We start from the raw sequence: 72,089 nt of genomic DNA on the forward strand, positions 1-72,089 counted from the left end.
TCTGGAATTCCCCAGCGGGCTTCTATTAGACCTATCATGGTTCTTTTAAACTCTTGGTGATATAATTATTTTTTCTCTCTCGCTATTTTATCATTCTCCTTTCTTCGTTCTCTTACTATTCTATCAGCCTCTTCCTTTCGTTCTCTGGCTATTCTATCAGCCTCTTCCTTTCGTTCTCTTTCTTGTCTATCTCTCTCTCTTTGTTCCCTTTCTTTTCTATCTCTTTTGTCTTCTCGTACTCTGGCTATTCTCACTTCCTTCATGAAATTTAATATTTGAATTTAATAAAATTGAAATTAAATATTTTTATATATCTTTCTCCCTTTCTTTTCTATCTCTCTCTTTTTTCTATGGGCTTCACTCGCCCTTTTTGGTCTTGAGTTAATGTCATCTCTGTCCGACACAATTTCAAAATTCCGTTTGTCATTATTTCTTCTTAATTCGTTTTTTGAATTCATTTGTTCCATATCTGTACTATCTTTATCCCGCAACTCCCCTTCATTTGGCACAGCCTCTGAGGGATGAGTTCGTCTTGTTTTTTCACATATTATTTCTTCCTTGTTTATTTCGTACCCCCTCATTTTACCGCGTATACTTCTTTCCGATTATATTATTTCTTATTCAATTACTCAATCTTGGTAAGCTCAACAATTTTCACACGCAAAAATTATGATACGCAATTACTATTGTGAATTATCAGCTCCGTGTAATCAGATTCAACAATTTTTCAAATAACCGGAATGTCTAGATTTCATTAGGGAATAACGACTTCTTTCACAACAAGCAGTTTTACGCGAGTGAATTATATCTCCGAAAAACGAATTAACAGGGGTTGGACGAGAAAATAATCAGAAAAACCGCAAGAATATTCCACTAGGCTAGTGAATTAGCTGGACTAAACTCAAACAGGGGAACTACCTTGTAAACAAATCACGTATCCCACCTGGATACTCGTATTCCAAATATAATCTCCTCCTGGGCAGATTACTCAATAGGACAGGTGCCTCCCACCTTCCTTGTCCAATATGCGCTCAAACTCCTTGTCCAATATGCGCTCAAACTGACAAATTCTCCTAATTTGCCGTCCTCAATACTCTTATAACCTTCGTCACTGAAGATTATAGTTAAGTCCGCCAACTCACTCAAATAATAACCCAACTTTCAACGTTTTCTTATCTGTCCTTAAACCCTGTAATGCTTTTAAATACGGAGATTCCCCCACTATAAACTCAACTCATTAATTTCATGTTATTCTTTTTTATATTTGTCTAACAAGGCACACAGCCCATTATAGACTTTTATAATTCTATTAATTAAATGCGTAATTTTGTCTTTTTATATGTCACCACAATAGGCTACTTTCTAGGCCAAATTAATCGTCTCTTCGAAAACGTGGAATTCTTTTATTATCAACGCTGTTAATAATTCCTGTTCTTGCTGCCACCATTTATTGGATGTGTGGGTACCGCTGGCATCACTTATTGGAGTGTAAGTACCGCTGGCACCACTTATTGGAGTGTAAGTACCGCTGGCACCACTTATTGGAGGGGTGGGGGAGTACCATTGGCACCACTTATTGGAGGGGGTGTGGCGCTGGCACCACTTATTGGACGTTTAACGTGCGGGGGTCACCACTTTTAAAGGCAAAAATGGCGCAAAGAATTGCTATGCCACTTACTGGAGGGGGAGATCCCTCGTCGGCCCCAAATTAGTGGGATTTCCGCGGTTACTCCAATGGTTCCGCATACTAACGTTATCGGATGGTCTATGGCCACATTTAAAGCCAAAGTTTACCGATAAGGTTTTCTAACTATCTCTTTAGTTTCGACCTAAGCTGAAAAGGTAAAAGAGTACATAAAAAACCTTACTGTATCCACAACACGTTGTATAAAAGAACTGATTTCAAAAGAAGACTCTATCTCCCAGCCCACTCTGCTAGCCGCGTGCTGCGGCAGGGGTTACAAGGGTGGTAAATGAATCTTTCCAGCCAATCCTAGGACTTACTAATTTACTGGTCGACCTCCCTAACTGCGCAATTCTTTACCTCGTGGTCTATTAAGCACGTACGCAGTTAAGAGGACCCAAAATGGCGTCACAAAATAAAAGGAAAATTAATATTTATTACTTGAGGAAGGAAAATAATTAAGGGGCCATAAGAAAGTAATCTGGGAGGGACATTTATCTGAAAAAACTGGGACCAAGGGTTCCAACACTCGTGCTTTACGCTGAAATTCGAATTTTGTTCGGATCATAAACCCCTGAATCACAAAGGCCGGTTAATTAGAATAGATAGCTCTTTTGAAAGTACTAAAAAAACTTTAGCGTAAAGGGGGAGGTAGTGACTAGGCGGCGAACCCCTCATATGCGTAATCATTTCTGTTTGTTTTAAGTTTCAATGTTGCTCCTTACTTTCAGTTGAAAAAACTTTTTTTAATTTAATTTCTGATCGTTTTTTAAATAATGCTGGGAAATCCGGCGCCCCCTTCATAGAAATGTCCCTTCCCCCAAAGAAATATCTTCCATGGAAAGATCCTCCACCGAAACCCCCCCCCCCACACACACACAAACAAGAAAAAAATCTCTCCTGAAACGTCAGTATACTTCCCATTAATCAATACTATATGTAAACAATGGGCAAAGTTCATAACTTGCAGTCCTTCCCACAGGATTTGTGGGGAATTAAGTCATTCTCAAAGACATATTTGTTAGATTTTCGGCTATGCTGAACAAAATGGCCATCTCAAAATTTTGATTGGGTGACTTTGTGGAAAAAATGAGTGTGAGAGGGGGCCAAGCTGCCCTCCAATTTTGCCCTCCAATTGTCAATTAAAATGGCACTCGAACTTTTAATTTCCGTTCAGATGAGCGCTCTCAGGATATTCTAGGACTACTGGATCGATACGATCACCCCGGGGAAATAATAAAAAAAAACAACAAAAAACAAATAAACACGCATCCGTGATCTTTCTTCTGGCAAAAAATAAAAAATTCCACATTTTTGTAGATAGGAGCTTGAAACTTCTATAGTGGGGTTCTCTGATACGCTGAATCTGACGGTGTGATTTTCATTAAATTTCTATGACTTTTAGGGGGTGTTTCCCCCTTTTTTCAAAAATAAGGCAAATTTTCTCAGGCGCGTAACTTTTTATGGGTAAGACTAAACTTATGAAACATGTTTGAAATCAGCATAAAAATCTGATTCTACTGATGTATCTATTGGTATCAAAATGCCGGTTTTTAGAGTTTTAGTTACTATTGAGCCGGGTCGCTCCTTACTTACAGTTCGTACCACGAACTGTTTGATTAACCATCATGGTTGCAGCGGCAGCTTCAACCTAGTAAAGAGTGAATCACAGTCCATAGTAACCAAAGTTACAAATTACGTTTAAAAAAAAGCTACCTCGCGAAAAAAGTTGCCATCTGACATTGATTCAGGAAGGGTGACTATTATTTCGGTTCGTCTTAAAAGGAAAAGTTTATTGCGAAAAAAAATGTATGGTGATTTCGAAAAAAAGGCTGAAACCCTTCGAAAATGGCGTCAGATCAAAATGAAAAGTCCACTATTGGAATCAGCATGGTCGAAAACGTTATGAATTGAAATTACAGTCCCCCTCCTTGAACACCAGAGAAAATTGCTTTTTTTTGCATCGGTAGTACTGATCTGTCTCCCGTTTTTTTTCCTACCAGGGCTAGGGGGGGGCCAGAGCATCATAGAGATGTGTAATAGCTCATTCAAAAGGAAATTAAATTTGTAATTGCCCTTTTAAGTGACCAAAAAGATTGGAGGGCAACTAGCCCCTCCTCCCCCTAAAGTCATCTAATCTAAATTTCGATATAGCTATTTTGTTCAACATAGTTCAAAGGTCCACTATCTATTGTTTTAGTGATGATATGTCCCTCAATAGTCCATGGGGAAACGGTTGTACGCTGTATGGGTATGCGACGTATCGATATCACGCGTATCGGTATGAGCGTATTGTTATTGGACGCTTTGGTTTCAAGAAGATTCAAGATTCAACAACATTACTAAAAATTATTCATGCCGGCTTGACGACCGGTTAAAAATAAAGCACATGTATGATTGAAAAACGCAACATATTTACTAAATTATAAAACTAACCAAATCATCACTGAAATAAATACATTCTTAGACCATACATCCCGAAACTTGGCGATAAACTTGGAAAAATTTAAAAAAAACATAATCTCTCCGTTTCTTTTAAGACTGAACAAAAAGTTGAACATTTTTTCAACTCAGGAAAAGATAAAATTGACCCTATACTGGGTAGTGGTGTCTACAGAACTTGGTGGTTAGGGTTATTGGTGCTTACGATCCTTGACGGTTCATACTCATAATCACCTCACTACTTGATTTGCAAGGATTTCTAAGGATTGTTCTCTATTAGTATTAACATCTCTATTAGTATTAACTTTTTAGTATACTAAAATATTATAGCATATTTTATAATGACAACACTGTTCAAATCGTACTCGTGTATTATATAGAACACATCGGAGAAGTAAAGCTAGGTCAACTCACAAGGTCATTTTATCAGCGTTAACCATTTCCATAGATTGACGCTATTCCGAATTTATAATAAATTCCCTATGAGTTAACAACCCCTTCGGGCTTATCTTAACTGACAGTCAGTTTAACCCTGTTTTACTACCTTCATACAATCCAATCACCAATTAAGATTATTCTCATCCCTATTATTCAATCACCAATTAAGATTATTCATAGAGTTAAATTCGCAAAGGCCATACCTTTTTTCGCAAATTGGGTTAGCTTTTACCCAAAATGATGTAAAGAACGTGGTTATTTTTCCATGCGACTGAAACCTGTATTTTTATATGAAACCCATTAAGCTATTGAACACTTTGTACCAAGGTCTCTTGTATGCTTCAGATCTATTACGTATCTGTGCATAATCTTTGTATAGTTGATAGTAATTAATTCCCATATACCATCATTAAACCTACCATTGAATGCTAATAGCCGAAAGCTTGGCTGTTAACCATTTTTCAGAAAAGTCCAATAAACCTTTGAATACACTAAAAACCACCCCTTATATTTGAATCCAATTACTATTCAAGTTACCGTATATTCTAGTATAATTCCTTATCCATCCCTGCTTGAATCAGAAAATGGGTGTTGCCTCATAAACCCGTCTGGTAAGGCATGTACCGTCTGTAGTAATAGGTGACTGACCGTGGTAAACCAATGTACCGGTTAAACTGCACACATGTTCATGCCTCAGGCTTGTGTAATTTCGTGTGCAATTGATATCAATAGCATCAATACTACTAGTAAGGTTTTATTACAAACTTTTAGTCTCCTAGCAATATTCAGTTATTATAAGCTTTACTATTCGTTCCTTACTTTAATTAAATAAAAAAACAAGTTTTTTTAACTGATAGTAAGGAGCGACATTAAAACTTAAAACGAAAAGAAATTAATCCGTGTATGAAAGGGGCTGTCCCCTCCTCAGCGCCTCGCTCTTTACGCTAAACTTTGACCTTCTCACAACTCTATTTTATTTTTTAAGAATGAAAAACTTTAGTGTAAAGAGCGAGGTATTGAAGAGGGTGCAGCACCTTTAATATGCAGAATGATTAATGTTCGATCCGAGTTTTAGCGTCGCTCCTTACTTTCAGTAAAAAAAACTTGCTTTTTTTTAGTCAATTTCTGAACGTTTTTGAATTAATGCAGGTTTTGATTTTGGCACACCGTGCATTAATAATCAAAGAAAAGTTTGAATATCAATTTAACTTTTGTTTGGTTAAAAGGCTTTCTCTAAACTTGTTTTATGAAAGGGGCAGTCCCATTCTCAACGCCTCGCTCTTTACGCTAAAGTTCTTCATTGTTTAAAAGATTGGTGATTTTAGAAAGTCAAACTTTATCATAATGAGCGAGGCGCTAAGGAGGGTACAGCCCCTTTCATATAAGGAATAATTTTTGTTCGTTTTAAGTTTTAACGTCGTTCCTTACTTTCAGTTAAAAAAACTTGTTTTTTTTTATTTATTTATTTTTTGAACGTTTTTGAATTAATACAGGTTTTGATTTTGGCTCCCCGTACATGAATAATTAAAACAAAATTTGAATATTAATTTTACTTTTATTTGGTTAAATGACTTTCTCGAAACTTGTTTTATGAAAGGGGCTGTCCCCTCCTCAACGCCTCGCTCTTTACGCTAAAGTTTTTTATTGTTTAAAAAAATAGAGCTGTGAGAAAGTCAAACTTTAGCATAATGAGCGAGGCGCTAAGGAGGGGACAGCCCCTTTCATATAAGAAATAATTTTTGTTCGTTTTAAGTTTTAACGTCGTTCCTTACTTTCAGTTAAAAAAACTTGTTTTTTTTATTTTTATTTTTTTTGAACGGTTTTGAATTAATGCAGGTTTTGATTTTGGCTCCCCGTACATGAATAATTAAAACAAAATTTGAATATTAATTTTACTTTTATTTGGTTAAATGACTTTCTCGAAACTTGTTTTATGAAAGGGGCTGTCCCCTCCTCAACGCCTCGCTCTTTACGCTAAAGTTTTTCATTGTTTAAAAAAATAGAGCTGTGAGAAAGTTAAACTTTAGCATAATGAGCGAGGCGTTAAGGAGGGGACAGCCCCTTTCATATAAGGAATAATTTCTGTTCGTTTTAAGTTTCAACATCGTTCCTTACTTTCAGTTAAGAAAACTTGTTTTTTTACTTAATTTTTTAAAGTTTTTGAAGTAATGCAGGGTTTGATTTTGGCTCACCATCAATGAATAATTGAAATGAAATTGGAAGTTTAGTTCTACTTTTATTTGGTTAAATGGATTTTTCAAAGCTTGTTTAATTTTACTTACGAACGTTTATATTAGTAGTAAATATACTCAACTTACGAATTAACTTACGTAACGAACTTCTATATTCATATATTTTTAATACGTATGTTAGGGGATTCGCCCCCTAGTTAATACCTTGCTCTTTAAGCTCAAGTTCAAATTTTGTTCCAATTCTTTAAAAATAACCGCTTAATCACAAATGCCGTTAATTACAATAAATAACTCTTATGAAAGTACTAAAAAATTGACTAGGGGGTGAACCAAATCATATATGTAATATTTTCTGTTCGTTTTAAGTTTTGATGTTGCTGTTGTTGAAAAACTTGTTTTTTATATTTAATTTCTGATCTTTTTTTAAATAATGCTGGGATGTCCGGCATCCCCTTCATAGCAATGTTCCTTCCCCCATGAAGACTTCCTTCATGTAAAGACCCTCCCACATAACCCTCGACCAACCCTCCCCCCACTACCAGAAAAAATCTCCCCTGAAAACGTCTGCATACTTCCCAATAACTAATAGGCCTAGTATATGTTAACATTGGGTAAAGCTCATAACTTTCAGCCCTCCCCCCGGGAACTCCGGTGTATTAAGTCATCCTAAAAGACATACTTATGATATTTCCGAACATGCTGAACAAAATGGCTATCTCAAAATTTTGATCGGGTGACTTTGGGAAAAAAATGAGCGTGGGAGGGGGCCTACTTGCCCTCAATTTTTTTTTGGTCACTTAAAAAGGGCGCTAGAACTTTTAATTTCCATTCCAATGAGCCCTCCCACGATATTCTAAGACCATTGGGTTGATACGATCACCCCTGGGAAAAAAAAAAAAAAAAAAAAAAAACAAACACATAAACACGCACCCGTGATCTTTCTTCTGGCAAAAAATGCAAAATTCCACATTTTTGTATATAGAAGCTTGAAACTTCTAAATTAGGGTTCTCTGATACGCTGAATATGATGGTTTGATTTTCATTTAGGTTCTATAGCTTTTAGTGGGTTTTTCTCCCTTTTTTTGAAAGTCAGCCAAGTTTTCTCGGGCGCTTAACTTTTGAGGGGTAGGATTAAACTTGAAGAAAATTATATATTTTAAATCAGCATTAAAATCTAATTCTTTTGATGTATCTATTTGTATCAAAATACCGTTTTCTAGAGTTTCGGTTACCATTGAGCCGGGTCGCTCCTTACTTACAGTTCGTTACCACGAACTGTTTGATAGCTGCGGAAGAAAGAAAAACCAAAATACAATAATGAAGTGGTACTTGTTCATTATTCGGTGCACCCTTGAGAATTAAAGTTACACTTTTTGCTGTGGCTGCTGTAGACTGGTCAAGAGTCTCTGATGGTAGAACGGTGAGTGTTGGTTGTACATGGAAATGCAGTTTTTTTTGTAAAAAGTGATTCTAGTTGCCCTCCAATTTTTTTGGTCGCTTAAAAAAGGCAATATCACTTTTAATTTCAGTTCGAATGAGATCTCTCGCGACATTCTGGGACAACTGGGTCGATATGATCACCTCTGGGAAAAAGAAACAAAAACAAAAAAAAATAAATAAAGACGCATCCGTGATCTTTCTCCGTGAGCATCAGATTCAGTGTATCAGAGAACCGTACTGTTGAGGTTTCAAGTTCCTATCTGCAAAAATGTGGAATTTTGTATTTTTTGCCAGAAGAAAGATCACGAATGCGTATTTATTTGTTTTTTTTTCCCAGGGGCGATCGTATCGATCCAGTAGTCCTAGAATATCGTGAGAGGGCTTATTCGAGCAGAAATTAAAGTTCTAGCCCATCTTAGGTGACCAAATAAATGTAAGGGCAACTCGGCTCCATCCCACGCTCATTTTTTTCCCGAGGTAACACAATCGAAATTTTGAGATAACCATTTTGTTTGACATAGTCGACCACCTAATAAGTATATCCTTGAGAACGACTTGATAAGTTACACTTCCCGGGAGAAGGGCTGCAAGTTATACACTTTGCCCATTGTTTACATATAGTATTGGTTATTGGGAAGTATACAGGCGCTTTCAGCAGGAATTTTTTTCTAAAGGGGGTCGGGGTCAGAGTAAGGGTTACGGGGGAGGATCATTCCATGGCAGATATTTCCTTGGGGAAGGGACATTTCTATCAAGGGGGTGCAAGATTTCCCATCATTATTTAAAAAACGATCAGAAATTCAAAAAAAATACAAGTTTTTTTCAACTGAAAGTAAGGAGCCACATTAAAACTTAAAACGAACAGAAATTATTACGTATATGAGGGGGTTCGCCCCCTAGTAAATACCTCGTTCTTTACGCTGAAGTTTTTTTAGTACTTTTAAAAGAGCTATCTATTCTAATTAACCGGCCTTTGTGATTTGAACAAAATTCGAACTTTTTGCGTAAAGAGCGAGGTATTGACTAGGGAGCGAACTCTCTAATATACGTAATAAAAACATACGAATATAGAAATTCGTTACGTAAGTTAATTTGTAAGTTACGTCAGAACAAAGTTTCAAGAAAGCCAATTAGCCAAAAAAAGGAAAATCAATATGCGAATTTCGTTTTAATTATTCATGTACGGTGAGCCAAAATCAAAGCTGCATTAATTCAAAAACATTCAGAAATAAACTAAAAAAAAAGTTTTTTTTTAACTGAAAGTAAGGAGCGACATTAAAACTTAAAACGAACAGAAATTATTCCGTATATGAAAGGGGCTGTCCCCTCCTCAACACGTCGCTAAAGTTTACGAAAAGTTCTCTTTACGCTAAAGTTTGATTCTGTCTCACATCTTTATTTTTTAAAACAATAAAGAACTTTAGCGTAAAGAGCGAGGCGTTGAGGAGGGGACAGCCCCTTTCATATACGGAATAATTTCTGTTAGTTTTAAGTCTTAATGTCGCTCCTTACTTTCAGTTAAAAAAAATTGTTTTTTTTTTAGTTAATAGTAATAAAAAAGGTAAAGATGAACTAAAGAAAGCTCACCTGTTTCAGTGGATGCTTGAATTATGCAGGCTTATCTTAGTTTTGACAACATTTTTGGAGAAACTAAATTTCACCTGGGGGATACTGGGGTCTGGGGGAAAACTGTGGTCTGGAAGAGGTAGTTGCTGCCTCTGTCCCGTAGGAAATTCCGCTCCTAACCACAACCCCTTGCCACTTCGTGGCTGGAGAAGCGCAGGCATGTGGTACTGGATCCACTCAAAGTTTTCTTTTAAAAGAAGGATTACTTATTGTTATACTTACTTATTCAAATTATTTACTTGACAATTCCGCTGTAATATTCTCTCCATACGCAAGATTCTGCATCCAAAGAGGAAGAAAAACAAATGAAAACAGTTCTGTAGGATAATTCAGGTAATTCTTCCCAAAATTTTTTAAATGAAAACAAACTTAGTTTATAATACCATTTATCGTACCTACACAAGAAATGAGTTGTTCTTTTTTATTTTGATTCCTTTGTAAGTAATGAATGGCTTTCCTATTTAGGGACAGGTCAAATAACTTCCAAAGGCACATTTCTGTTGAGCTAGCAAAATTTCCCACAAGCATGTCGATATGTAAACCTGTCCGCTTAGTTAACCTTTTGTTTCGAAGCTACTCGCCTGGAGCTACTTTCTTAAGTGCTTCTAAATCAAACTTTTTAAATAAAGAATTAAAGGTCTTTTTCTTTCTTTTTTTTTATTAAAAAAAGAAACGAAACTATTTTCCCCTAAATTGGAGGTGATTAGAAACTACATAAAAAAATAAGTTTTGAACTGAAACTAAGGAGCAACATTAAAACTTAAAACGAACAAAGTTATTATGTAAAACAAAAAAGATCATGGCAGTGTTGTTTCTAAACTAAATTTTTACAAAACCGAGCAGAGATTAATTAAAAAAAAAAAAAAAAAAATCCGAGGGAAGTAAATAGCGAAGTTGAAACTTAAAACGAGTATGTGTTATACCAATAAAACTAGTGCAAATAAATCAAATGGTGATATTTCCCTATGTTTGTAGGATTACAGAAAACTAGCACTTTACTGAAAACACAAAACAATATAAGAGTTTTGGTACGGCAAAAATAAACATTTAAGGGCACTTTTAGTATAAAAGTAAAGCATTTTTAGATTGTTGCTTTATTTATTAGCTTAGTTCACTGAGCTATGATTTGGATCTTTTTGGATCCTTGAAACTGTCGTTTTGGATCTGAAAGACATTTCATGATTATTTTGTAGACAAGTTCAAAGTGAAGGAATCTTATTAGTATTAACACTACAGATTCGCTTTAAAATTTGTATCACAACTTGAAATTCTCCGTTTTATAGAGAGAAATAACTGGATCTCCAGAGTCCATATTATGGTCGATATGTTATTCATTTCGAGTAATACTAGGTGAGACAAAGATGTTACCGGATAAACCAATCCATTGTTTTTTTGTTGTTTAATGACTGAAAACTTATTATTTTTATGCCTAAATGTTTAAGATTTTAAGTGTATATTGAAAGTTACTGATATCACAGCTCCTGTAGGACTATGAAAAGCGTTATAGATTAGTCTGTTGTTGTAAGGCTATATATTTACTTTTGACTCCTAAATTAATATTCTTATCTTTATACTTGGCTTTTGTGTTTTCAGAGAAAGCTCTAGTTTTCCGTAATCCTACAAACATAGGGCACCAGTTGATTTATTTGCACCAGTTTTATTGATATGTTAGATAGGCTGTGAAGTAATAATTTTGTTCGTTTTAAGTTTCAAGTTCGCTCTTTACTTCCCTCGGAAAAACTTTGTCTTTTATAATTAATTTTTGTAATACCTAAAATAAGTTAAGAAAAATACACATATTTTTTTTAAGGCAAATGAAGACCTTTATCAAGGAAAGAAATCCTCACAATTCTGACAAGGAATTATGCCATTGAAACTTAAAGCTTGGATTGCAATTTTGCAGCACAGTAGGCCTATATAGCTCCACATAAACATAATGTAAGTAAAAGAGAAAAAATTCTGGACAAACACCATAGTTCTAAATCTCCTGATTAGACTTGATGAGCTTATAACTATTGTTACCCACCATGGGTCATCAGAGATACCCCAGCCTACAAGGGTTTTGGCACCTCCAAGCTTTAAATTATATAGCCAGGGATGGTGCTGAAGAGGAGAGGGAAGGGGGTGGGCAAAAAGGAATTTATTTACACAGAGGTGAAAAACTAAAATATTACCAATTAAAAAAAAAAGAACACGAAACAATAAACAGAAAGTATTTATAATACCATTCCAAGGAATTCTATATAAAAAGTGGGGTAAATATCAATTTCACGAAATTAGTCAAGGAATTAAAGTTTTCACTTAAAACTGCAATCTGAAATACGATTTTGAAAGAAAGTACTACTTGTGCTGAACAATCAACTCCCTCAGCTTCTCTGCATTAGCACCAGAAAATTCAGCAGCCTTGAAAAAAAAAAAACATCAGGATGGAGCATTGACAACAACCGTGAAGGCGACACTGCACAACTAAAGACACATGAAGTTAGATGTAAATGCAATACAGTAAACAAAGGTTAATTTTGCGGATCATCTAAGTTGTAGCATTAGCTGCATAATAGTAAACGAGCAAACAACAGTCAATAGTAGCCAAAAAAACGAGTTTTTCAAGAAATTGTCAGTAGAGATGCCCCTATTGACACTGTCCCTCACCCCTGCTGCCACCTATAACTTTTTTGCACCCCAAATATGGGCATAGCCTCCCTAGGGAGAACACGTGGTTAATGGGGTCAATGACCTCTTTCTTCATGGTCTCTTTTTCCAGATGTGTTTTTGGCACGCTCTCAGCGAATGTTATGATCCAGAAATAGTATTTGTTGTTGTTTCCGAGGCAAATGTCAAGGTCAATGTTGTTGTTGTTGTTGTAAGTGAACGCTCGATGCAGATGTTATGAGTTTCCGGGAAACAGTATTTGTTATTGTTGTTCAAGCCAAATGTTATGAGTTTCCAAGGTACCTAACCTAACCTGACATGACACATGACACATGACACATGACACATGACAAATGACACATGACACATGACACGAAACATGACACATGACACGTGACGAATGACACATGACATATGACACAAGAATGACGTAATCAACTAGGACAAATGGATTTTCTGAGAAATTGATTACATAATCGGTAGAACCATATCAGGAGGTCGTGACGGGGGTCCATATATGGGCATAGAATGACGTAATTGACTAGGAAAATGGATTTCTGAGAAATTGATTACATAATCAGTAGAACCCTATCAGAAGGTCATGACGGGAGTCCATACATGGGCATAGAATGACGTAATCGACTAGGACAGTTGGATATCTGATAAATTGATTAAATAATCGGTAGAACCATATCAGGAGATCGTGACGGGGGTCCATATATGGACATAGAATGACGTAATCGACTAGGAAAATGGATTTCGGAGAAATTGATTACATAATGAGTAGAACCCTTATCAGAAGGTCATGACGGGAGTCCATACATGGGCATTGAATGACGTAATCGACTAGGACAGTTGGAATATTTCAGTAGTGTTTTGTTGCGGCTTACCTTGTCACAGTTACATTCTCTTGATTTTTCAAAGATCATTTTCGATTTCTTTCGTTGAAATGCAAGAGTTAGATTATTTCAGTAGTGTTTTGTCATGGTTTACAATGTCACAGTTACATTATCTTGATTTTTCAATGTTTATTTTGTATCTCATTCGTTGAAATACAAGAGTTGGAACATTTCATTAGTGTTATGTGGTGGTTTACCTTGTCACAGTTACATTAGCTTTATTTTTCAAAGTTCATTTCGAATTTCTTTCGTTGAAATGCATGGGTTGTATTATTTCAGTAGTGTTTTGTTGTGGTTTACCTTGTCACAGTTACATTCTCTTGATTTTTCAAAGTTCAATTTGAATTTCTTTCGTTGAAATGCAAGGGTTGTATTATTTCAGTAGTGATATGTTGTGGTTTACCGTGTCACAGTTACATTCTCTCGATTTTTCAAAGTTCATTTTGAATTTCTTTCATTGAAATGCAAGAGTTGGAATATTTCAGTAGTGTTTTGTTGTGGTTTACCTTGTCACAGTTACATTCTCTTGATTTTTCAAAGTTCATTTTGAATTTCTTTCTTTGAAATGCAAGAGTTGGAATATTTCAGTAGTGTTTTGTCGTGGTTTACTTTGTCACAGTTACATTCTCTTGATTTTTCAAAGTTCATTTGAATTTCTTTCATTGAAATGCAAGGGTTGGATTATTTTAGTAGTGTTTGTCATAGTTTATCTTGACACAGTTACATTCTCTTGAGTTTTCAAAGTTCATTTTGAATTTCTTTCATTGAAATGCAAGAGTTGGAATATATCAATAGTGTTTTATTGTGGTTTACCTTGTCACAGTTACATTCTCTAGATTTTTCAAAGTTCATTTTGAATTTCTTTCGTTGAAATGCAAGAGTTGGATTATTTCAGTAGTGTTTTGTCATGGTTTACCTTGTCACAGTTACATTCACTTGATTTTTCAAAGTTCATTTTGAATTTCTTTCGTGAAATGCAAGAGTTTAATTATTTCAGTTTTCGCGGTTTACCATGTCACAGTTACATTCTATTGATTTTTCAAAGTTCATTTGAATTTCTTTCGTTGAAATGCAGGAGTTGGATTATTTCAGTAGTGTTTTGTCGTGATTTACTTTTTCACAGTTACATTCTCTTGATTTTTCAAAGTTCATATTGAATTTCTTTCGTTGAAATACAAGAGTTGGAATATTTCAGTAGTGTTTTGTCATGGTTTACCTTGTCACACTTACATTCTTTGATTTTTCAAAGTTCATTTTGAATTTCTTTCATTGAAATGCAAGAGTTGGAATATTTCAGTAGTGGTTTTTCGTGGTTTACCTTGTCACATTTACTTTCTCTTTATTTTTCAAAGTTCATTTTGAATTTCTTTCGTTGAAATGCAAAATTTGGATTATTTCATTACAGTTGTGACGTGGTTTTCTTTTTCAAATTTACATTCTATCGATTTTTCAATTTTCATTTTGAAGTTCTTTTATTGAAATGCACGAGTTGGAATATTTAAGTACTGTTTTGTCTTGGTTTACATTTTCACAGTTGTATTCTATTGTTTTTTCAAGGTTCATTTTGAATTTCTTTCATTGAAATGCAAGAGTTGGAATATTTCAGTAGTGTTTTGTCGTGGTTTACCTTATCACAGTTACATTCTCTTGATTTTTCAAAGTTCATTTTGAATTTCATTCATTGAAATGTAAGAGTTGGAATATTTCAATAGTGGTTTGTTGTGGTTTACCTTGTCACAGTTACATTCTCTTGATTTTTCAAAGTTCATTTGAATTTCTCTCCTTGAAATGCAAGGGTTGGAATATTTCAGTAGTGTTTTGTTGCGGCTTACCTAGTCACAGTTACATTCTCTTGATTTTTCAAAGTTCATTTTGAATTTCTTTCGTTGAAATGCAAGAGTTGGATTATTTCACTAGTGTTTTGTCGTGGTTTACCTTGTCACAGATACATTCTCTTGATTTTTCAAAGCTCATTTTGAATTTCTTTCGCTGAAATGCAAGAGTTGGATTATTTCAGTAGTGTTTTGTTGTGGTTTACCGTGTCACAGTTACATTTTCTTGATTTTTCAAAGTTCATTTTGAATTTCTTTCATTTAAATGCAAGAGTTAGAATATTTCAGTAGTGTTTTGTTGTGGTTTACTTTGTCACAGTTACATTCTCTTGATTTTTCAAATTTCATTTTGAATTTCTTTCGTTGAAATGCAAGAGTTGGAATATTTCAGTAGTGTTTTGTTGTGGTTTACCTTGTCACAGTTACATTCTCTTGATTTTTCAAACTTCTTTTAAATTTCTTTCATTGAAATGCAAGAGTTAGAATATTTCAGTAGTGTATTGTCATGGTTTACCTTGTCGCATTTATATTCTATTATTTTTTAAAGTTCATTTTGAATTTCTTACGGTGAAATGACAGAATTACATTTTTTCAGTAGTGTTTTGTCGTTGTTTATCTTATCACAGTTACAGTTTATTGATTTGTCATATTTCATTGATGTTATTTCATTTAAATTCAAGGGGTTGGAATAGTTAAGTAGTGTCTTGTTGCGGCTTACCTAGTTACAGTTACATTCTCTTGATTTTTCAAAGTTCATTTTGAATTTCTTTCGTTGAAATGCAAGAGTTGGATTATTTCACTAGTGTTTTGTCGTGGTTTACCTTGTCACAGATACATTCTATTGATTTTTCAAAGTTCATTTTGAATTTATGTCCCTGAAATGCAAGAGTTGGATTATTTCAGTAGTGTTTTGTTGTGGTTTACAGTGTCACAGTTACATTCTATTGATTTTTCAAAGTTCATATTGAATTTCTTTCATTTAAATGCAAGAGTTGGAATATTTCAGTAGTGTTTTGTTGTGGCTTACTTTGTCACAGTTACATTCTCTTAAGTTTTCAAAGTTCATTTTGAATTTCTTTCGTTGAAATGCAAGAGTTGGAATATTTCAGTAGTGTTTTGTCGTGGTTTACCATATCACAGTTACATTTTCTTGATTTTTCAAAGTTCATTTCGAATTTCATTCATTGAAATGCAAGAGTTGGAATATTTCAGTAGGGTTTTGTTGTGGTTTACCTTGTCACAGTTACATTCTCTCGATTTTTCAAAGATCATTTTGAATTTCTTTCATTGAAATGCAAGAGTTTGAATATTTCAATAGTGTTTTGTTGTGGTTTACCTTGTCACAGTTACATTCTCTCGATTTTTCAAAGTTCATTTTGAATTTCTTTCGTTGAAATGCAAGTTGGATTATTTCACTAGTGGTTTGTCGTGGTTTACCATTTCACAGTTACATTCTCTTGATTTTTCAAAGTTCATTTTGAATTTCTTTCATTGAAATGCAAGAGTTGGAATATTTCAATAGTGGTTTGTTGTGACTTACCTTGTCACAGTTACATTCTCTTGATTTTTCAAAGTTCATTTTGAATTTCTTTCGTTGAAATGCAAGAGTTGGAATATTTCAGTAGTGTTATGTAGTGGTTTACTTTGTCACAGTTACATTCTTTTGTTTTTTCAAAGTTCATTTTGAATTTCTTTCATTGAAATGCAAGAGTTGGAATATTTCACTAGTGGTTTGTTGCGGCTTACCTAATCACAGTTACATTCTCTTGATTTTTCAAAGTTCATTTTGAATTTCATTCGTTCAAATGCAAGAGTTGGAATATTTCAGTAGCGTTTCGTTGTGGTTTACCTGGTCACTGTTAAATTCACTTGATTTTTCAAAGTTCATTTTGGATTTCTTTCGTTGAAATGTAAGAGTTGGAATGTTTCAGAAGCGTTTTGTCGTGGTTTACCTTGTCACTGTTACATTCTCTTGATTTTTCAAATTCATTTTCGATTTCTTTCATTTAAATGCAAGAGTTGGAATATTTCAGTAGTGTTTTGTTGAGGTTTACCTTGTCACAGTTACATTCTCTCGATTTTTTAAAGTTCATTTTGAATTTCTTTCATTGAAATGCAAGAGTTGGAATATTTCAATAGTGTTTTGTTGTGGTTTACCTTATCAGAGTTACATTCTCTTGATTTTTCAAAGTTCATTTTGAATTTCTTTCATTGAAATCCAAGAGTTTGATTATTTCACTAGTGGGTTGTAGTGGTTTACCATTTCACAGTTATATTCTCTTGATTTTTCAAAGTTCATTTTGAATTTCTTTCATTGAAATGCAAGAGTTGGAATATTTCAATAGTGGTTTGTTGTGACTTACCTTGTCACAGTTACATTCTCTTGATTTTTCAAAGTTCATTTTGAATTTCATTCGTTGAAATGCAAGAGTTGGATTATTTCAGTAGTGTTATGTAGTGGTTTACTTTGTCACAGTTACATTCTTTTGTTTTTTCAAAGTTCATTTTTAATTTATTTCATTGAAATGCAAGAGTTGGAATATTTCACTAGTGGTTTGTTGCGGCTTACCTAATCACAGTTACATTCTCTTGATTTTTCAAAGTTCATTTTGAATTTCATTCGTTGAAATGCAAGAGTTGGAATATTTCAGTAGCGTTTCGTTGTGGTTTACCTGGTCACTGTTAAATTCACTTGATTTTTCAAAGTTCATTTTGGATTTCTTTCGTTGAAATGTAAGAGTTGGAATATTTCAGAAGCGTTTTGTCGTGGTTTACCTTGTAACTGTTACATTCTCTTGATTTTTCAAATTCATTTTCGATTTCTTTCATTTAAATGCAAGAGTTGGAATATTTCAGTAGTGTTTTGTTGAGGTCTACCTTGTCACAGTTAAATTCTCTTGATTTTTCAAAGTTCATTTTGAATTTCTTTCATTGAAATGTAAGAGTTGGAATATTTCAATAGTGTTTTTTCGTGGTTTACCTTGTCACAGTTACATTCTCTTAATTTTTCAAAGTTCGTATTGGATTTCTTTCATTGAAATGCAAGAGTTGGAATATTTCAGTAGTGTTTTGTCGTGGTATAACATGTCACAGTTACAATCTCTTGATTTTTCAAAGTTCAATTTCGATTTCTTTCATTGAAATGCAAGAGTTGGAATATTTCAGTAGTGTTTTGTAGTGCTATACATTGTCACAGTTACATTATCTTTATTTTTCAAAGTTAATTTTGAATTACTATAGTTGAAATGCAAGAGTTGGAATATTTCAGTAGTGTTTTGTCATGGTTTACCTTGTCACAGATATATTCTCTTGACTTTTCAAAGTTCATTTTGAATTTCATTCCTTGAAATGCAAGAGTTGGAATATTTCAGTAGTGTTTTGTCGTGGTTTACCTTGTCACAGTTACATTCGCTTGATTTTTCAAATTTCATTTTGAATTTCTTTCATTGAAATGATTGAGTTGGAATATTTCAGTAGTGTTTTGTTGTGGTTTACCTTGTCACAGTTACATTTTCTTGATTTTCCAAAGTTCATTTCTGTTTTCTTTCATTAAAATGCAAGAGTTGGAATATTTAAGTAGTGTTTTGTCGTGGTTTAGCTTGTCGCAGTTACATTCGCTTGATTTTTCAAAGTTCATTTTGAATTTCTTTAGTTGAAATGCAAGAGTTGGAATATTTCAGAAGCGTTTTGTCGTGGTTTACCTTGTCACAGTTACATTATCTTGATTTTTCAAAGTTCATTTTGAATTTCTGTCAGTGAAATGCAAGAGTTGAAATATTTCATTAGTGTTTTGTCGTGGTTTACAATTTCAAAGTTACATTCTCTTGATTTTTCAAAGTTCATTTTTAATTTCATTAGTTGAAATGCAGGAGTTGGAATATTTCAGTAGTGTTATGTCGTGGTTTACTTTGTCACAGTTACATTCTCATGATTTTTCATAGTTCATTTGAATTTCTTTCCTTGAAATACAAGGGTTGGAATATTTCAGTAGTGTTTTGTGGCTGCTTACCTTGTCACAGCTACATTCTCTTGATTTTTCAAAGTTCATTTTGAATTTCTTTCATTGAAATGCAAGAGTTTGAATATTTCAGTAGTGTTTTGTTATGGTTTACCTTGTCACAGTTACATTTTCTTGATTTTTCAGTTCATTTTGGATTTCTTTAATTGAAATGCAAGAGTTGTTATATTTCAGTAGTGTTTTGTCATGGTTTACCTTGTCACAGTTACATTCTCTTGATTTTTCAAAGTTCATTATGGATTTCTCTCGTTGAAATGCAAGAGTTGAAGTATTTCAGTAGTGTTTTGTCGTGGTTTAACTTGTCACAGTTACATTCTCTTGATTTTTCAAAGTTCATTTTGGATTTATTTCGTTGAAATGCAAGAGTTGGAATATTTCAGTAGAGTTTTGTCATGGTTTACCATGTCACAGTTACATTCTCTTAATTTTTCAAAGTTCCTTTTGAATTTCTTTCGTTGAAAAGCAAGAGTTGGAATATTTCAAGTGTTTTGTCGTGGTTTACCTTGTCAAAGTTACATTCTCTTGATTTTTTAAGTTCATTTTGAATTTCTTTCGTTGAAATGCAAGAGTTGAAATATTTCAGTAGTGTTTGGTTATGGTTTACCTTGTCACAGTTAAATTTTCTTGATTTTTCAAAGTTCATTTTGAATTTCTTTCATTGAAATGCAAGAGTTGGAATATTTGTGTAGTGTTTTGTCATGGTGTACCTTGTCACAGTTACATTCTATTGATTTTTCAAAGTTCATTTTGAATTTCTTTCATTGAAATGCAAGAGATGGATTATTTCAGTAGTGTTTTGTCGTGGTTTACCGTGGTTTAGGCTAGATCAAGTTAGGTTAGGTTAGGTTAAGTTAGGTTAGCCTACGTACGCGCGCGTACGTAGGCTAACCTAACCTAACTTAACCTAACCTAACCTAACCTAACCTAACTTGATCTAGCCTAACCTAACCTAACCTAGCAAAAATCAAGAAAATGTAACTGTGTCAAGGTAAAGCACAACAAAACATATTTCAACGAAAGAAATGAACTTTGAAAAATCAAGAGAATGTAACTGTGACATAGTAAACCATGACAAAACACTACTGAATTATTCCAACTCTTGCATTTCAACGAACAAAATCCAAAATGAACTTTGAAAAATTAAGAGAATGTAACTCTGACAAAGTAAACCAAGGCAAAACACTACTGAAATATTCCAACTCTTGCATTTCAACGAAAGAAATCCAAAATGATCTTTGAAAAATCAAGAGAATGTAAGTGTGGTAAGGTAAACCACGAGAAACCTATTGAAATATTTTAACTCTTGCATTTCAATGAAAGAAATCCAAAAGGAACTTTGAAAAATCAAGAGAATGTAACTATGACAAGGTATACCATAACCAAACACTACTGAAATAATCCAACTCTTGAATTTCAATGAAAGAAATTCAAATGAACTTTGAAAAATTAAGAAAATGTAACTTTGACAAGGTAAACCACGACAAAACACTACTGAAATAATCCATCTCTTGCATTTCAATGAAAGAAATTCAAAATGAACTTTGAAAAATCAATAGATTGTAACTGTGACAAGGTACGCCATGACAAAGCACTAGACAAATATTACAACTCTTTCATTTCAATTAAAGAAATTCAAAATGAACTTTGAAAAATCAAGAGAATGTAACTGCGACAAGGTAAGCCATAAAAATCACTACTGAAATATTCCAACTCTTGCATTTCAATGAAAGAAATCCAAAATGAACTTTGAAAAATCAAGAGACTGCAAGTGTGACACGGTAAACCACGAGAAAACACTATTGAATATTCCAACTCTTGCATCTCAAAGAAAGAAATTCAAAAGGAACTTTGAAAAATTAAAAGAATGTAACTGTGAGAAGGTAAACCATGACAAAACACTATTGAAATATTCCAACTCTTGCATTTCAACGAAAGAAATCCAAAATGAACTTTGAAAAATCAAGAGAATGTAACTGTGACACAGTAAACCACGACAAAACACTACCGAAATAATTCAACTCTTGCATTTCAACGAGAGAAATCCATAATGAACTTTGAAAAATCAAGAGAATGTAACTGTGACAATGTAAACCACGACAAAACACTACTGAAATATAACAACTCTTGCATTTCAATGAAAGAAATCTAAAATGAACTTTGAAAAATCAAGAGAATGTAAGTGCGAAAAGGTAAACCATGTCAAAACACTACTGAAATATTCAAACTCTTGCATTTCAATGAAAGAAATTCTAAAATGAACTTTGAAAAATCAAGAGAATGTAACTGTGACAAGGTAAGCATCAACAAAACACTACAGAAATATTCCAACACTTGTATTTCAAGGAAAGAAATTCAAATGAACTATGGAAAATCATGAGAATGTAACTGTGACAAAGTAAACCACGACAAAACACTACTGAAATATTCCAACTCTTGCTTTTCAACGAAAGAAATTTAAAATGAACTTTGAAAAATCAAGAGAAATTAAATGAATTCTTAAACCATAACAAAACACTACTGAAATATTTCAACTCTTGCATTTCAATGAAACAAATTTAAAATGAACTTTGAAAAATCAAGAGAATATAACTGTGACAAGGTAAACCACGACAAAACGCTTCTGCAATATTCCAACTCTTGCATTTCAACTATATAAAATCAAAATTAACTTTGAAAAATCAAGCGAATGTAACTGTGACAAGGTAAACCACGATAAAACACTACTGAAGTATTCCAACTCTTGAATTTTAAGAAAAAAAAACTAATATTAACGTTGGAAAATCAAGAAAGTGTAACTGTGACAAGGTAAACCATAAAAAACACTACTGAAATATTCAAACTCTATAACTTCAACGAAACAAATACAAAATGAAATTTGAACAATCAAGAAAATTTAACTGTGACAAGGTAGACTATGACAAAACAATTATGAAATAAGTCAACTCTTACATTTAAATGAATGAAATTAAAAATTGACGTTGAAAAATAAATAAAATGTAACTGTGACAAAGTAAACCATGACAAAACACTACTGAAATAATCCAACTCTTGCATTTCACCGATAGAAATTCAAAATGAACTTTGAAAAATTAAGAGAATGTAACTGTGACAAGGTACAGCACAACACAACACTACTGAAATATTCCAACTCTTGCATTTCAATGAAAGAAATCGAAATTGAACTTTGAAAAATCAAGAGATTGTAACTGTGACATGGTATACCACGACAAAACACTACTGAAATATTCCAACTCTTGCATTTCAATGAAGGAAATCCAAGACCAACTTTGAAAAATTAAGAGAATGTTACTGTGACAAGTTAAACCACGAAAAAACACTATTGAAATATTCCAACTCTTACATTTCAATTAAAGAAATTCAAAATTAACTTTGAAAAATCAAGAGAATTTAACTGTGACAAGGTAGACCTCAACAAAACACTACTGAAATATTCCAACTCTTGCATTTAAATGAAAGAAATCGAAAATGAATTTGAAAAATCAAGAGAATGTAACAGTGACAAGGTAAACCACGACAAAACGCTTCTGAAATATTCCAACTTACATTTCAAAGAAAGAAATCCAAAATGAACTTTGAAAAATCAAGCGAATTTAACTGTGACCAGGTAAACCACAACGAAACGCTACTGAAATATTCCAACTCTTGCATTTCAACGAATGAAATTCAAAATGAACTTTGAAAAATCAAGAGAATGTAACTGTGATTAGGTAAGCCGCAACAAACCACTAGTGAAATATTCCAACTCTTGCATTTCAATGAAAGAAATTCAAAATGAACTTTGAAAAAACAAAAGAATGTAACTGTGACAAAGTAAACCACTACATAACACTACTGAAATATTCCAACTCTTGCATTTCAACGAAAGAAATTCAAAATGAACTTTGAAAAATCAAGAGAATGTAACTGTGACAAGGTAAGTCACAACAAACCACTATTGAAATATTCCAACTCTTGCATTTCAATGAAAGAAATTCAAAATGAACTTTGAAAAATCAAGAGAATGTAACTGTGACATGGTAAACCATTACAAACCATTACTGAAATAAACCAACCCTTGGATTTCAACGAAAGAAATTCAAAATGAACTTGGAAAAATCAAGAGAGTGTAACTGGGATAAGGTAAACCACAACAAAACACTATTGAAATATTCCAACTCTTGCATTTCAATGAAAGAAATTCAAAATGAACTTTTAAAAATCGAGAGAATGTAACTGTGACAAGGTAAACCACAAGAAAACGCTACTGAAATATTCTAACTCTTGCATTTCAATGAAAGAAATTCAAAATGAACTTTGAAAAATCAAGACAATGTAACTGTGACACGGTAAACTACAACAAAACACTACTGAAATATTCCAAATCATGCATTTCAACGAAAGAAATTCAAAATGAACTTTGAAAAATCAAGACAATGTAACTGTGACAAAGTAAGCCACAACAAAACACTACTGAAATATTCCAACTCTTGCATTTAAATGAACGAAATTCAAAATGAACTTTGAAAAATCATGAAAATGTAACTGTGACACGGTAAACCACAACAAAACACTACTGAAATAGTCCAACTCATATAATCAAGAGAATGTAACTGTGACTAGGTAAGCCGCAACAAAACACTACTGAAATATTCCAACCCTTGCATTTCAAGGAAAGAAATTCAAATGAACTTTGAAAAATCAAGAGAATGTAACTGTGACAAAGTAAACCACGACATAACACTACTGAAATATTCCAACTCTTGCATTTCAATGAATGAAATTCAAAATGAACTTTGAAAAATCAAGAGAATGTAGCTGTGATAAGGTAAACCACGTCAAAACACTACTGAAATATTCCAACTCTTGAATTTCAATGAAAGAAATTCAAAATGAACTTTGAAAAATTAAGAGAAAGTAATTCTGACAAGGCAAACCATAATCAAACATGATTGAAATAATCCAAACCTTGCGTTTCCACGAAGGAAATGTAAAATGAACTTTGAAAAATGATGAGTGTGTAAGTGTAATAAAGTAAATCACAACAAAATACTACTGAAATATTCTAACTCTTGCATTTAAATGAACGAAATTCAAAATGAACTTTGAAAAATCAAGAGAATGTATCTGTGACAAGGTAAACCACGACAAAACACCAGTGAAATAATCCAACTCTTGCATTTCAACGAAAGAAATTCAAAATGAAGTTTGAAAAATCAACGAGAATGTAACTGTGACTAGGTAAGCCGCAACAAAACACTACTGAAATATTCCAACCCTTGCATTTCAACGAAAGAAATTCAAAATGAACTTTGAAAAATCAAGAAAATGTAACTGTGACAAAGTAAACCACGACATAACACTACTGAAATATTCCAACTCTTGCATTTAAATGAATGAAATTCAAAATGAACTTTGAAAAATCAAGAGAATGTATCTGTGACAAGGTAAACCACCACAAAACACTAGTGAAATAATCCAACTCTTGCATTTCAACGAAAAAAATTCAAAATGAAGTTTGAAAAATCAAGAGAATGTAACTGTGACTAGGTAATCCGCAACAAAACACTACTGAAATATTCCAGCCCTTGCATTTCAACGAAAGAAATTCAAAATGAACTTTGAAAAATCAAGAAAATGTAACTGTGACAAGGTAGACCACGACAAAACACTACTGAAATATTCCAACTCTGACATTTCAATGAATGAAATTCAAAATGAACTTTGAGAAATCGAAAAAATGTAACTATGACAAGGTAGACCACGACAAACCAGTACTGAAATAATCCAACTCTTGCATTTCAACAAAAGAAATTCAAAATGAACTTTGAAAAATTAAGAGAATGTAACTGTGACAAGGTAAACCACGATAAACCACTACTGAAATATTCCAACTCTTGCATTTCAATGAAAGAAATTCAAAATGAACTTTGAAAAATCAAAGAATGTAACTGTGACAAGGTAAACCATGACAAAATACTACTGAAATATTCCAACTCTTGCATTTCAACGAAAGAAATTCAATATTAACTTTGAAAAATCAAGAAAATGTAATTGTGATAAAGTAAATCACGACAAAACACTACTGAAATAATCCAACTCCTGCATTTCAACAAAAGAAATTCAAATGAACTTTGAAAAATCAATAGAATGTAACTGTGACATGGTAAACCGCGAAAACTGAAATAATACAACTCTTGCATTTCACGAAAGAAATTCAAAATGAACTTTGAAAAATAAAGAGAATGTAACTGTGACAAGGTAAACCATGACAAAACACTACTGAAATAATCCAACTCTTGCATTTCAACGAAAGAAATTCAAAATGAACTTTGAAAAATCAAGAGAATGTAACTGTGACAAGGTAAACCACAACAAAACACTATTGAAATATTCCAACTCTTGCATTTCAATGAAAGAAATTCAAAATGAACTTTGAAAAATCAAGAGAATGTAACTGTGTCAAGGTAAACTATGACAAAACACTACTAAAATAATCCAACCCTTGCATTTCAATGAAAGAAATTCAAATAAACTATGAAAAATCTTGAGAATGTAACTGTGACAAAGTATACCACTACAAAACACTAGTGAAAAATTCCAACTCTTTCATTTCAATGGAGGAAATCATAAATGAATTTTGAGAAAATAAGAGAATGGAATTGGGACATGGTAAGACACAACAAAACACTACTGAAATATTCCAACTCTTGCATTTCAACGAAAGAAATTCAAAATAAACTTTGAAAAATCGAGAGAATGTAACTGTGACAAGGTAAACCACAACATAACACTACTGAAATAATACAACCCTTGCATTTCAACGAAAGAAATTCAAATGAACTTACGAAAGAAATTCAAATGAACTTTGAAAAATCGAGAGAATGTAACTGTGACAAGGTAAACCACAACAAAACACTACTGAAATATTCCAACTCTTGCATTTCAATGAAAGAAATTCAAAATAAACTTTGAAAAATCAAGAGAATGTAACTGTGACAAGGTAAACCACGACAAAACAATACTGAAATAATCCAACTCTTGCATTTCAACGAAAGAAATAGAAAATGATCTTTGAAAAATCAAGAGAATGTAACTGTGACAAGGTAAGCCGCAAGAAAACACTACTGAAATATTCCAACTGTCCTAGTCGATTACGTCATTCAATGCCCATGTATGGACTCCCGTCATGACCTTCTGATAGGGTTCTACTGATTATGTAATCAATTTCTCCGAAATCCATTTTCCTAGTCGATTACGTCATTCTATGTCCATATATGGAGCCCCGTCACGACCTCCTGATATGGTTCTACCGATTATTTAATCAATTTATCAGAAATCCAACTGTCCTAGTCGATTACGTCATTCTATGCCCATGTATGGACTCCCGTCTTGACCTTCTGATAGGGTTCTACTGATTATGTAATCAATTTCTCAGAAATCCATTTTCCTAGTCGATTAAGTCATTCTATGTCCATATATGGACCCCCGTCATGACCTCCTAATAGGGTTCTACCAATTATGTAATCAATTTCTCAGAAAATCCATTTGTCCTATTTGATTACGTCATTCTTATGTCATATGTCATGTGTCATGTGTCATTCGTCATGTGTCATGTGTCGTGTCATGTGTGATGTGTCATGTGTCACGTGTCATGTGTCATGTGCCACGTGTCATGTGTCATGTCAGGTTAGGTACCTTGGAAACTCATAACATTTGGCTTGAACAACAATAACAAATACTGTTTCCTATTTCTGGACACCTTGACATTCACGATCGATTACGCAATCAAGTTCTCGGAAATTCACTTCCCCCTCGAGTCCTAGATCAATAACATTGTTCCCGTTAGAATTCAATGCACATGTGCAACCTTCGTCCCGGAGTTATTACATCTAGAAACAACAAACAAATCGACCTTGGAAAAAAGAGTTCATTGACACACTTTGATTACGCAATCATTCTCCCTGGGGATTCCATGCCCATATTTGGTGCCCCGTCACGACTGACATTACCACGTGTTCTCCCTAGGGAGGCTATGCCCAAATAAGGACCATAAACCACGTGGTTCGTTCTGGAGTAGAACCCCCCTTTCTACTATTGTCAAGTACCAAGTATTTCGCACGTAAAATTATTTTTTAAATAGTAATTTTTAACTCAGATTCAACTGAACAACAGTTTTGTAGTACAATAATAATTTTTATAGAATCGAAAAAGAGCAAGAAACCCCTCCATGATGATTTAGTCAAAACAGCCAAATCTTAACATAAGCACTTCTCCTTCTCTAACTAGTGTAATTGCAACTCAAATATGATTGTTGGATAATTTTTCTTAAACTATAACTCTTTTGCAAAAGTAATTGTTAAATTGTATTTTTCCTTTACTTCCAAACATTATTTTCACAGTGAATACAAAAACGTTCATAGTACAAAAAAACATTGTCACTAAGAATCGGAAACCCTGGTGCTAAGGCCGTATCCAGAGGGGTTAGGCGGTTTGACCCCCCCCCCCCCAAAATGTTTGTCCGACTCATTAAAACGTAACAAAATGAATATAAACAGTTTTTGATGCATTTAAAAAAAAAAATTTTTGTACCCCCCTCCCCCCGGAAAAAATCCGTTTGTAACCCCAACACCCCCCAAAAAACCCGGGATACGGCTCTGCCTGGCGCACAATCAGTGGCGTAGCCAGGATCATCGTTATTTGGGAGAGGGTAAATATGCAAAAGGTGTTTATAACTACTTGTAACCAAAGTACGTACACAATAAGAACAGATGTATATAATTTTCTGAATTTTCAGAAAGATCTCCCCATTTGCTTTACAATCCCCACTGAGTCCCATCATATTTCCCTGAAAGTTTCTACAAGGAAGAACTTTAATAAGTAAATTACTTGTACAAAAGGTAATTCCTGAAAATTTTTGGGAAAAAAACAAAGGAGCAGGAATTAAATTTGCAACTAATGTTTATTAGGTGTACTATTATTTCCCGACGTTTCCGATTATTGGAACTAGGGTTCCTTGTAGACTTTCCATCTAGAATGTACTACGTGCCGGCTTATTCATGAAGTTTCGAGAGGGAAAGTTAGAAGTTTCGTTTTTCTTCACTTGCTGCAAATTAGTGAAGGAAAATCACATGAATTGATAAGATATTGACTTTCACATTCCCTATTATTCATTGCCAGTTGCCAACAGAAACCAAAATACACAAAAGAAAGACCATAGAATATTCAAAAGACAATTTGGTAACCTTATTTAAATCCTAGACAATTTATCATACTTATGAGTAATTCAGGAGAAAAAAATGGAGAGGCTCTTGTCCAAAAAAATATAAGCAGACCAATATTATTGTTGATACTTTCTACTCTATCAAATTCTTCCCTTTTATCTTTTTCGCTTTTAACGGATGGAGAAGCCCGATTTTTATAAGAGTAATTCTCTCTTTTTGCGCCATAGATCGAGCCTGCTAGCAAAACTTCTCTCGGCATATAAGAAAGGAAAAACAGTTAAGGAAACAATTGGCTCGCCCTTATCCCACATTAGATTTTGAAAAATGTCTTTTTAGTATTTGCATTAAATAAAAAAGAACAACAAAAAAATAATGCCGCCACCACAGATTTTAAAAATAAATTTACCCCCCACCCCTCACTCCCTTTCGTTATCCTGATTATTACCCCTGTTTAATATCATTCAAAGTAACAAATATATAAACCATAGCTTTAACTCCAGAAACACCTGTTATTTCTGCCTAAAGTACTGAGAATTTCAAGCTACGATGGTAATCTTGAGGTTAGTCTATAATCCTAATACTACCCAGACACCTTCTGTTTACATTTGCCTAGTAAGTGATTACAAGTCATACCGAATTAATCGAAACCAAATTTTATAACAATTTACTGCCCTTGGGAGGGCAGGGGTGGAGGTTGATACTTTAGAAAATTTAGGATGGGTAGAAAAATTAGGGTACAAAAATATTGCCTAGAGCGCGTGTAGGAGGAATACTTATAGAAAAAAAGATAAAGCAAACTTGATTTTTCTTAGGGGTAGGATTCTATATATAGATTTTGAATGGTTTTCAATAGAAACGCTATCCCAGAATTTTTAATCACTGCCATTTTGATCTTGTTGGGCAAAATTGGAGCTATATGGCAAAAAAAAAATGAATCTTTTCCTAGAACAGTTACTATTCCTAAATCAAATTTAAATGATTCTTTGTTTTATTTGGGAGTGTTTTTTTTTTAGAACGTGTTTTTTAGTTTTCCTATACTAAGGGGCTAAGAGAGGGGGAATGCAAACGTCAAGTGTCGACAATGGATATTTAATAGCACACTTGTCACGCTTCATAGAATTCCCATTCCAGAAATGGCACCAGAGAGCCATTTTGGTGCCATATGGCACTTTATGATGGTGTTATCAAAATTATATAGAGCACGTAGATACAATTATTAACTTTCAAATAAGCTCTTAAATAGCTTCCTGTGATGTTCATGCATATGCTAAAATATCCTTTTTTTCAGGTTTTCAAAATTGGGGGCTGAAAACCAACAATAGCCGGTTTTCGACCAAGCTGACTTCAACTGTACCCTTTTTATCTTGATCCACCCCCCTTTTCGAGGAGTTTCGAATTCATTTTTTAATTCCCAAACATGTGTTTCGCAATTAACTTTTATTATCAAGATAAACTTTAAATGATAGCTATCATTCCTCAATCAGCTTTAAATGAAAAAAAAATATCACTAATAGTTTTTTGTCAAAACGTGTTTTAAATCTTCGGTTACTATGGGCCGTTGTTGTATGGGCCAATCGTAAGTGTCTGAAACTCTGAAGGAAACCTTTCGATTTGTTTACATTAAAGTCAAAAAGGTGTAAAACCAAAAAAGAGTCCAACTAGCTTAGACTCCCAATCTCGGGGTCATGGGTTCGAGCCTGACATTAGGCTTCTTTCATAGGTAAAAGTTAAGTATTCAAACTAAGTCTCACTTTGGCCCAAAGCTGTATTTTATGGAGTGATAATCGTTATTAGGCTATTTTATGCGTATTGATGGATACAGATTTCGATAAGAGGGGATGGGGGGCTTTTCTCTTCGCAAGTGAGTATTTCAAAGGTTTAGATGAGCCAACTCTGTTTTGTCTCACAGTTGAGAATCGAGCTGAAACTTTCTGGAACGGTTTTCTTTTTTAGGGAGAGCGGGAAGGACAAGGTGATTTCGAGTATCATGTTTGGGGGGATAAAGCAATTTTTCTCCTTTCCTCGCACAAGAGTATACGTTACTTGTACATTATATCCTACACACCGCTATATACTGTATCAAGGAAACTAGTCAAACGAGAGAGATAGATACCCGGTTATAATGCTTTATGAACAAAATAATAAGAATTACAAATTACAGTTATGCGCCCAGAACGCTGTAATGTCCTTCACAATCGCTGAAAAATAATCGGTGCCTTCAGCCTTCACTGCCGCACGCCACATGTGCTCGGCTAAGTAAGCTGATACAACTCCTCCAATTTTCCCACAGTTTTTCTGTTGCATAGAGAACACGCACACTTCACGGAGATAGTTATTCCAATCGACTACCGTATGTTTAGAAATTCCTAGATCTTGCTCACACATGTCAACAGACGACCATTCGTTAGCCCAGAAATAAATGAAACGAACTGCAGTAACAAGGGGTATTCTACTATTAGCAAACCACGTATTGACACGCAAACCGACTTTTTTCTTCTATTACTATACACAACACCTCCAATATTGTCCAATATGCTTCTCATGCTAGTATAAAGTAATGATGTGCCCCTTTTTGCACTCTATTGTCTTAGGCAATAACCCCTTATCCTGTAAGATTTCAACTGTCTCTTTTTCAGTCTTGGGCAAATTCTAAATTATAATTTTAACATTTATGTTAGATCAGTTCCGCTCCAACAAGTGTTTCAGTACCGGGTATATGTCTCTTCTATTTCACTGTAACATTTCCTATATAACATTCCACATACAGTATATAGTAGTGCCCGCATAATGCACCAGTACCGATAGCCTAAAAGCAAATTGGCTACAAAGAACAGTGTTAGCTAACAGACGATTGACCGGTAAATAACCCAATTTAGATATTCCTGTGCAAGAAAAAGGAACGAAAGATACCTTGTCCTGACTAAGCTAGTATCTTACGAGGTGGTGAAGCTTACACAGGAAAAATGGATGATCTTACCGAATCAGTCCTGAAAGAGTATGGTATTTTTGATAATTTTGAGGAAACCCCTCCAGAGAAAAAGGGGCGATATTCAGACCCCGATTTGGGAAATTTATATGCCCCTACATCTTACAACCCAGATACGGGCGCCCTTTCAAGCAATTCATTAGACACTTTATAATGCCCCCTCAAGCTCCAACTCGGATACGAGCAATTTATTCGCCCTATCCACTAGTGACCATTTACTAGACAATTTAAATTCTCTAACTGGCAATGCAGATAATGGCAATTTATTCGCCCCATCAAATATCAACCCTTTACTAGACAATTTCTATGTGTCTTCAACTGGCAATGTAGATTCGGGCAATCTATTCGCCCCATCAATTAATGACGCTTTGTTTGGAAATTTATTCGCCCCTTTAAGCTCCAACTCAGATACGGGTGCCCTTCAAGCAGTGACCCAACTATAGACAATAACGCAGAATTTGACTTTTTAATGAACAAAGAGTTGGAAAATTTTGGATCAGTTTCGAAGCCTTCTACTGGTGACCCTTTATTGGATACGCTATTTCAACCAGTGACGTTTTACTAAGCAATTGACTCACCCATTCAAGTGGCAACGCAGATATGGACAATTTATTCACCCTTCCAACCTCCAGCCCTTCTATTGACACGTCAATATTATTTAATGAGATCTAAGACTTTAATGTTAGAAAATATACCGGTGAACTTCCTCATACTGATTTTGAACTAGCCTCAAGTGAAGTGTTTATTTTACCACCTCAAGATAATTTTAAAGCGGCCCCAAGTGAAGACATTTTAGCATCATTGAGTTGGAAACCATATTTCTGGCGCAATTTTCAAATAGGCCGAAGAACGTGGATTGTTGTGGTACGAATGAAGAGGGCCAGTTCCTGTTCCAAAGCGCAGATAAGATAGATAGTGGTCCTGAAACGTATTCCGCTAGTTTTCGTGCACTAAGCACCGTTTTGACTTTCCACTTTCCCATTTTCGTTTTCCAGCGGTTTTCGAGACATGCGACCAAGTAGGATAGTTTTTCCAGGAATCTCGCGAAAACAGCCCTTAAGGAATATAGGGCTTCCCAAATTTGAGAATTTTATTTGAGTTTAATTTTTTTTTAATTTTCGAAGGGGGAAGGAGTTTTGGTACTTGTTTATTATGGGCTACTCATTCAAATTTATGCTGTATAAAACTCGCAAGACCGTTTTTCCAAGTATTAAGTACTATTATTAGGTTAACGTAGTGTTTCAATTAAGTGCTTTATGATGATCGCTCACCAAATTTTATGTTATTTGTGCCTTTCATTTATGTTATTTGATTGTGTTCATGGCCGTATATTTGGCTTTAAAATACAATTATCTATCTATCTAACATGCAGAATAATTGTACCAAACACATTGTGCATGCAGACCCGCTATACTTTACCCCCCCCCCCCCCCCTAATGTGCAAATCCATAGCCCACATATATTTCTAAAGTAACGAAGAAACTAACGAAAAAATTGGTGTGCTCTTGAATTGTACAAAGCGTAAACTTGAGTGAGTGGCGCATAATACACAAGTAGACTTGAGAACCAAAGTGAAGCTTAGCCTAACTGAAGTTACATAGTTTAACAAAACCAAACTTTTGGGCAGTTGGCACTGAGTCAAGGCGTTTACCCCCCCCCCCCCCCTCAGCGGCTGGTTGGTCTCCAATCATTTTTGACTTATAAAAAAGGACCAGAAACTCTCAATTTCTGATCGAATAAGCACCCCCCCCTCCGAAGTTTCTACGACAATGAGGTAGAGGTTGGGATGAAGAAGGGGCAGTCCCTTCCTATACAGAATAAATTCTGCTCATTTTGGGGTTCAATGCTACTCTTTTACTTTCATATAAACAGCATAGACCAGTTATATTCGCAGAAATCAAGAGGGATTAAATATCAGTTTTACATTTTTTTATATGTTTCTTAAGTTTTTTGTACACCCCCCCCCCCAAAAAAAAGATAACCCCTAGCCAAACAGAAGTCTTGGATAATACCCTGGGATTATATATCAATTTCTTCTCCCACCCTTCCCGTGTCTCTCCCTTAGAACTAATTCCGTATTTATTTGAAGGCACAATGAGAGTTGGGATGTTTCGGCATTAAAATGCACCCTTTGAGGTATATCCCTCCCTCCCTAACTAGCCGAAACATTTTTAAGGTCTAAATAAATTTGACTGTCTTGAATAAATTCCCTTTTGTTGTACAATTTCAAATCTTTGCATATAAGGGTTTAAACCTCTACAATGGGGTTTTCTGACTGCTTTGTAGTTGGGGAGGGAGGATAAGAAGTGATTAGATACCGCTCAGCCACGGGGGGGGGGGTATTTTCCGCGGGGGACTCCCGTTGGCAATAAACGCCGGCTCCCGTTGGCACAGTTGGGTAAAAAGGAATAGACTGCAGTGATTAGGTTTGACTAATCTTTCCCAGACTGTCTTCCCACGACAGGGGCCCTGATTAGCCACAATCAACTTCCGGACCTAGGCATTGAAATCAATTTGATGAAGTTCATTTAATTTGCGGATTACCTAAGACAAAAATGCGATCGTTCCATAGTCTAAATTATTGTTCAAAGAAAGAAAACTGAAACACTTCGTCAGCGTAATACTTAATATGGACAAGGTTGTAAGAGCGGGTTTCACTTTTATTTTTTAAATACTTTTACTGCTTTTGTACACAAGCACTCTATACATGTCATAGGACAATGGTCCGAGGTCATCGAATGATAGCAGCAAAATCACGTGCACCTATTTCTCTGTAAAATCGAAATTTTACGATTTTTACTCTATTTCTTATATTTTCAGTAAAATTTGACTATTTCTGTAGATTTTTTTTTTTTCAAAGTTGAATCCATTCCATAATCAATTATCAAAAGCTTTAAACGTTTTCTAATGAGGAACTTATTTTTCGTTAGTAAAATATTCATCAGAGAAAAAAAAACTTACCCTCTGGCCGTTCTTCATTAAGATAAACGTTGGCATACAATTGACATTGAATTCTAAGGCCAATTCTTCACTTTCATCGACATCTACTTTCAAGAAAACAACATCAGCATATGCTTCTGCCATTTCCTGAAAAGGAAAATCAAAACCATATATATATATATATATATATATATATATATATATATATATATATATATATATATATATATATATATATATATATATATATATATATATATATATATATATATATATATATATATATATATATATATATATATATATATATATATATATATATATATATATATATTTTATATATATATATATATATAATTATATGGGTGGAATTATCGCGGGGGGCACCGGCCAACGAGCTACAGTATTGGACTCGATAGTTAAGTTTATTAAATTATATCATACATTTTGGGGTATGTATTCTACCTTTTTTTTTTTTAGCAAATAAATGAATTTTAAGGTGCAAGAATAGGTCGAAAAATTAATGTTAAGAAGACTAAATAGCTAAGAATAGGAATAAGTGAAGGTAAAGAGGTCATGTCAGACAACGAGAAGATTGATCAACTGGATAGCTTCACTTGCCTAGGTAGTATTATTAGTAAAGATGATGGGTGCAGTGCAGGCCCATGGTGTTTCATAGGTGAAATAAGTTTGAAAGAATAGGAAGACAAACCTGCGAACCAAGATTAGAATATTGAAATTACAGTGATAACAGAGGTCAAGTATGGTTCTGATGGGAGCTCCATAGGAGGGTGCAATTAGGGAGGCTTTAAATAGATTGAGACGGAGGAGGAGCGTGCGAAGCTGTGTTGGCCTAAGGCGGCTTGGTGCTGCAGTGAGTTGTTAGCAGTAATAGCATTCATCTTTATGTATCTGAATTCCAAATCGCTGAACCTAAGTAATTTTATAGAAAATAGACAGAGTCAAAGAAGCTTGGGAGAAGATTCGTAAAAACTACACAGATGAGGCCAAAAAAAACCCTCGGGTTTAAAAATTGATTTAGCAACAGTGGACATCCAGAAAGACCTAGCATCTCATAGCAAATCGCAAAAAAAATGCAGCCAAACCCTCTTGGTGAAAATTGTCAATCAATGTTGACCAAAATGTTGGTATAAAAAGAAACTAAAAAAAATGTAAAGAAAAGTGCTAGGTCTGATAGACGGCAACATATGAACGAAAAGTATAGGCAGCTTGAAGGCAGAAAACTGTGGAAACACACGGACCACGTATCGCCTTGGGAGAATAAAAGAAACGACGAGCCAGTTATTTTGAAACTCTGTTAAATCACAACACAACTTTAGATACATCTGATATATCAGATAAACCTCTCTTCAATCTCTGCATCAATGACGACATGCTGAGAGCCGACGAGATACCCCCAGCAGTTAAATAACTGAAAAACGGGAAAACCCCTGGTACAGGACGCATTTTAGCGGAAATGATCACGTCCAGCTTGCAACAGATCATGGCCATCTGGCTACCCTTCTTCTCATTCCTGTGGCAGATCAAAAGGTTCCTCAAAGAATGGAGAACAAGGTAAATGTAGTCGAACTCTTCAAGAAAGCAGATGGTATAAGATTATGGCAACCAAAGAGGCATCAATCTTCTGTCAATCCCGGCGAAGCTCTTCTCAACTAAAATACTAAGAAGACTCCCAGCTACCCTTAACATACGCGTACGTGAAGAACATCGCACATTTCGGCCAAAATGATCCTTTGCTGATCTGTTCTTTGCGCATTATGCAAGAGGAATCTGATGAATGGAGACAATGCTTCTACATAATCTTCATGGACTTCATGGAATTGCAGGACATTGATTTTCACAGGCAGAAGCATCAGGAATTCCTGAACAAGCTCGCGAAGAAACCTGGACAGTTCCAATTATACATCAACGCTCAAAAGTAAAAAGCTATATCAATTAGCGGTTCACCCACTGGAATCAAACAGGGCGGCAAAGACTTCAAACAGGTGATATACTACAAGTACTTACGAAGTACAGTAACTTCCAGTGGAAACTCCGAAAAAGAACTATGCTCTCAGTTTGGAAATCCACAGTGTACTCCCAAAATCTGAAACTCAGGCTGATCCAGAGCTGTGTTTTGTCTTTTATGAGTTACCCAATGAAATGTCTAAAGTTTACTACAGAATATAGAAAACACCTTATCACCTTTATGGTATTAGCTGGATCTTAAGAATCAGCTAGAGAGATCTGCAACGACAGGCAAACGTCTGCAACGACAAGTCATACCTGCAGCCTGCAGAGACTAACCAGACATTGTCTCTACTATGAAAACACTAAGATATGTTACTGTGAATGCTCGAAATCTGGTTAATGTCAACATTTCGTGGTGAATGTCAAAAATTCCCTTTTCTTTGCTTGGATTCAATTAGCTTTGCAAACCAGCCTTTTCAGTTTTATGCAAGCCTTGATGGTAAACGATAAAGTTAGGTTAGGTTAAATTAGTTTATAAATTTCGGAAATGGGTTAAAAACCTAACCAAACATGTCACCATGAAACCTTGCATAAAATTGAAAAAGTTGATTTGCAATGCTGACTAAATCCAAGAATAAAAAAGGGTATTTCGGACATTCACGGTAATATATAAATATAAATATATATATTATATATATATATATATATATATATATATATATATATATATATATATATTATATATATATATATATATATATATATATATATATATATATATATATATATATATATATATATATATATATATATATATATATATATAGGGGTTATAGGGATTAAGGTTTACCCCTACCCCCTAATGTGCAAATTTATAACCAAAATTATATTATTATATAAACTAAAGTATTTTGTTATGATTGTTAACTTCACTTTTCTAGGATGTTCTGTTTAACAGACAAGCACCTATTTATGTGCTATTGTGTGTCTCCGTGTACCTGCCTTACCGTGGATTCTGTTTCAAGATTGTTATCCATGACAGGGTTCCACATTCAGGGGGGACTATGGATGATAATTTCAATATACTATAATTAATAAACATATAATAATCAGTAGCTTTTCAGGTTAATACAGAAAAGTTGAACTCATCCCCCAGCTAAGTTACTGGCATGTGTATTGACCCAAAACTCTGTGAAATTAGTCATTGATTTTGCCTAAGAGCTTCAAGACAGCGGCTGACCACTCCAACTAGAATATATATATATATATAAATATATATATATATATATATATATATATATATATATATATATATATATATATATATATATATATATATATATATATATATATATATATATATATATATATAGGCCAAAGACCCCACTTTACAGGCCTCATAGCAAGTAAAAGCTGGCTTTACAACCTTTTTGTCATGTCCCTTTGCTTGCAAGGGCATTAGGCCCTCAAAATGTAGCCTAATTTCCATTTCTTTTTACATTAATAAATCCATGTCGTAATATAATATTTTGTTGCATTGGTATCTCCTAGGTAAAGGTTGCCTTTATTAAATTTGAGCTTGATCAGAGACATGAAGTACCAAAACTTCTCCTTCAGGGTCCTCTCCCCCTCAACCTTTGCCCATCCTGCAGATTAAGTCCCTATGACCTGCAGAACATATCCACAAAGAATTCAAGTCAATTGGTTAACCCATTAATGAGATATAACATTTATTGCATATTTTTATTTTGATTGTGGATAGCCAAAAAATAATACATCTACATTACTCAATGTGTTCTGTTAAATATTACGAATACCCACTTGGCCAGCTCGTTAAGTTTATTTCTCTCTTTAGTTTACATATTTGCGGCCTGTTTTGGATCTGCACCTCTCATGCTTTTTTAATTCTTTTTGGTGCATTGATGTCTCTTAGGTAAAGATTACCTTCTATTAAAACTCTATCTTGATCCAAACCATTAAATCCCTCAGCCTTCCCGTACTATATAATATATATATATATATATATATATATATATATATATATATATATATATATATATATATATATATATATATATATATATATATATATATATATATATATATATAATGAGTTGGTGGTAATAGGCTTGAGAATGGATGTGCAGGATTTCGACTCTTGCTGGTAGAACAGCATCGCCAAGGGCTGAAAATCATGTTGTGACCAAAATGGGGCAAGGATTGCACAAAGTCTCAATTCATACTGGATGTCCCAGGGACTTCTTGCTGTCCGGTTCTAAGCCGGCTTAAGCACTTCAGTGTAGACTTGAGAAGATATGTGATCCCCGTTCTGCACTGGTATCCGGGATCATTGCTTCTCCTGGGGCCAAAAGAATTTCAATGATTTAAAAAACATGAAAATAAGAACTTGGAATGTTACGACGCTATAAAATGACTATCGTATCGAAATTTTGACAGACGATTCGAACTGAACCTATTAAGAGTTTCAAAAAAATTATATCCCAGGGGTAGGAAGCATGAAATTAGATATAGAGGAAGCATGAATGTGATATAGAATTTGTTTACTCAAGCAGGAAGGATGGGGTACATAGACAGGGAGTATGGCTCATGATGAATAAGGAAGCTGCTAAGTCTTGGTTAGGCTGTGAAGGTATTATTAATAGAATACTAATTGCTTATTGTATGACTAAAAAGTTTAGGGTATCAGTTTTAGTAGTATATGCCCCTGTAGAACCGACTGATGGAGATACTAGTGACTCGGATGAATTTTACTTACAGTTACATGAGCAGATAGACGGGTCCCAGGTAGAAATATGGTATTTTTACTAGGAGATTTTAACGCCCAGATCGGTAGAAATAGGGATAGATGGTATCCTAGCCTAGGTAAATTTTGTGTAGGAAAAGAAAGCAGTAATGGATACAGACTTTTGCAATTTTGTAGATATAACAATCTAGTTATAACCAATATGGTGTTTGGTCACAAAATGGCTCATAAGTTAACATGGTGTTCACGTGATGGTAAGACAGCAAATCTTATTGATTATTTTATAGCAAACCGAAGACTGGCAGGATCAATACAAGATACTAAGGTATATAGGAGTGTTGTTATTTATGTTAAAAGTAAAGATCACCATCTAATAGTGTCTAGTGTTAATTTAAAGCTGAAATTTCGGAAGGATTAATACCTCCCAGAAGTTATGATGTTGGTAGACTCCGTGATGAGAATCTAAGAAAAAATTTCCAGGAACAGTTGAATACTAAATTCGAGAGTTTAAAATTTGACAATGTGGAAGATGGTTGGAATAATTTTAGAAAAATAATTTGTGAAGTTGCTGAAGGTGTCTTAGGGAAGAAAGATAGGACTGCAGCTAAGAATATTAGTGAAAAGGCTTTATTTAAAGAATATAATATAAAGAATATCTTGGATCATGAAAATGCAGTTAGAAAACATAATAGTAAAATATTGTACTGGCATGTTAATAAATTCAGAGGGAGTAGTGATCCCAGTTAAAGATAGGAACAGGGCCACAATTAGCGATAAGGAAAGAGTTAAAGAGAGATGGGCAGAACATTTTGAGAATTTGCTAAACCGAGATAGAATTGCAGGAAAAGATATAGAGGAAAACAAAAGAGTTTGTGATACCTTGGACGTGAAGGAAGCTTTGTTTTGTGAGAAAGAATTAGCAACAGTACTAAAAGGATTAAAAAATAATAAGGCTCCAGGTGCTGATAGCGTGGCAAATGAGTTTCTTAAATATGGTGGCTCTGAGTTTAGAAATAAGTTACTGAAGATTATGAACATGATTTTTGAAAAAGGGGAAGTACCTAACGATTTTAGGAAAACCTTAGTGAAGCCACTTTACAAGAAAGGTGACAAGAGTGAGAGTGGTAATTATTGAGGCATTAGCCTGGTCTCTTTAGGCAGCAAATAACTTAGTAATATGATACTTTTTAGACTGAGAGATGCTGTAGACAAAGTTAATAGAGAAGAACAGTGCAGTTTTAGAAAAGGTAGGGGATCTGTCGACCAAAATTTTCACTCTTAGTTAAATTTTCAAATTTTCAAAATTTCACAAGTTAAAAATCGGATTTTCACTCATAATTGAGAAGTGCCTGAGTTGTTAAACACCTTTGGTCCTCAGTTTTATAGATTATGAGCAAGCGTTCGATTCTGTTGATAGAAGAGCTTTAGTAAAGGTTTTATCCTTGTATAGCATACCAGATAAACACATTAAAGTGATTAGTGCTACATACAAGAATAACACTGCTGCGGTTAAGGTAGAAAATGAGGTTAGCAGCTGGTTTTGTTTTAAATCAGGACTTAAGCAAGTTGTGTTCTATCTTCTTTATATGGATTACTTTGATGGACTTTGTCTTAAACTTTTGGAGGTTTTGCGAGTTCAGGGTGCTAGAATAGGTATGAAAATTAATGTTAAGAAGCCTAAGTCAATAAGGCTAGGAATAAGTGAAGATGAACAGGTGACGTTTGTTCATTAAAATATTGATCATGGGGGAAGCATCAAATACCTTGATTATATTATTAGTAAAGATGGTGTGATCAGTGAAGATGTTAAACGCAGAATATCCACTGCTCAGGGTGTTTTTTCACAGTTAAAAAAAGTTTGGAAGAATAGGAAGATAAGTCTGCAAACCAAGACTAGAATATTAGAAGCCTCAGCATGGGCGCTCTGGAAAGCAGATGAAGATTTTCTAGATGCTTTCCAGAGAAATTGCTTACGGATTGTTCTGGGTAACCAGCTGACTGACCATATTTCAAACAATAGGCTGTCCGAAAAATGTGGTTTAACGCCACTTTTTAGGGCTATAATAAAAGAAAGGTTGAGGTGGCTAGGGAATGTTGTACAGATGAAGAATGACAGATTTTCATTTTTGGCCAACCGTCTAGGGCTAAACGGAGAGCAGGTTGCCCTTGTCTAAGGTGGGAGGACGTCATAAAGAAAGATTTAAAGGAAATGAGAACTTCCTGGGAGGGTGTGAACAAGGAGGCTTTGAATAGATTGGGGTGGAGGAGGAGCGTGTGTAGCTGTGTTGGTCTCAGACGGCTTGGTGCTGTGGTGAGTTGTTAGTAGTAGTAGTAGTTATTTTGATCATCAACGTTAAAATAAAGTAATGCATCCATGTTACTTACTCTGTTCTGAAGGATATACATTAAATAGATACATAAGTATATATATATATATATATATATATATATATATATATATATATATATATATATATATATATATATATATATATATATATATATATATATATATATATATATATATATATATATATATATATATATATATATATATATATATATATATATATATATATATATATATATATATATATATATATATATATATATATATATATATATATATATATATATATATATATATATATATATATATATATATATATATATATATAATAAATAAAAGATGAAATGGGTTTTTATAAGTAAATGAAGATACTGAAAAACGAAATATTTCGAGAGAAATGCCTCTTTTTCAGCGCGAACGAAACGATGTATCAATAAAAGCCAAAATTAAAGAATTAAAACCAAATACCTAACAACCATAAAAGCGAGTTATTCGCCAATATCCGCGATTTGCACAAAATCCAAAAATATGATCTGCCATCGACGGATACTAGCGAACAACTCCGTCGATGGCAGATCATATTTTTTGGATTTTGTGCAAATCGCGGATATTGGCGAATAACTCGCTTTTATGGTTGTTAGGTATTTGGTTTTAATTCTTTTAATTTTTGGCTTTTATTGATACATCGTTTCGTTTCGCGCTGAAGAAGAGAGGCGTTTGTCCTCTCGAAATATTTCGTTTTTTCAGTATCTTCATTTGGCCTATAAAAACCCCATTTTTGCTCGTTTTTCTTTCTTTATGTGATGTCAGGCCAATGTGGTTTAAGAAATTATTTACATATATATATATATATATATATATATATATATATATATATATATATATATATATATATATATATATATATATATATATATATTACAAATAACTTAAATAATACATAGAAGAGATGTAGGAGTGAAGAGATATATATACTGTTTACCTGTACTTTAGGAGAAATCATCTTGCATGGTCCACACCAGGTTGCATAAAAATCAATAACAACAAGTTTGCTGCCACACTCAGCAAGTACTTGGTCATACTCTTCCTAAAATAAAAATATTTTCAATAATTCTGTCAATAAGATATATATATATATATATACATATATATATATATGTGTGTGTGTGTGTGTATACAGTCGTACATATACAAAAGGGATTGGCCTTCCACTTGTCTAGGCAATATTTTGGGATTTTTTTGCAATTTAATCAACATGATGAATACCTATAATGCCTGAGTGGCTTGGAACATATTGGAAGTATGTTATTGTGCCACTTGAACAAAATGCATTTGTGAGAGCAAGACAACAGAATGTGTCTACATCCATCTCATATTGCAATACCATATAAAAGGGCTCCAGGCTAATGGACTTGGCTGGCACTGGAAAAATCATTTGAATATTAGCAAACTCATGTGCAATGCCTCTATTCATAGATGGAGTAAGAAATCTAAGTAAACAACTGTTTCTTCTTCGTCTTCTGGAAAAAAGTACTTGGAGTCTAAAACAGCATCCTTTCTGCTTCAAATAAAAGTTTTTGCTGCACAGTTACAATTAACCAAACTAAAGCAGGTTTTAGGGCTAAGGCTGCAATGCTAAACTATAGTGAAAATCATCTTGATGCTTGAAATTCTCCAAGAATAATATTTTTTCTTCTTTTCCCAGCAGCTTTATATTAAGTAGCTCACTTGTGTGAATTTCTGTGTAATTTCAAGACAAGACTTGCAGACCAAATTAAGTTGAATCCCAATAAGTCTTGGAACTACATGTCCAGCAGAGATCACAACAAGAGCTTAATAAAATGCCTAATTACAACCAATGGGAATGAGGTCATAGCCACCATCCAATGTATAGCTGATCTTCTCAATGAGTCATTTGCCTCAGTTTTTATGAATGGACATGATAGCACACCACTCCAAATTCAAAACAAGGCATCTTAAAGCATATTACCTGTATTGCTGTTGTTACAAGTCCATGATAAAAATAAAATAATAATAAAACAACTGGTCCTAATAAAACAACCAACCATCCATCCCCATCTGCTAGAAGTGGTTAGGGAAATTTCCCCAGCTCTGACAATATTATTTCAACATTCTCTTGATTATAAAGAAGCCCTATCCAATAGGAAATAGTTCCCAAACCACACCACCACCACAAAGGCTTTGGTGCGATGCCAAACATTTCAAGCACCAAATTATTTTCTGAGATTGTTGAGAGGAAAATGTAAGGCCAAAAAATGTAGATTCCCCTCAAAATGTTTTGCATTTACTCATCTACTATGGACTTTAGATTATCTTTCACTTGTTCCAGTCCTCTTCACTACAATATAATAATTTCTAGTTAAAATGAATATTCATTGGGTACCTTCCTTACAAATGTTTTCTTCTTTTGGTTGAACAAATATATGTAAAATCACCATCAAACTTCTTAGGTCAATAGTGTTCAACCTGCTGGCCCATACTATAGCTAACATCAGCTACAGACTAAGCTGCACTTTATTACAATACTTTTATCTTAATATGCCCAAATGAGAGAATTCAATCGTGAAGCAATGAGAAATAATAATCACTGTAGCATAGGGAGTGAAACATTGGGAAGTATCAACTCCATTATTATGTCAATTAATTACTAATTATTTAGTTTCTAATTTTGTTCCCTACTTTCTCACTTTTTTTTCATTTGATTTCCATTCATTTTCATTAATCTACCCTAACTTTTATGCCAAAATTTAACTTTTGCTTTTACAATTCTTCATAACTGAAGAAAAAGCCCCTGAAAAAACTATCTTCTTAACACTTTTTAAAAGGGGGTCTTAAATGTCAACACATAATTTTTGTCCTGTTCTACAATCTTACTGTCCTAACATCATCTGATCAAGCAGCCTCCTTCTCCTAGATGTTTGACCATGAATCAGAGTTGCTGCTCTTTTGAAAATATTTAGGGAATTTTAGAGTTGCTAACCTATTGAAAATTAAATTAAAAAAAAAAATTTTTCAACTAAAAGTAAGGAGCTCAATTAAACCTTAAAATAAACATATATGAAGAAGGTTGAGGAGGCCGCCTCCTTGCTCTTTATGCTAGTTTTTAGTAATTTTAAAAAGCTTCTTATTGTTGAATTAAATTAAAAAAAACAAGTTTTTTAAACTGAAAGTAAGGAGCGACATTAAAACTTAAAACGACCAGAAATTATTCCGTATATGAAAGGGGCTGTCCCCTCCTCAACGCTTCGCTCTTTACGCTAAAGTTTTTTATCGTTTTAAAAGAAAAAGTTGTGTGACAGAGTAAAACTTTAGTGTAAAGAGCGAGGCATTGAGTAGGGGACCGCCCATTTCATATATGGAATAATTTCTGTTCGTTTTAAGTTTTAATGTCGCTCCTTATTTTCAGTTTAAAAAACTTGTTTTTTTTATTTAATTTCTGATCGTTTTTTAGTTAAAGTAAGTTTTATTTCGCCTCACTGTCATCGAATAAGTAAACAAACTTTGCATTAAATTTTACATTTCCTTTGCTAAATGGATGTCTCTAAATTTGGTTATGACGTAATTTACAACTTACATAACTAACTTCTATATTCATATATTTTTCTTCTGGCAAAAAATACAAAGTTGCAGATTTTTGCAGATACGAGCTTGAAACCTATGTTATAGGGTCTTTTATACGCTGAATCTGACGGTGTGATTTTCATTAAAATTCTTTCACTTGTAGGGGATGGTTCCCCCCTCCTTAAAAAACCCTGTAAGTTTTCTCAGGCTCGTAGCCTTTGATGAGTAATACTAAACTTAATAAAATTTATATATTTAGAATCAGCATTATAAACATATTCTTTTGATACATTTATTGACAACAAAATTCCGTTTTTAAAAGTTTCGATTACTATTGAGCCGTATCGCTTTTTTTATTGTTTTTTTTTTTAATTACGTATATGTTATTACGTATATGAGGGGGTTCTCCCCTTAGTCAATACCACGCTCTTTACGTTAAAAATAAAAATAAATTTTATTCACAAACCCCTGAATCACAAAGGCCGTTTAATTAGAATAGATAGCTCTTTTGAAAGCACTAAAAAAAAAACTGTAGTGTAAAGAGCGAGGTATTGACTTGGGGGAGAACCTCACATACGTTATAATTTCTGTTCGTTTTAAGTTCTAATGTTGCTTCTTACTTTCAGTTGAAAAAACTTGTTGTTTTTTTTATTTAATTTCTGATCGTTTTTTAAATAATGCTTGGAAATCTGGCGCCCCCTTCATCGAAATGTCCCTTACCCCAAAGAAACATCCTTCGCGGAAAGATTCTCCAGAGTAACCCCCTCCTCTAGCCCCCCTCCAGAAAAAATCCTTCTTGAAAATGTCTGTATACTTCCCAATAACCAATAAATAATGCTGGCAAGTTCGGCGCCCCCTTCATGGCAATTTTCCTTCCCCCATGAAAACTTCCTTCATGAACAGATCCTTCAACATAACCCCCGAGCCCCCCGTACCCCCCCACTACCAGAAAAAAACCCTCCTGAAAACTTCTGTATACTTTCCAAGTATACTTATATGTTAACATTGTATACTTAACCAATACTATATGTTAACATTGGGTAAAGTTCATAACTTTTAGCCCTCCCCCTGGGGACTTCGGGGGATTAAGTCATCCTAAATGACATATGTATCATATTTTCGACCATTCTGAACAAAATGGCCATCTCAAAATTTTGATCAGATGCCTTTGGGAAAAAAATAAGCGCGGGAGGGGGCCTAGTTGCCCTCCATTTTTTTGGTCACTTAATAAGGGCACTAGAACTTTTAATTTCCGTTCCAATGAGCCCTCCCACGATATTCTAGGACCACTGGGTCGATACGATCACCCCTGGGAAAAATAAAAACAAATAAACACGCGTCGGTGATCTTTCTTCTAGCAAAAAATACAAAATTCCATATTTTTGCAGAAAGTAGCTTGAAACCTCTACAGTAGGGTTCTCTGATACACTGAATCTGATGGTGTGATTTTCATTAAGGTTCTATAACTTTTAGGGGGTCTTTCTCCCTTTTTTTGAAAATCAGCCATATTTTCTCAGGCGCGTAACTTTTGATGGGTAGCACTAAACTTGATGAAAGTTATACATTTGAAATCAGCATTGAAATCTGATTCTATTGATGTATCTATTGGTATCAAAAACCCGTTTTCTAGAGTTTCAGTTACCATTGAGCTGGGTTGCTCCTTACTTACAGTTCGTGGTCAGTTCGTTACCACGAACTGTTTGACAACCATTTTTCAAGCAGTTTAAGGTCTCACTATTGATTCCTGGATTAACAGAATGCTTGGGAGAAGTTAAGGTCTTGTCCTTATTTTGTCTGAGGTTTGGTCATGGTAATAAAGCTGAATAGGAACTGTGGGCCCCAAGAGCTCTTGCTTAGAAGGAATTTTAAAAAGAAATGATGCCAATTTAGCTTCCAAAACAAAAAATGCCAGTCAACTGGCAGCACACAGCTGACCACTATTTGGTAGTGCACTGTCAAACATTTTTTTTAGCCTGCTGCTAGTGTTAACTGTACTGATGTTAGCTCAGTGGTTGTCCACCACCAAGCATAATTACATCCGCTGCTGCCAAATTTTATTTTGGCATTGCTTTGGGGACTAATTGGAAACTATCTCACATCACAGCCTCACAGGTATTATTAAGAATGAGAATAGGTCCAATATAGAAAATTACAGCCTCATCTGCTCTCACAAAAGTTTGAGAGGATACCTAATGATTCCCTTCTTCAACACCTTACTCACAATTGTATCATCCCTGACAACCAACATAGTTCCCTACCAGGAAAACTGGTAGAATCCAAACTCTTTGATACTTATGAGCAGATTAAACAGTTCTTGGACAAACGCCTTCCTATATGCCTAGATTTGATTCTTTTAGTCCTAGCAAAAGCATCTAATAAGTGCCCATGCAATCAGTTTCACTCAAAGTCAATAGCAGTATGAATAAACCTAAATTTATTAGATTGGCTAATGATCTTCCTGGTTGGTATGACACAAATTGTACAACTCTTTGCAACAGAGTGTATCTGCTTACTTCAGAAGCTCTAAGAAGTAAGTTAAGCCTTTGTCCTGATGATTCAAAGCTTATTTGCTCTGTAGAGTTGTCAGTTAACAAGAGCTTCCATACAAGAAGACCTGAATTTTATTTCACTATGGGCCTATAAGTGGTAACTTGAATTAAATATTCAGAAGTGCAAGTCAATGCACTTATAGGGAAAGAACATAAGGTGGCAGTACTATATGACAGGATAGGATGGTTGAAAGCAATTGATTAACTCTTTGGCAGAGGTGAGAGATTTGAGAAATGTTGTTGATGACAAACTCAAATGTAACAAGCATGCTCAAACAGCAGTTGCCAAAGCATCCCAGACCCCTCAGCATAATCAAGCATACTGTACATAGATCATCCAAAGTTATGACCAAACTGTACTAGGTTCTTGCGCAACCATTGCTAGAATATAGGATGTTTGTTGCAACACCCCTGAACAAGGGTGATCAGCAAAAAACAGAATATGTCCGAAGACAGGCAACAAAAGGTATTCATTGATGCAAGAATCTTGACTATCCATCTCAATTGAATAAGCTGAAGCTCCCAACACTTGTGTACATGCATCAAAGAAAGGATGTCGTAATGACTTATAAGCTTTTGACTGCTCCTCCTTTCAAAATCTACTTCAGTTTGATGAATCTTCCAGGACAAGGGGGCATAGTAAGAAGTTGTCATGACAGCAGATACTAGAGTCCACAGCCACTACTTCTCCAATAGAGTAATTACCCATTGGAACAATCTTCCTGATACTGCTGCAATTGCTCCCTCTGCTGACACCTTTAACATTGCTGTTGACAAGAGTTGGTCCATTAAGTCATGGAAGACAGAGTGGGATGCAATTGAGTCAATGACTCCCCATCATCATTAACCAGCAACTCTACAGGATTTTCTTTTCCTTATTTTGCTGGACAATGCAATTTAAGATGATGATCATTAGGGAGCTGTTCTTGGATCAACAGTGTTTCTTCTCTATATAAATGATATGGCATCTGAAGTCTGCAGCTACCAAATCCTCTACATCAATGACTAAAAAATTTGATGTCTATGATGGATTGTGTATACAATTTGAACTTGATTGTATACAGGCATAGGCAGACAGGTGGTTTTTCTCCTTTATTCAGGGTTCAGACAAGTCGGTTCGTTTCAAATTATAGGCTCTGTCCTATTTTTATAGGATTTCCCGGGCCCAAATATAGGCCAAATATAGGATTCACAAGTCGCAGGATCAGATCTGTAGTAGATGTTGTGGGATGCCTGGTCACATAAATTCATCATTTCCCGAGTTTCTACATTATTTTTTTTTTTTTTTATTTAAAATACAAACTGTAAAAATAGTAAAAAATAGTAAAAAAACAGATACACATACTATCCCAATGATTGACTGATACAGGTAAAATACTTGAAACCACTCTTGCTGCTTCTTGGGTATCAATTTCGATATGAGGTAAGTTATTTTCTTTGCAAGAGACTGCTACATTCTCGCAGATTCCACCATCTGCTCTCTTTCACTTGTTCTGGACTTCACAGCTCCTTCGAGCAAAGAAACAGCTAGGGCAATGTCTATGGAACTCTTGGACTCGGCAGCCTTCTTCATTCTGTCGGTCACTTCCTGAAGTAGAGTATCTGCTACTGTTCTCTTTTCTTGATCTGATGCTCCAAGTTTTTTCCATTTGCTTTCCAGTCTTCTATTTCTGTATTTTTGTCATGAACCTCCAGCAACTTCCTCTTGTTGTCCTCTTCAAAAGCTGCTTTCTCCTTCTCGGATGGCTCTTCTTTTTTCTTTTCATCCAGATATTGTTGATACCAAGATCATGCAGAGCATGCAAGATTCAACACCTCTTTTGTAATAACAAACAGTTCTGGTTTTCCAGAAGCTTGGTAAGTTCCGGGTACTTGCTGTCCCATGCTCGTTCACCAGACCAAAATAATGGCTCCAGAAATGATCGATCCGAGTAATATCCTCACGGGGTCCAGTTTCCGTTTGCACAAGCAGCCACTCAGCCTGGGCGACGTCTGAGTTTTTTCCAATCGCAATCTCGTGTACCACAACTGCTGTGTCTGCAATGCTTCTTGAATCCTTCATGTTGATTGGACTCAAATAGCGCAAAGCCTCTAAAGACCATCCTTATCCAGAGGACATTTGTTCAAAATATTGCAAAAACCCGCAATAAAATATTTTCGCACATTGAAATAGAAAATGGACTTGTCTTTCACTGTTGCTTCTCACCAAATGCTCATTCCACATTTTCTGAAACTATGGGCTTTTCTGCAAAATTTTTAGCCAGGTTCAACATTTCTGGTGAGAAATTTTCAGTCTCGGTCATGAAATCTGGAGTAAAGACCCGTCTGCAAAGTGTCACAACTAGTCTTTTGATCTTTGAGTGCAGAACATGAATGAGAGGTTCTTCTTTCTGGAACAGTTGGGTGAAACCCATGACCAGTTCTGCTGAGGCTAGAACAAACTCGAGTTGGGCCTTCATCGTCGTAATTTTGATACAAGCCACAATCTTCAGAAATTTGGGTGTACAGAAGATTCTTCAGTTTTTTTCTCTCTCGGCGCGAAGTTCAGGAAGTACTCTAAGAATGCCGGCCACTGCTGCATGGTTCTAGCTAGGCACATCCAATCGTCAGCCAGTGGCTTGGGACATGCTTCATGAAAGCATTCTCTGGCACCCCCACTTTCTTTTGGCACTTTCGATAGTCTTCACAACGTGCAGGACAGCCATAAAAAAATGAATGCACAGGAATAACAAAGTTTGAACTTTCTTCTCCAAACACCTGAAGACCATTCAAGAAAGCGTTATGGATTATATGGATGTTGCAAGTACCAATCTTAAACATTCCCTTTCCTGTCACTTTCTTTTGTTTGGCATTGAACCTGTTCCAAACACTTTTTTTGCCATTTGGTCTGTCACCTCCAAGCATGATCAGTTTTTCAAGTGGCAGCTGATTCTGCTAAATGGCTGATAAAATCTTCCTATACAGATCAGCACTTGTCACGTGGCCCATAAAACGTGTGCATAAATGTCTGCTCTGGATTTCGTTTCTGTATGAGGATCAATATTGAACATGTATCTGTAACTCTTTCATACCAGCAGTGTTGGTTGTCTTGGCATATTCTAGTACAAAATATGACTGAATGTCCTTCCCGAGCATTTGCATACAGTACGGATGCAGCACATCGGTGATCAGATACATGAGTTTCTTCACACATAGGGACATTCTATTGGGGATCTTACCGGAGAACATCACATGGAAGGTTTCAACAATATGGTCTGAAGAGTTAGCAGACATAGAACTTTATATCGTCTGAAGTGTCCATATTAACTCAGCTTTATAAGCGGCATCACACTCACAAAACATGTTTGTACCAACTAATGGTTTTATCCTTGGTTGTTTCATCAACTCGAGATTGTCCCATCAGGTGAAGCTGTAGTGGATGTAGTTGAGCAGTAACTGCGGCCTTGTGTTCTGCAGATTGCATGTGTTGGTTTAGCTGAGCAACCAAGATTTTTCAAGCAGAGTTTGCAAAATTACAAGTACTGGTTGTTCCCAGTCTTACACCATTCATCAATCTTTCTACCGCTGCAATCCGTCTTAGAAAGCCAAGAACTATTAAACTTGGTAGGACCCATACTTAATTACCAAGCATCACCTGTAAAATAACATCCCGCAATTAAAAGTCCATAAAAAGGAAGATGTGGATATTTCCAAAACTGGGCCGTAATCACATCAGCCTTTTATAGCGTTTGTTCAGCCAGGAAACGCATAAGTTGGAAGAAAGAACTCCAGTCTCATTAAGCAGAGACTGCTAGCCTATATACTGATCTTCACTCATTTCAGACAGGCCCAACATGATAGGCTACTAAGTCAACACAACAACATAGCAAAGGCAGAAGCAGCTTACTAAGCCCAACACAAAGCATTAGTTAAGTTCAAACTACTCAACAGTTGTAATTAATTATCAATCTACACCAAAAGACAGCACAGTTTACAAGCAGAGTCAAAAGCAAAGGAAAGCACATCTTGACTTACTTAACGAGCAGTCAAAATTGCAAATCATGAGCAATGTTCTTAGTGCTCTTCAGCCAAAAATATATTTTCAGGCTAAAATATATTTTAGCCAAAATATAGGCATTTTATAGGAGTGCATTAAAATATAGGAGTTTATAGGCGAGTCCGAACCCTGTAATTTATTACTTCAAAATGTGTTACTACTCAATTTTTTCACAATAATCAACAGCACAAATACAGTATGAAGGATAACCTGACATCATCCCTCCCATCATTTCTAATTTGTACCAGCATTAAAGACCTGGGAAACACTATAGCCAAGATAATAACCTAAAGTTCTATTAACATAGCACTAGCAGCCTCCAAAGCAAATTTAAGCCTTGGAATTATCAGAAGGACTGTCACAGCCTTGTCATGTCATATATTCTTGAATCCATATTAGGCACTTGTAAGACCAGTCCTGGACTTTGGAACCTGCCTTGCAAGTCCCTTTTATAAAAGTGATGTATAGCTGATCAAGGGTGTACAGAAGATGGCCACTAAATATATCTCTTGACTTGGTGAGAAATCATATATTGATAGGCTACATACCCTAAAGCTATCATAGTTGACTTTTTAATTAAGGTGCAGCATGATTCTACAAACACACAAGTAGACCCCAGCGCCACGCTGGCGGATCGACCAAACGCCGCCGACTAGAGGCCCAGTCAACTGCCGCCGAAGTGTCGCAACGTCTCCGGCACGCTGCAGGCACGCCGACGCCGGCAGAGGCGGTGGCATTTGGTCGACTTTAAATTAATTTTGCGGCAATTCTCTATTGCGTCAACCGCAAAGTCGGAGCTTTTCCTTCTTGTGTGGTTTAGTATTTCAATTTTCCTGATTAGAAATCAAGCAGGGCTTGCACTATGCACCCCAAAAAAAATTTGGTTCCCCAAAAATCACGCAATCACGGTGCCATATTACTTTGCATTCCATAATTCTTCACTACTTTCTTGTTTGTTAGTTTTCGTCTCTTTTGTTACTTTGCATAAAAACATATAGATGCAATATGTAAATAGTGCAATATACACAGTTCTTCATATGTTGACAAAAAAGTATTGTCTTTATGAAATCAGTTTCAATCATTACAAATGCAGTTACCCAATTGCTATTTCTTACATCATTCGTAGTCAAGAATTTTATTTTCAAGTTGAATAGAATTATAGAATGCATTTACTACTATACAGCTTCAGCCTTCAGTTGGATTTTGAAATTGACAGCCAACAGATTGTTTCTACAGCTGAAGTGTAAGTTTGCAGAATTTTTTTTTCTTTTGCTGTTTTTAGATAAGATTTTCTTAATGTTTAATAATCAATTGTTGTTCGACTGATAGAAACTACAATCTTCTTTCTGAAACATTTTTACCCCCCCCCCCCAAAAAAAAAAACCTTCTATTGAGACAAAATTTAGCTATAGACTAAGCTATGTAAAAGGTTGGGGAATTAAAGATTGAAACGGAAGTTACCCCAAAAATATGATTCACAAATAAATTTTAAATTATTGCCTATAGGGGGGGATAGGGGGCTATAATTTTAAAATGATAATACCTCTTTTTTTTTATTGAAAGCAGGAATGCCAAAACAATAATCATTTTTTTTCATTTAAAGTGAAGACAGAAGAAAGTGATATCAAATTCCCTGGGAAACCATTGAAATATTTTGATAGACCCAGGGCCCCCCATTGGGACTTGTTCATTGTCTTGGGTATTTTGCTATTTCTCATAGGCTACTGGTCTAATTTGGCTTTTGTGTGTGCTCCCATTTAATTAGATTCTTTGGATCTTATTGAATGCCAAGGTGAATCTATGACTCAGTTTTCCAGTACATTGAGGTATATCTGAATAATTTTGACATTTTTGTTGTTGTCTTTGTACCCCTTTACTCATACCCTCGATTTCTTTTAAGGAACACTAAGCTGTTTAACTTTATTTTGCGTGTTTGTTTGAACCATATAGTGACCTAGTTAATTATTAAGTAAATTATTTTTCTAATGTAATGCGAGATGGTATCATATCAAGGTGGTATCCAGAGGGGGGGGGGAGGGTAGGGAGGTATTACATTTAAATGATGATACCTCGAAATTGTTTTATTGAAAGCAGGGATGCCGAAAAGTTAATTTTTTAATTTAAAGCAGAGACGGCATCCTATCAAGGTGGTATCCAGAGGGGAGGGGGGAGGGTAGTGAGCTATCATATTTAAATGGTAATACCTCAATTTTTTTTTTTTTTGAAAGCAGGGATGCCAATAAGTTAATTATTTTTGTATTTAAGCAGAGACAGTATCCTATGAAGATGGTATCCAGAGGGGGGAAGGGGCATAGGGAGTTATTATATTTAAGTGATAGTACTTTGTTTTTTTTTATTATTATTGAAAGCAGGGATACCAAAAACTTGAAAAGTTGACAAAAATTAACAAGATCTTTGTGAGTTATACTTGATACAGCACTTGTATAGTTTTATTGTCCAAAGGGAAAGGGACATATGCATCCAACCCATTTTTTTTATTGATGAAATGGGTTTACTTTGAAAACATTCATTCATAAGTACCAGGCAAATTCACACTAAAACGAATTGGTGTGCCAAAAGTGATATCAACATCCCCACCTAAGGTTGCACTCAAGTGACAATGGTGTCCTTGGTCCAGTTCCCAAGTTACATTAAAAGGTCAGGTCATAATACAATCTTTCAATTTGGGAGGTAGAAGGAGGAGTCTTTGACAGTCTTATGACCTCAGGGTACTAGATTTTGCAACGTTCTTATGTATCTACACTGGTTTAAAAAAAATGATCACCCCACAAATGATTACCAAAAATATGCACACATATAACAAATGTAATATTTGGAATATTATAACACTTTTTTCAAAGCTTTGAAGAAAAGCAAAAAAGGCTATATACCCCTAATTACGCTTGAAAGCTATTTTAAAAAGAAACTCTTTGGAGATTTCCATGGATATTACCATAGCAGAAGCTTTGAGCCTGTGTGGGGATCAAAGAGGAGTCTTTGAGAATTTTGACCACAGGCAGGTGACTTATTGTTGCAACTTTCTTAAATTTGGTAATTTTTGTGAGCATTTGCAAATAGGAAGAAAATCTCAACATCTTCCTGGAGCTACTTCAGTCTGCATATTATTTCATTTAATTACATTTAAAACAGATGAGCTTTTCATTTTTTACATAAGGAAATAGCTGGCACTTCATTTTTCTTCATACCAAATAAACCATTAAGTGTTTTTGTTTCATTTTAATTGAAGCATTCTCATGTGAAGAGTTCATCATGCATTTCTCCATTTGATAAATTTAGTCCTTTTAGATACAGTTTATAATTTGACTGATATTAGGTATTTACGAGTTTATAATTTGGAATGAATCCCAAAAAGAAAAATGAATAATATCCAAAAGAGCAGCCGAAAGCAATAAAAAAGCAGCAGTTCAGCCTTAGCCTACATGACAAATATTCTTAAAAACCAGTTTTTAATACAAGAAGGCTTTTTAGGAATGCAAAAGAGCAAAAAAGACAATCAATATCAAAGTTGCCTATTTTAACTGTCTTAAAGGTGAGAAAACAGATAAAGGCAAAGGGCATTATGAAAAAATTAAGCTTCTAAGTTCAGTTATATTCAAAGTTTTTACCCAGATAACTGACAAATTTTGTGATACAGCATTTGAAGTTTTGCATGCAGTAGTACTCAATGAAAAAAAACTACTAATATTGATAATTATTTATTTTAAGGATACATAGCCAATAGATACTTCAACTACTTGTATTATGCAAGGGTTCTGAAATGCCAAAGCCATTTTGTTTCTACCAGATTTCTACTTCTCTTGATGAATAACAAAGAAGACCAGTGTCCAGCCAGCAACTTGTGAATTTTTGAACTCATGAATAGGCTCGAATCTGTTGTAAATTTAAGCTGTTATTTGAGAAAGACTGATGAAAACATTAATGTTTGCAGTCAACATTGATTGCACTGGCAGCACACCACTAACAACTTACCAGCAGTGTGCTGTTTTGGCCCTGCTGCTGGTCTTCCCTCATCAGCGCAGTGCTGGGGCCTGCACACATTTATGTCAGCCAAACCAAAAAGAAGTCTTTACACAGATTGCCAATCAAAACTCAGGGTTACTCAAAGAAGCCTCATAAGCCCTCTGTCAACCATGGAGTTGTAGTAAAGTAAGGTTGCCCACAAGCTGTGATAATGTAGGTTTTGGTTGGGGTGTTATTCTACCCTTTGTAGGGGGTACAATTAGAGTTCTAAGGTGAGTAAACTTTGTTAGCATTCCCTTAGAATTTGGTCCTACTAATTATCTTGAGAGTACCTACTGAGAGTTACTTGAGAAGCTTAATTAACATTGTAGAGAGGTTAGGTATAATATGATAACTTTTATTAAGCTTTACAATAGACAACAGTACAGGACTTGACTGGTTATAGGCATAATCATAAGATAACATATACTTAAATTGCAGCTAGGAGCAATCTAAGGATTTCTCCTTGTAGAGTTCCAGAATGATGACTAGTTGTATGCAGGTTCACTCATGACCAGGTACTGTTCCATCTTCAGTAGCATCCCAAATGAGTTGAAACTCTCTTGAGGACCACTCAGCATCTAGCCTTCATTTAAAAACATCAATAGATTCAGCAGTAACTGTTTCATTAGATAGTTTGTTCCAAATATTGACAATACAAGTTGAGAAGAATTGAGTACCGACTCTAGATATTGTAGACTGCTTCACTAGTTTCAGGTGATGACCTCTAGTTCTTGAATTGGCACTAACAGTAGGGAATAATGCTGGGAGAATATTAGCCCTCAATAACTTAAAGGCTAAAATGGCATCCCCTCTATTTCTCCTGTATACAAGTGTAGGGAGATTCAGCTTTGATTGTCTTACAGGGTAGGAAAGCTCTTGCATGCCAGATATCACTTTAGTGGCATGTCTCTGCACATCTTCATGAACTTTTATGTCTTTTTTAAAATATTGAGAGCCAAGAGACATTCCAACTTCAAGCTTAGGATGCATGCATAAATCCCTTATAAAGAAGATCAATAATTTTAGGGGAACAAGAGCAAATAGTATGCTTAATCAATCCCAAGGTCAAACTAGCCCCAGCAGCAGACCTCTAAGCATGAGTGCTGAATTTTAGTTCATTGTTAATTGTGACAACAAGATCTTGCTCATTATTTACAGAGGAGAGTAGGTGTGCTAAGAAAAAATAAGATCAGCAAGGGTTCAGTTTACCAAAGTAAATGATATGGCACTTGGCAACACTGAACTCAAGAAGCCAGGCCTCAGCCCATTGACCCAGCAGTTGAAGATTATTTTGTAGCAGGGCTTTATCTTCACTGGACAAAGCTAGTCCAAGAAGCTTCAGGTCATCTGCATAAAGAGTTGATTTACTGCTGATAATGGAAGGAGCACCATTGGTGAAGATATTAAATAGTTTAGGACCCAAGACACTTCCTTGAGGAACTCCACTCAGAACACTTGTTGAGGAAGAAAGAATACAATTACCAGAGTTGTCAAATAACTGAAGACATTGACTACACAAATAATAAAAAAAAAACAAGGATCCAGAGCAGGGATTTCTCTTCAAACTTTATTGTATTTAATTGCAAGTCATAATTTAACATGATTTAACTATAATAATACTTAAATCATATACCAGTTACAATTCCCAAAACAATCCAAATCCAGAGGTAATACATAATAGTTCAAAGTCCCAAAACAATCCAAATCCAGAGGTAATACATAATAGTTCAAAGATTACAATGCATTATTACAAAATCTGGCATATACATACTTCATACCCCAACCACACATCCTGTTTTAAAACAAGGAAGTGGTATAACAAAATTCCTGTATTTCCATAGCCAAATCTGTCTACTCTTAGTTTGGTGGTCAATTTCAAAACTTTTTATCTAGAACCTACTATTTCTCAATATCTTTATAACTAAAAATTTGTGTTGTTGTATTTTTAAATGCTTCTATTAAAATCAATTACTTAAAACTTAATTTGTCAGGTTATTACAGTCAGGTAAAATAATAAGTAAAGTTCATGGTAAAGTAAAGTTCAACATCATTTGATGTTTTTTTTTATAATTCATATAAAATACCTTTGTGGCCCCTTTAAGTGCTCAAGATGCAATTAGCCCCAGAAGCAATTAGCAAATTAAATTATGAAAGAGCACAAAAAGGCATCAAATGCTGTTTCACTTTAATCTTAGCTAAATTATATGGCCAACTAGAAATTTACCACAGGAATTGCATTTTCAGATTTAAATCCAAAGAAAAAGGGTAAAGTTCTACAAAATCATATTATTTAGTTAGGACTAAAGTGAATACACCATTCGATGCCTTTTTTATGCTGATTACAAATATAATAAGCATTTCTATTGGAAATGAATTTCAGCCCCCCCCCTATATAGGCCAATTCAGGGTTAGGTTAGGTATAGCCTATATAGGGGGGGGGGGCTGAAATTTATTTCTGATAGAAATGCTTATTATATTTGTAATCAGCATAAAAAAAGGCATTGAATGGTGTATTCACTTTATTCCTAACTCAATAATATGATTTCATAGAACTTTACCAGAAAAAAAACTGAGGTGATAGCCTAACTGAAAATTAGAGTAAAATGTAGTTTTGTCAAAAATTTAACAGGTATAGACCTGTCATGTAGGCAAATCTCAGGACCCTCTAGAATGAGTGGAGGTAGGTACTTTAAAATACCTTCCCAGGACACAATTTTGCCAAGATAGCCAAAAGTAGAATTTTATCAATAGTACTAGGACATACCTTGTCTTTAATTTGTCTGACCATTTTGTATAGTCTGTAACACAAGTTGACTATCTAATTCTAATGACAGACTAAAGTTTTGAGGATGACTAGTCAATTTTTTTAAGTCAGCGTTGCAATCAGAAACGTTTCAAAAACTAGAAAAAGCTGATTTGCCAGACTCCCCAAATACGTACTTCTGGCCTGAAATAAGTTGCAGCACAAAATGCCATCTTGCGACAAAATTAGAATCTGTGTTCCCATTGAACACAGATGCAATTTCACATAAAAACAACCGTTTTTACATGATCCATTACGTTTCCTTCGTTTTTTCTGCAAGTGTATGCGTCGCAACGGTTCAACGGCTGTGTTGAAGTATTTCTACTGAGCTGTTGAAAATCTTATCCGTTGTTCTGAATTGAAAAGTTTTCAGGACCAAAAATGGCAAGTAACTGAGAAACTAAGCATATTTATCAGAAGTTCCCCATTAATATTTGACAAAACATTCCTTTAAATCCAAAATCCCAAATTTTGATTCTCAAGGCCTGTGGAATATTTTCAAGGAAATGAGCCTGGAAGAAAATATTTTATTTTAATTCGTTATAGCTGGCCCTGGCTTTACAATGTAGCCTTTAGAATAGTTTTCTTGGTTTCTAGAGTTTGATTTGGCTTATTTCTATCATGTTGTATTTATACATCTCATATTACTTTTTTCCACATCAACAACTGCAATGAACCGTTTCTGTTTGAACTTGTGTGCAGTTTTTCTGCATCCGATATCCGTGAACTGCTTGCGTTAAAAAAAATCGTATCAGTTGAAACCAAGAGTAAATTCAAATGAAACCAAATACCAGCAGGAAGAAACCACAATAATTTGCATTTTCTACAGGTGGAATTCACACAATTGCTTGAACCTTTTAAGAATGTGAGACAATCGAAATCACCAAAATACCATGAGAAATAAAAAGACATCTAACAGTGGAAATTTCAAAAGCCCTTTTTCATTTGTCAGATTCCGAAAGCCTTCTGATTTTGTATAGTATGTGGACATAAGACCTTCAAATTACCAACCAGGTATGAATAAAACTGCAGAAAATTTTTTAAACGGCTCACACCAGTGTGTTTTCCTCAAAAAAGGCAATTTATGCGTTATCCATCAGTTTTTTGGTTGCTAGCTTATGAGCCATTACGTTTCAAAGACCACTTTGAAATAATTCCATTGAACCTGTTAAAGAGAGTATCAATTATTTTGAAGTGAAACTCTTTTTTGAACTATACCCTGAAAATATCTTGGAAACTAATCATTTTTGTGTAAGGTCATTCATTAATTTATGACGAAGTTCATCACGGCCGTTTAAAGAATAGTTTAATCCTGAACGACTAGGGGATATTTCTAGGAAAATAAACATGGAAGGTAAGAATTATACTTTTAATTAGGATTAGGTAGTTTAGGAAAATACAGAATACCATTGTGAAAATTTCTTCTATAACTTGATTTAGCTTCCTTCGAAATAACGACATCCAAGTCCACTTCAAGAATTCCTTTTCGGATTCAGAAGTTTCAATTTTTACATTATTTTACTTATTTTGTATGTTTTTTCCTTTGATTTAAACTTTTTCTTAAAACAGATCCATGTAGAGAGATATTTTCCCGTCTGTATGCAATTTACACGGAGTGTGCATGTGGTAAGAACTGAAGCGGCAGGTGAGCGACGGATAAAACCGTCCCAGACTGTAGAACTAAGCACTATTCCATCTTTTCTGATTTTCTCTTCGTCCCTTTTGGATTCCTTTTTTTTTGCTTTTACTTGTGTCCCTTTTTTGGAACCATTATTACAGAGTACATTCAATTTTTTCAAGTTGTCTATTGCCAGACTGTAAAATGTTTTTTTTTTTCATAGAGCTTGGCATAGATGCATGTAGAACCATGCCGGCGGATCGACCGAACGCCACCGACGAGAAGCCTGGTCGACCAACGCTAAAGTGTCGCTACACCACCGGCGCGCCGCAGGCGGCCGAGGCGGCGGCGTTCGGCTGACTTTAAGTTCATTTTGCGGCAATTCTCTATTGCGTCAACCGCAAAGTGAGAGCTTTTCTTTCTTTTGTGGCTTAGTATTTCGGTTTTTCAGATTTGGAATCAAGAAGGACTTGCACTATCCCCAAATTTTCGGGTATTTCCCCGGAAATCTATGCGTCACACCGAAAAAAAATTTGACTCCCCGAATCCCCGAAAATCACGCAATCACGGTGCCACCCCTAGCGAATTATCACCAGTGACTTTCCCTGCCAAATTTTACTTTGCATACCATAATTCTTCACTACTCTCTTCTTCATTATTTTCGTCTCTTTTGTTACTTTGCATAAAAACCAGACAGATGCAATGAGCAATTGCAAATGTTGCAATTTACACAATTCTTAATAGGTTGACAAAAAAAAGTACCGTCCTTATGAAATGAGTTAAAATCATTTCAAATACAGTTTCCTAATTGCTATTTTTTACATCATTTTTAGTCAAGAATTTATTTGCAACTTGAATAGAATTATAGAACGCATTCACTACTATACAGCTTCAGCCTTTACTGCCTTCAGTTGGATATTGAAATTGATAGCCGACAGATTGTTTCTCCAGCTGAATTGTAAGTTTGCAGAATGTTTTTTTTCGCTGTTTTTAGATTAGATTTTCTTAATGTTTAATACTCAATTTTTTAACGCCTGATAGATTAAAGAAAATACAATCTTCTCTCTGAAATTTTTACCCCCCCCCCCCCCAAAAAAAAAAACTTCTATTGAGACAAAATATACCTATAGACTAAGCTATGTACAAGGTTGGGGAATTAAATATTGAAACGGAAGCTACCCCAAGAATAAGAATCCTAAAAAAAATTGTAAATTATTGCCTATAATTGGAGGGGGATAAGGGGCTATCATTTTTAAACGATAATACCTCATTTTTTATTGAAAGCAGGGATGCCAAAAAGGTAATTATTTTTTCCGTTTAAAGTGGAGACGGAAGAAAATGACATCAAAGTCCCTGGGAAACCATAGAAATATTTTGATAGACCCAAGGCCATTGGGACTTGTTCATTGTCTTGGGTATTTTGCAATTTTTCATAGGCTACTGGCGTAATTTGGCTTTTGTGTAAGCTCCCTTTTAATTAGATTCTTTGGATCTTATTGAATGCCACGGCGAATCTATGACTCATTTTTCCAATAATTTGAGGTATATCTGAATAATTTCGACATTTTTGTTCTTGCCTTTGTACCCCTTACTCATGCAATCAATATATTTTTTTTTTTCAATGAACACTAAGCTGTTTAACGTTATTTTGTGTGTTTATTTGAACCATATAGTGACCTAGTTAATTTTTACGAGAATTGTTTTTTAATGTAAAGCTGAGACGGTATCCTATCATGGTGGTATCCGGAGGGGGGGGGTAGGGATTGTTACATCTAAATGATAATTTTTCGAAATTTGTTTATTGAAAGCAGGGATGCCAAAAAGTTATTTCTTTTTAATTTAAAGCAGAGACGGCATCCTATCAAGGTTTTATCCAGAGGGGGGAGGGAGCTATCATATTTAAATGATAATACCTCGATATTTTTTTTTTGAAAGCAGGGATGCCAATAAGTTAATTATTTTGTTTTATTTAAAGCAGAGACGGTATCTTATCAGGATGGTATACAGAGGGGGGAGGCATAGGGAGTTATTATATTTAAGCGATAGTACCTTGACTTTTTTTTATTGAAAACAGGGATGCCAAAAAGTTGAAAAGTTGAAAAAAATTTACAAGATTATCATGAGTTATTCTTGATACAGCACTTGTATAGTTTTATCGTCCAAAGGGAAAGGGACACATGCGTCCAGCCCGTTTATTTTCGTATTGATGAAACGAGTATATTTTGAAAACATTATTCATAAGTTTATAAACATTATTCACAAGATCTTTGTGAGTTATACTTGATACAGCACTTGTATAGTTTTATTGTCCAAAGGGAAAGGGACATATGCATCCAACCCATTTTTTTTTTATTGATGAAATGGGTTTACTTTGAAAACATTCATTCATAAGTACCAGGCAAATTCACACTAAAACGAATCGCTGTGACGAAAGCGATATCGACATCCCCACCTAACGTTGCGCTCGAGTGACAATGGTACTCTTGGTCCAGTGCACAAGCTACATTAAAAGGCCAGGTCATAATAAAAGCTTTCATTTTGGAATGTTCAAGGAGGAGTCTTTGATAGTCTTATGACCTCAGGGTACTAGATGTTGCAACGTTCTTACGTATTTACAGTGGTTTAAAAAATTCGGTAACCCCACAAATGATGACCAAAAATATGCACAATTATAACAAATGTAACATTTGGGATATTATAACACTTTTTTCAAAGCTTTGAAGAAAAACAAAAAAGGCTAAATACTCCTTACTACGGTTGAAAGCTATTTTAAAAAGAAACTCTTAGGAGATTTCCATGGATATGACCATAGCACAAGCTTTGAGCCTGGGTGGGGATCAGAGAAGAGGCTTTGAGTATTTTGACCACAGGTGACTTATTGTTGCGACTTTCTTAAATTTGGTAATTTTGTGAGAATTTAGAAATCAAAGCTTAAACTCAATTACTGATACTAAGTCTCCTAACATTTTGCTTGGACTATAAGTGACCAACTAGGAAGAAAATCTCAATATCTTCCTGGAGCTACTTCAGTCAGCATATTATTTCATTTAATTACATTTAAAACGGATGAGCTTTTCTTTTTTTTACCTAAGAAAATAGCTGGCACTTCATTTTTCTTCATACCGAATAAACCATTAAATGATTTTTGTTTTTCAGTGTAATTGATGTGTTCTCATGTGAAATGTTCATCGTGTATTTTTCAATTTGATAAATTTATTCCTTTTCGATGCAATATATAATTTAGCTGATATTAGGTATTTATGAGTTTATAATTTGGAATGAATCCCCATAATAAAAAATGAATAATATCCAAAAGAGCAGCCAAAAGCAATAAAAAAAGCAGTAGTTCAGCCTTAGCCTACATGACATATTCTATAAAGAAGCCAAAAAAAACTTTAGAAGGTATTTTTTTTATTGTTATTAAAAACCAGTTTTTAATGCAAGGAAGGCTTTTTAGGAATCCAAAAGAGCGAACAAACAATCAATATCTAAGTCGACTGTTTCAACTGTTTTAAAGGTGACAAAACAGATATTGGCAAAGGGCATTATGAAAAAATTAAGCTTCTAATTTCTACATTTTTGTTCTTGCCTTTTTCCCCCTTACTCATGCCCTCAATTTTTTTTTTCAATGAACACTAAGCTGTTTAACGTTATTTTGCGAGTTTTTTTTAGCCATATAGTGACCTAGTTAATTATTAAGAAAATTATTTTTTTAATGTAAAGTTGAGACGGTATCCTATCATGGTAGTATCCGGAGGGGGGGGTAGGGAGGTATTACATCTAAATGATAATTTTTCGAAATTTGTTAATGAAAGCAGGGATGCCAAAAAGTTAATTATATTTTTTTTTAATTTAAAGCAGAGGCAGTATCCTATCATGGTTGTATCCAGAAGAGGGGGGGGGGTCTGGAGCTATCAAATTTAAATGATAATACCTCGATTTTTTTTTTTTGAAAGCAGGGATGCCAACAAGTTAATTATTTTGTTTTATTTAAAGCAGAGACGGTATCTTATCAGGATGGTATCCAGAGGGGGGAGGCATAGGGAGTTATTATATTTAAGCGATAGTACCTTGACTTTTTTTTTAATGAAAGCAGGGATGCCAAAAAGTTGAAAAGTTGACAAAAATTAACAAGATTTTCGTGAGTTATTCTTGATACAGCACTTATATAGTTTTATCGTCCAAAGGGAAAGGGACACATGCGTCCAGCCCGTTTATTTTCTTATTGATGAAACGAGTATATTTTGAAAACATTCATTCATAAGTACCAGGCAGATTCAAACAAAAACGAATCGGTGTGACGAAAGCGATATCGACATCCCCACCTAACGTTGCGCTCGAGTGACAATGGCGCCCTTGGTCTAGTGCACAAGTTACATTAAAAGGCCAGGTCGTAATAAAAGCTTTCAATTTAGAATGTTCAAGGAGGAGTCTTTGACAGCCCAAAAGAGCAAAAAACAATCAATATCAAAGTCGCCTATTTCAACTGTTTTAGAGGTGACAAAACAAATACAGGCAAAGGGCATTATGAAAAAATCAAGCTTCTAAGTTCAAACTTATATTCAAAGTTTTTACCCAGATAACTGACGAATTTTGTGATACGGTATTTGAAATTTTGTATGCAGTAATGCTTGATGAAAAAACACAACTAGTTTTGATAATTATTTATGTTACGAATACATAGCTAATAGATACTTCAACTATTATGCAAGGGTTCTGAAACGCCAAAGCTATTTCGTTTCTACCAGATTTCTACTTCTCTTGATGAATAACAAAGAAGACCAGTTTCCAGCCAGCGACTTGTGAAGTTTTGAACTAATAAATAGACTCGAATCTGTTGTAAATTTAAGCTGTGATTTGGGGAAGACTGATGAAAACATTAATGTTTGTGGTCAACATTGATCTTGCCAGCGGCGCGGCACCGACATCTTACCGGCGGCGCGGGGCGGCGCGCTGTTCTAGGCCATGCCGCCACCGGTTTTCCTTCATCGGTGCGGCACCGGGGTCTAGATGCATGTACAATCAGACTAATGTCTGGTCGAAACTTAAGGTTTTAAACTAGGGATTTTAGTGTGTAAATTTTTTATGTGTTTCCGGCATGTTCAAATAGAAGTTGTAAGGTTTCTGCGATCAGGCTGTAGAGACCACAATTTCGGTTGTTGCATTGCTTCCAGAAGTATTTTTTCCGTCTCAGTATGACTAATAAGTTTTTAATTTTGAAATATGGCCGATTGTATTCGAGCTCTTTGAATACTGGCATGAGAGCTAGTGTGACTTTTGGCGAGGCTGGTGGTTTGGGCTAGCCTGTTCATATTCTTATGCTGTTTAAGTACCTTGTGCTTTTTTTGCCCTACAGTGGCTGCAACCACCCATATCTGAGTGTACATTTCTTGCAATTTTCTAAATTATCGGTTAGAAATTTTGCATAAAAAAATCACTTCAGGGCGAAACAGGGCTAACCTCAATGATAAAAGGACCGTGAAAATGCTCTCACTGTTTTTCTTATAGATGGTATTAGGAGTATTCCATGCATACAATTTCAAATTGTGAAAGTACTTTGTGTAACTTTTGATTTTAGAGCATAATTTTACACTATATTGAAACAAGTTTTTTTATTTGTTCTCAAAATGTCGAGGTTTACGCCAAGTAGTGTGGATTTGTCGGGAATTTTGTTACATTACTTCGTTCAAAAGAAACCTGTTCAAAGAAAATGTTCAAAAAGGATATTTTTCCACATAAGGATAAAGAACATTGCATTTCACCAAATACTCTTGAATAAAAATAATTGGAGGAGTTCCTTGATCAAAAGCCATTTCAACCATTAGTATAACTTGGAAAAACATTACAAGTAGACGAGTCAATAGTTTCAAAACGTTTTAAAGCGTTATGAATGGTCCTAAAGAACCTACATTGGGCGTTCGTATTTATTTTACATAAAACAAAACAGCGATAACTTATTCATGGCTCTTAAAATTAAAAAGTCTGTTACAACTTTCAAAAGCCATAAGCTATACAAATTTTCGAATGCGCAACAAATAATAGTGATGAAGATAATCAATTTAAAAGATATACTGGCTATTTTAGATAGATTTTGGTTGTGAAGTAGACCACAATAACGCACCGATTTATTGGCAGCATGCTGCTGATGAAAGACGTTCCGGCGTGCCAACGGTGCCATTAGCTCGGTGGCACGCAATTGGTGTGTCTATATTTATCTTTATTTTGTGTTTTGCATGGTTGATTTTGGTGTGCTAAGTAAGCTAGCATGCTAAGTAGCTTTGTAAAAGTCTATCAATATTGATTTCTAACCTGAAAATGGAAATAAGAGCTTACATATAGAGTGGGCAGTGGCGTATTTAAGGGGGAGCCTTGGCCCCCGGAAATTTTACATGATTTTCTTAAAGAGCTGTGCTCTAGTTTGCAGCAAATTTAGTTGTAAATTTTCGTTAAAAAAAAAAATAAAGTTGGGATTCGGAATTAATATTATCCGTCTTCCAAATGACTCAGTATGCCTTCAAGCGAGAAAAATTTTGAATCTAGAGGATTACAGAGTGTGCTTTTCCATGAAAATTTTCTTGCGTCATAAAATTAGCATACAATGTTTTAAGTGGGGTCGATTCCAGAAAATTCATTTGGATTTCTGAAAGAAGAGAGGAATAGATCAGTTATAAATTCAACTAAATCTTCAACTTCTTTTCTAATTTGCGGAACGATTTTAGATTTTGATTCGGCTTTAACCCTGGGACACTGTCGCTTTCTAAAAGTTGTATCAACACAGCCGCTTCGTACATTTTAGGACTCCGACTTTGAATGCCTGCAAAAAAATCAATGAGCAGAGGTACCAGACAGTTTTTTTAACAGTGCATTGACTACATACGAAAGAATAAAAAAAAGCGAGAATTAATCAAAATTGATCACTTGCTGCCATAAGGGACATCTTCGGTCGATGTTTAAAACTAATGGCCCTACCACACTTGGTCCAGGAAGTGGTCGTCATCCTACGGAGTTTTAAGGGACAGAGTAAACAAATTTTTCGGTTTTGGTCCTGAGATATTTGGCATCCTGAAGGACTAGCAATTCCTTCCATATCTTTGACGTGTTCTCGGAGTGAGTGGCTCAAATTTTTACATAAGAGCCTTTACCGTGTGTGAGGCTGCAGTACCTGTCGCGATAGGGGGCAAGAAATTCCAAAATAAACCTTTTTCCCGGGAGTTTCACGACAAACGTTACGTATTTCCTTCTTTCCTTTACAGCAACGCCGAAAGTTACTGAACTTCAGACTACGGCTCAAATGCTTGGCTCTTCCGTTATCTGTGTTTCCGAGGTCCACCGGCAAGATCTTAATTTATTGAGGGTTCTTAACTTTTCTTCTTTTATGAAACTTCGGCCTGATGACCATCCTCTTGGGAAAAAAGGAGGAGGAATTATTACACTCGTGCACGAAGATCTTAAACCTCAGATTTTAAATATACCTTTTCTTGAATATAATTAACAAACTATTTGGGTCAAAGCCCAACCTAAGCGACTCCCTAGGCCGCTCTCTGCCATAGCAGTGTGCGTTTTCTATTATTCACCTGGTCAGCCAGCTGCAGCAAGAAAAACTTTTTGGGAAAAGCTGCAGGAATCGAAAGACTACGTCCAGAGAACTCACCCATATTTTGGAGTAGTAATTCTAGGAGATACTAACGAACTCGATAGAAAATCGCTGGCCAGGTCACTTAACCTTAAAACTCTAGTCGATTTCCCAACAACTAAGGGGAATACTTCTCAGGATGTAATCCTGACAAATCTTTTGGAATATTACCAGAATCCAAGTAAACTAGCACCACTTGGTGGAAGTTATCATTATATGTTACAGTAGAACCCCTTGGAAAAAGTAAAAATAAAATATTCAGTAACCGAAGTTACTTCAAGGCCGATCACTGACCATGGTCTGCTGCCATTAGGTGACTGGATAACGGGAGAAAACTGGGTCGCGGTCTCTTCAGCTAAAGACTTGGATTCCCAAGTAGAAGAATTCCATAATAAGGTAAATTCAAAATTTTTTGAGTGCTTTCCCAAATGTAAGACTAAATTCTGTTCTAGAGACAAACCATACGTAAATTCAAAGATAGAGCAACTGATAAAACATAAATTGCACCTTATACAAAAAAGGTCAAGTGAACCAAGCAAAACAGTTGGCAAACCAAATAAAATGGAAAATCAAAGTGCACAAGCAAATTACTATGAAAATGAAGTTGACCATCTTTTGGAGTCCAAACCGTCGCATTTTTTCAGTAAAGTAAAAAGTCTGACTGGCAAAAGTTCTCAACCAGTTGACTTCATGAAGGAGGAGCCTCTAGAGGAAACCGCGAATGATTTAAATGCCCATTTTGCTTCAATTGTGCAGTCTTACCCCCCTCTTCCACCCAAGGATCCTCCAGTAAGTTTAATTACTCCTTCAGATGATAATTTAATTGCTGATATTTCATTGGCAATTATCATCCGTAAACTCTCTTCGTTAAAAAGAACTTCCATTGCCCCTTTTGACATTCCAGTTGCTCTCATTAAAGCACTTGCTAAAGAATTATCATTTCCTCCTCAGATAATTTTCAATAATATAACAAAAACAGGATATTTTCCAAAGAAATGTAGGAAAGGGTTTATTACTCCCATTCCAAAGAAAGAAGCAGCTAATGATTTCTCTGGTGTCCGGCCGATCACAGTTACGTCAGTTTTTAGCAGAATATACAAAAGCTTTGTTGCCGCATGGCTGAAAAATTATCTTTTGAAAGTAACTGATCGAAAGCAATTTGGTAACATTCCTAAGTGTTCGACAGTTCATTACCTCGTTAATTTAATTGATTTTATTTTAAAACACCTGGATGAACCTGGAAAATGGATAAGTTTAATTGCAATTGATTTCAGAAAAGCATTTGACCTTGTTGATCACAAAATCCTTTTAGAAAAAATGGCGGAAAAAAATATACCCAGCTTTATTATTTAAATCATTAAGAGCTTCTTAACAAATAGAGAGCAAATTGTGAAGTATAAAGACCAATTTTCCACTTCTCTGCCAGTTTTTGTGGAATCCCACAAGGACCTGTGATCGGGCCGCTGGGCTTCCTCCTCATGATAAATGAAATTGCTGCTGAGTTGGAGGACAGATGGAAATATGTTGACGACTTGTCCTTAACGGAAATCGTATCTAAGGAAGAGCAATGCTGCTGGTTTCATCGACCAAGTTACCTCAGAGGCGGCTAAACTAAACATGGTTGTGAATAAAGACAAATGCTTGGTCATAACATTTTCTTTTCTTCAGAATATTCAATCGTCTTTCGAACCTACTATTGCTTCCGAGCTAATAAGCCATAAAATAACTTTACTTGGTGTGGTGATTTCTTCTGACCTCTCATGGCGGGAGAATACAAAGACAATTGTAAAAAAGCTAATGGCGCAATCATAATGCTAAAAACACTGAAAAAATTTCGAGTTCCTAAGGACAAGCTGAACTAATATTTCACACATTCATCCGCCCCTTGGTTGAATTAAATAAAAAAAACAAGTTTTTTTAACTGAAAGTAAGGAGCGACATTAAAACTTAAAACGAACAGAAATTATTCCGTATATGAAAGGGGCTGTTCCCTCCTCAACGCCTCGCTCTTTACGCTAAAGTTTTTCATTTTTTTAAAAAAATAGAGTTATGAGAAAGTCAAACTTTAGCGTAAAGAGTGAGGCGTTGAGGAGGGGACAGCCCCTTTCATATACGGAATAATTTCTGTTCGTTTTAAGTTTTAATGTCGCTCCTTACTTTCAGTAAAAAAAAACTTGTTTTATTTATTTTATTTCTGAGCATTTTTGAAAAGAGACAGGTTTTGATTTTGTGTCACCGTACATGAATAATTCAAACTAAAATTTCTTATTAATCTAGTTTTATTTGGTCAAATGGCTTTCTCGAAATTTGTCTAATTTTATTTACTGGCGTTTTTATTTGTAATAAATATAAGCTACTTACGAATTAACTTACCTGACAAGCTTCTATATTCATATATTTTTAATGCATATATTAGGGGGTTCGCCCCCTAGTCAATACCTTTCTCTTTAAGCGAAAGTTCGAATTTTGTTCCAATTCTTTAAAAATGACCGCTTAATCACAAAGGACGTTAATTAGAATAAATAGCTCTTATGAAAGTACTAAAAAAAATCTTTGGCTTAAAGAGCAAGGTATTGACTAGGGGGTGAACCCAATCATATATGTAATATTTTCTGTTCGTTTAAGGTTTTGACGTTGCTGCTGTTGTAGTTGAAAAACTTGTTTTTTTATATTTACTTTCTGATCTTTTTTTAAATAATGCTTGGAAGTCCGGCGTCCCCTTCATAGCAATGTCCCTTCCCCCATGAAAACTTCCCTCGTGAAAAGATCCTCCCATATTACCCCCGACCCCCCCCCCCTCACTACCAGGAGAAATCTCCCCTGAAAACATCTCTATACTTCCCAATAACCAATACTATATATTAACATTGGGCAAATTTCATAACTTCCAGCCCTACCCCGGGACTTTGGATGATTAAATCATCCTAAAAGACATAGTTATAATATTTTTGACCATGCTGAACAAGATGGATATTTCAAAATTTTGATCAGGTGACTTTGGGAAAAATGAGCGTGGGAGGGGGCCTAGTTTCCCTCCATTTTTTTTGGTCACTTAAAAGGGGAACAAGAACTTTTAATTTCCATTCCAGTGAGCCCTCCCACGATATTCTAGGACAACTTGGTCGATACGATCACCCCTGGGGAAAAAAAACAAAAAAAAACAAATAAACACGCACCCGTGATCTTTCTTCTGGCAAAAAATGCAAAATTCCACATTTTTGTAGATAGGAGCTTGAAAAACTCTAAAGTAGGGTTCTCTGATACGCGGAATATGATGGTGTGATTTTCATAAAGGTTCTATAATTTTTAGAGGGTCTTTCCCCCTTTTTTCGAAAATCAGCCAAATTTTCTCAGGCGCGTAACTTTTGATGGGTAGGATTAAACTTGATGAAACTTATATATTTGAAATCAGCATTAACATCTGATTCTTTTGATGTATCTATTTGTATCAGAGTTCAGAGTTCAGAGTTCAGAGTTCATTTTATTAAACAATAAACGAACACAATAAAAGGAAAAAAAACCTTCCACATATAATTAAACACAATAAAGAGAAGAAAGGAAAAAAAAACGCTACAACATATTCCCCCGCAGGGCTCCATGGCACGGAAAAGCAGAGAGAAAAAAAATAAAAAAAAAGAAAAAACATACCTAAATATCACTAATACTGATGACAAACTGTCGCCAACCACTCAAAATCCGCCGAAACCAAGCCAGGCGAGATGCTGCACACATGGTAAACACCACTCATAACAAAATATCCAACTCGGCCCAGAGACTTCCACCCCATCATAACATTAAAAAAAAAAAATCTTAACATAATAATAATAATAATATTACTATAAACAACTTTAAAAAAGAAAAAAAAACAATGTTAAACATAATTCATCTAGACATTAAAATATCTTTTACAGGTTCTTCTGAAGGTACCAAACAAGTGACATTTTCGAGATGATTCAGGTAGGGTATTCCATACCATATGACATGCGGTCAGCGGATTAAAATCTGACCTCACTGATGGAGTAAATAGAATGGTAATGTTGCTTGAATTACGAAGATGATACGTAGACTGATCAGTGACGAAAGATGGAGTAGCTTTTAGGGCCGTAGGAACATCCCCATGGAGTTGAAGAAAAGTGAAAGACGCACACGAAAAAATGTAAAGTGACTGCAAATCAAGTAATGGCTTAGGTGCAGAACAATTTGTTTCCTGTGTAAGGCTCCTTGCTTTATCATATATCTTAGACAGTGGTTTCAAAAGAGAAGAAAAAGTTGACATCCATATCTTAGGGCAATAAGAGACGTAAGACTGGACTAAGCAATGAAACAGAATTCTTAGAATCGATCCAGGAAAGATATGTTTAAGCTTCCTCAAAATTCCAAGACTCCTGGAGAT

General features: G+C 34.9%; 1 protein-coding gene across 1 annotated transcript; it reads right to left on the minus strand.

The window, feature by feature from the left end:
- Positions 1-12,024: 12,024 nt before the first annotated feature.
- On the minus strand, positions 12,025-58,546 carry LOC148944528 (thioredoxin-2-like). The gene is made up of 4 exons (XM_089100625.1): positions 58,407-58,546; positions 42,435-42,539; positions 34,389-34,514; positions 12,025-12,225 (listed from the first exon to the last, which is right to left on the minus strand). Exons 1-4 carry the CDS (start codon positions 58,428-58,430, stop codon positions 12,163-12,165), a joined length of 318 nt encoding a protein of 105 aa, XP_088956751.1. The 5' UTR covers positions 58,431-58,546; the 3' UTR covers positions 12,025-12,162.
- Positions 58,547-72,089: the final 13,543 nt, after the last annotated feature.

This window comes from Artemia sp. Qi Xiang Cuo, chromosome 14 (genome assembly GCF_049724085.1).
Source record: "Artemia sp. Qi Xiang Cuo chromosome 14, ASM4972408v1, whole genome shotgun sequence".
In the NCBI taxonomy this organism is placed as follows: Eukaryota; Metazoa; Arthropoda; class Branchiopoda; order Anostraca; family Artemiidae; genus Artemia; species Artemia sp. Qi Xiang Cuo.

Excerpts from the sequence above, each read along its gene's own strand:
- LOC148944528 (XM_089100625.1), bottom strand. The coding sequence starts at position 58,430 with ATGGTCAGACAAATTAAAGACAAG. Across the intron at positions 34,515-42,434 it reads TGATTTCTCCTAAAGTACAG|GAAATGGCAGAAGCATATGC; the intron begins GTAAACAGTATA and ends TTTCCTTTTCAG. Across the intron at positions 12,226-34,388 it reads TAATGAAGAACGGCCAGAGG|GCTGCTGAATTTTCTGGTGC; the intron begins GTAAGTTTTTTT and ends TTTTTTTTCAAG.